Below are 58,415 nucleotides of genomic sequence, written 5' to 3' on the forward strand. Positions count from 1 at the left end.
CCCGAAAGCAAAAGGCCTGTTCTCACATAACTGGGAGTAATTTCTGTTTAATTCAGTTGGTCTTAATTCTAACTAGATATACATAGCAGAGAACTATAGTATCTGAAGAAGTGTGCATGCACACGAAAGCTCATACCAATGACAAACTTCATTGGTCTCTAAGGTGCTACTGGAAAGATTTTTTTTATTTTGTTTCGATAGCAGAGAACTGTTGGTGCTGACACTCTTAAATTTTTTAGTTATATTAAAGCAAAAATAGCATTGGAGAGCTCACGCTGCGTGGTGTTCTCCACAAGATCACAATTGAGATTGTTCCAGAACCACTCTTGAAGCAAAGGATAGGTCTTAGATCATCTTGGTCTCAGAATTGTGGATGCCTGTCTTATTTTCATAACAGCTGTGTTACTACTGTCACCAGGCTAAAAGCCTTGCTTTACTTTCCCTGGATAGTTCTGGGAACTGTTGCTGAGCCATTGATCCCCCACCCTATATGCTCATTGGCAGTGCTATTTTCTAGAAACAGAGGTGCCTGATCTCACCATGAATGTCTCATTTGTTCTCTCATAATGACAATTGCGCCCACCAGAGAGGTGCCAAAACTGATTTCCAGTGAGATGCAGCTGGAAAAAAAGCCCTGCCTATTGGCGCCATTTCTCAGAAAATGCTCAAACGTAAGCTATATTCTGCTTTGCCAAAGGGAAGCAGAGCCATCCAATGCTATTGAATTCTGCATTAACCCGGAGATTTCTAAATATGGTGAAATACTGAGTGAGCGGGAGGTGGGGAGGTCCCAGAAACATGGACTGTTTATAAAAGGATGCTGGTGTCATTTGGGCATAACCAAAACATGACCAAAAGGTGTGTGGCGATACTGTGGCAAATGGCTCATCTCGGTAGTAGCGCCCACCCTGTGGAACACCCTCCCATTAGATGTCAAAGAAATAAACAACTATCTGACGTTTAGAAGATATGTGAAGGCAGCCCTGTTTACGGAAGTTTTCAATGACTGATGTTTCAATGTATTTTTAATCCTTTGTTGGAAGCCGCCCAGAGTGGCCGGGGAAACCCAGCCATATGGGCAGGGGAAAAATAATAAATTGTTGTGGTGGTGGTTGTGGTTGTTGTGGTTGCATCTAGGAACTCCAAAGCCCCTATCACATGTAACCTTAGAAACAGAGGTGGGAGGAAGAAGCAGAAGAAAATTGGCTGATCCTAACCATCAATGTTTATGAAACCAGTATCGGTAAAGGTCAAATCCCAGCCACTCTGGTCCAGATAGTACAAGGATTTTTAACAGTGAATTGCCCTAGCAATGTTCAAGCTGCAGTTAGCTGCATCTCTTCATAAAACTTCCCCACCCCCCTTGTCTTTCGCAAGAGGGCAGCAGAGTTGTAAATAATATTTCGTTGCCTAGGACGTGGATAACATGGTGGTTTTGTGGTTTCAGCTGCAATGCTGATTATTTTCTCAGCCGTTTGGTCGAAAGCTGTTCATGGAAGACTCTTTATCCTCTAGAACAGGCACCCTCAAACTTCGGCCCTCCAGATGTTTTGGACTACAATTCCCATCTTCCCTGACCACTGGCCCTGTTAGCTAGGGATCATGGGAGTTGTAGTCCAAAACATCTGGAGGGCCTCAGTTTGGGGATGCCTGATCTAGACCAGGGGTCAGCAACCTTTTTCAGCCATGGGCCGGTCCACTGTCCCTCAGACCATGTGGTGGGCCGGACTATATTTTGGAAGAAAAAAACTGGACAAATTCCTATGCACTAGAAATAACCCAGAGATGCATTTAAAATAAAAGGACACATTTTACTCATGTAAAAACACCAGGCAGGCCCCACAAATAACCCAGAGATGCATTTTTAATGGAAGGACACATTCTACTCATGTAAAAAAAACCGCTAATTCCCAGGCTGTCTGTGGGCCGGATTGAGAAGGCGATTGGGCTACATCCGGCCCCCCGGGCCTTAAGTTGCCTTCCCATGCTGTAGAGCCTTTCCGACAAAAAGTTTCCAATGAAAGCTAAGAGAGTGTTATCCAGTTTTCTAAAAGCCAGACTAGATTTTATCATTGCCATGTATTTTGAACTTCTGTGAGGGGGGGGTGTCTGGTCCCCCCCCCCAAAAAAAGATCCAATGTGTGGCTCCAAACAAGTTTTCAAAGGGGGGTGGGTTACCCTTTGCCTCATGCCTGCTGGTTACAATGGATGGAAATATACATAATATTGGCTGAAAGGTAGGTAGGGATACACTAAGTTACTTACCAACTAAGAAAGTTAATAAGATGCATTCTTAGATTCCAAGAGAGAGAGAAAGGAAGGGACAGAATTTTATGGAGAGCTGGGACACCTTTTGAGTATCAAAATATTTTGAAGGAATTGTTTACATTTTATTTACCTTTATATACCAACTTTTCTTCCAAATAGCTCAAGGTGGGGTACATGGGAGATGGCAGGTTAGGCTGAGAGATGGTGACTGGCCCAAACATCACCCACTGAGCTTCCTGACTTCAATAGATATTTCAAGGAGAGCTGGAACACCTTTGTAGTATACACTCAAACTTCTGTTGTCCAACATAATCCATTCCGGAAGCCAGTTTGGCTTCCAAAATGTTCGACAACCGAATTGTGGCTTCGGATTGGTTACAAGAGCTTCCTGCACTCTACGGAAGCCACATCGGATATTCGGCTTCCGAAAAACATTTAAAAACTCAAGCATTTACTTCTGGGTTTTCGGCATTAGGGACTCGAGGTTTGACTGTACAGTGGTACCTCAGTTTACAAACAGTCCTGCTTACGAACTATTCGGTTTACAAACTCGCCCAAACCAGAAGTAGTTTGCGAACTTTACCTCGGTCTATGAATGGAAGCCGAACGGGGGAAGGGCACCAGCAGCAGGAGGCCTCATTAGGGAAAGCGCGCCTCAGTTTAAGAACGGATTTGGTTTAAGAACGGACTTCAAGAGCGGATTAAGTTTGCAAACCGAGGTGCCACTGTATTGGAATATCAAAATATCTGACAGAATTTTTTAAAAAAATTAATTCAAAATGGCCTCCCTCCATTCCATACTCAGAAATCAACCAGGCTGGCATTTGAATCAACACGGACCAAAGGACAGCATCTTCTACCTCCTGTGAAGGGATTGGGCGAGCTCAAGGGGTGCAGGGAACCTCCACTCTCCCAAACTCTGCTGCTGATCCCTTTTCCCCTACAGCTGCCTAACTCTGCCTATTGGTAGGGACAGCCCTTCTCAAGGAAGGATGTGAAAACTTAAATTGCTCCTATTGGCTATCCATAAGTTATAGGGAGCATATTCCCTAATAATTTATTCCATGGCTGAGCAGCTGTAATTTATTTAGACTTAGATTTTCTTGCTGGGCCCATGCTTTGGTTCTTATCCATAGATATGGTGACCAGCTGTTTGCCACCTCCCAAATCTTAAGTGGAGTGTGTATGTATAAAGAGATAATGGTTACTCAAGGGCTGCTTTGTCCCTTTATGCTGAGCTGTATGTAAATTCGAAGTCTGTTTCCTCTTTATATCAGTAGTCACATCTCCCAGCACCAGCCACATCAGGAGGCATACCCTGTTTGCCCAACACATTTCCAATTAACCTCCCCAGCCCCCACCCAAAGACAAGGAAAGAAATGATGCTTTGGTTTCCATTTGTGTTGTTCACTTTAGCAGCCTTCAAAGGTATTCTTCTCTTTTAAGATAAAGGGGAGAGTACCATTCGCAGAGTTATATGAAGCAGATCTCTATAAAACATATTTCTTTTCAGGTGTCCAAGCAGACATCCAGCTGGTTGAGTCTGGAGGAGATGTCAAAAGACCCAGAGAGTCTCTCCGCCTCTCCTGTCGAACCTCTGGCTTCACCCTCAGCAGCTACTGCATAAGTTGGGTACGACAGGCTCCAGGGAAGGGACTGGAATGGACTGCAAGGGATTGCGGTGGAAGCTCACAATATTATGCTGACTCAGTGAGAGGGCGCTTCACCATCTCCAAGAACGACGCTTCAAACATGGTATATCTGCAGATGAACAGCCTGAAGCCTGAGGACACAGCTGTTTATTACTGTGCAAGAGACACAGTGAGAGGGAGTGAATCTGAAGCCTGACAAAAACCTCCCATTTGCCCATGGCAGCTCTCTAGAATCATAGAGTTGGAAGAGACCACAAGGGCCATCCAGTCCAACCCCCTGCCAAGCAGGAAACACCACCAAAGCATTCTTGACATATGCCTGTCAAGCCTCTGCTTAAAGACCTCCAGAGAAGGAGACTCCACCACACTCCTTGGTAGCAAATTCCACTGCCGAACAGCTCTTACTGTCAGGAAGTTCTTCCTAATGTTTAGGTGGAATCTTCTTTCTTGTAGTTTGAATCCATTGATTGAATCCTGGTATCCGCTTCTTTGGAGCAGCAGAAAACAACCTTTCTCCCACCTCTAAATTGAGTTAACTGCACCAGACTGAATGAAGACATTAAGAGAAGGGAAAGAAATGCTTTATTTGGAAATCCTGCCAAACATCTTAAATATAAAAAAGACTAAGATGAAAACCAAGAATTTGTCCAAAAAAAAGTACATGATGTTCAACCAATGTTCTCATGACTTAATGATTTTACTATTACAGACATCTTTGCTCCCTACCAAACATGCATTGCCCTTCGAACCCCCATGGTCAATCCCCTCGCCAGGTTAAGAGTTCCAGAGATGTGGAGGCACCACAGAAAAGGCCCTCTTTCCTATGCCTATCAATCTTCTCTCTTGGCCTTATTAGGGAAAGCACACCTCAGTTTAAGAACGGATTTGGTTTAAGAACGGACTTCAAGAGCGGATTAAGTTTGCAAACCGAGGTACCACTATATTGGAATAGCAAAATATCTGACAGATTTTTTGAAAAAATAATAATTCAAAATGGCCTCCCTCCATTCCATGCTCAGAAATCAACCAGACTGGCAATTGAATCAACACGGGCCAAAGGACAGCATCTTCTACCTCCTGTGATGGGATGGGGCGAGCTCAAGGGGTGCAGGGAACCTCCACTCTCCCAAACTCTGCTGCTGATCCCTTTTCCCCTACAGCTGCCTAACTCTGCCTATTGGTAGGGACAGCCCTTCTCTAGGAAGGATGTGTAAATTGCTCCTATTGGCTATCCATAAATTATAGGGAGCATATTCCCTAATAATTTATTCCATGGCTGAGCAGCTGTAATTTATTTAGACTCAGATTTTCTTGCTGGGCCCATGCTTTGTGTCATAATTCTCATCCTGGTTCTTATCCATAGATATGGTGACCAGCTGTTTGCCACCTCCCAAATCTTAAGTGGAGTGTGTATGTATAAAGAGATAAAGGTTACTCAAGGGCTGCTTTGTCCCTTTATGCTGAGCTGTATGTAAATTTGAAGTCTGTTTCCTCTTTATATCGGTAGTCACATCTCCCTGCACCAGCCACATCAGGAGGCATACCCTGTTTGCCCAACACATTTCCAATTAACCTGCCCAGCCCCCACCCAAAGACAAGGAAAGAAATGATGCTTTGGTTTCCATTTGTGTTGTTCACTTTAGCAGCCTTCAAAGGTATTCTTCTCTTTTAAGATACAGGGGAGTATCTTAAGATAGAGGGGAGTGTACCATTCACAGAGTTATATGAAGCAGACCTCTTAAAACCATATTTCTTTTCAGGTGTCCAAGCAGACATCCAGCTGGTTGAGTCTGGAGGAGATGTCAAAAGACCCGAAGCATCTCTCCGCCTCTCCTGTCGAACCTCTGGCTTCACCCTCAGCAGCTACTGCATGCATTGGGTACGACAGGCTCCAGGGAAGGCACTGGAATGGACTGCAGAGGATTGTGGTGGAAGCTCGCAAAGTTATGCTGACTCAGTGAGAGGGCGCTTCACCATCTTCAAGAACGAGCCTTCAAACATGGTATATCTGCAGATGAACAGCCTGAAACCCGAGGACACAGCTGTTTATTACTGTGCAAGACACACAGTGGGAGGGAGTGAATCTGAAGCCTGACAAAAAACCTCCCTTTGCCCATGGCAGCTCTCTAAATTGAGTTAACTGCACCAGACTGAATGAAGACATTAAGAGAAGGGAAACAAATGCTTTATTTGGGAATCCTGCCAAACATCTTAAGTATTACAAAAGACTAAGATGAAAACCAAGAATTTGTTCCCCCCAAAAATAGTACATGATGTTCAACCAATGTTCTCATGACTTAATGATTTTACTATTACAGACATCTTTGCTCCCTACCAAACATGCATTGCCCTTCTAACCCCCATGGTCAATCCCCTCCCCAGGTTGAGAGTTCCAGAGATGTGGAGGCACCACAGAAAAGGCCCTCTTTCCTATGCCTATCAATCTTTTCTCTTTCTCTCTCTCTCACCCTTACTGTATATATTTCCCCTTCCACTATTTTGTCTACCTGCAAGCCTCCTTTCCCCAGACAGTACTGTCCACACTTAATATCCAACAACCACAGAGGATCACAGTGGACAAGCAAGAAAGTGTCGTTTTTGTATGGAGCAGATAATCCATAATGGTCTACAGGATGGAGTACCTGACCACCTGTCAGCAGAGTTGTTGTAGATTACTAATAGGGAGAGGGGTGAGGAAAGCAATGGCATTGGCATAGTACAAACACACTGGCAGAATCCATCTGGCACTAGTGCACTGTACTGACCTTGTCTTTCCCAATAAGCTGCAGCAATACCAGTGACATGAGATCTGGCAACCACTGCTGTCCCACTCTGCGGAACCTACTGCAGAGAACTCATCAACAACAACAGCAACATTTACTGCATTGGAGCATAGCAGAAAATTAACTCAATAAAACTGCTCAAACAACACATGAACATTGGAAAATTAAACACACAGAAGAGGACTCTTTGGTATTAACTTATGACCCCGATTACCTGTGTCAGTTTCTCAGTTTGGGGAGGCTGCACGAAACACAAGGTTCACGAAACAAAATGGCACTAATCTAGCGCTAAACTTTGGCATCAGTTTGGAGGGAGGGTCCGGAATTTCAGGGCCACACGTTAATGAAGCTTACTTTATTGGCAAGAGGAAATCTAACGTAATTCAAGGTGTGAGATGATCACCATCTCAACAGCTACCTTAGAACAGCTACCTAACAGGACATTAGAAAAGCAAAACAGAAGTTTCAAATACAGTGGAACCTCGGTTTATGAACACAATCCGTTCCACGGAGGCGTTCGTAAATGAAGGCATTCGCTCCCCGAAGGCACGCTTTTGCGCGTTCGCAAAGCGCCGATAGAGTGCTTCTGCACACACACACGCTGCACAGAAGCGATCTGTGCATCCGACACCACGGAACCCGGATGTAAATACTTCCGGGTCTGCGGCGTTCGTAAACGGAGGCGTTCATAAACAGAGGTAGTTGTGAACCGAGGTTCCACTGTACGGGAATTCCATTATATGATCTCATCATCTGATGATGTAGCTACAATGGAGCATTGTCCTAAGTTATAAAAGTTAAATACATCAAAAGTACTTAGAAAACAAAACAAAAGAGGTTATATAATCACTGGTTTTATTATCTGTTCTCCACTGATGCAGAATACCGCCTCATATCCCCCCCCCCACTTTTTTTGAGGTGAGCAGATAGTTTGGATTGGCATAGATAGTATTCCAACCCAGTTTTTGGATTGTGCCCTCTGTCTCCATTCCAAATGCTGTAATAGAATCTAGTTAGAGCAGGCTTCGTCAAACTCAGCCCTCCAGATGTTTTTGGCCTACAACTCCCATGATCCCTAGCTAGTAGGACCAGTGGTCAGGGATGATGGGAACTGTAGTCTCAAAACATCTGGAGGGCTGAGTTTGAGTGAGCCTGAGTTAGAGTTATCTAGTTCTTCTCCTTATTAGCTGCTCCCTACTGTTCAGCTCAGGCCTCAGCAGAATAATGTAACATTTGGGGGAAAAGATGCAGCCAAGTAATCCAGCAGTGGAGGCTAAGATGGAGAAGATCTCCACAGCCACCATGTATTTCCCTTTGGTGCTCAGGTACGTCGGAACAAATGACAACCAAACACTGCAGAACATCAACATGCTGAAGGTGATGAACTTGGCTTCATTGAATGTGTCTGGCAGCTTCCTTGCCAGGAAAGCCACAATGAAACTGATGGTAGCCAGAAGTCCAAGGTAGCCCAAGACAAGATAGAACATGACGACAGAGCCTTCGTTGCATTCTGCTACAATTTCTTCTGGCAGCGAATGCATGTCCAAATCTGGAAATGGAGGAGACATTGCCAGCCACGTGGCACAAATGGCAGCTTGAATGAGGAAGGAGGAAACCACGGTGGAGTTGGTCACCCTTTTCCCCACCCACTTCCTCATGTTGGAGCCTGGCTTGGTGGCCATGAAAGCCATAACCACAGTGATGGTTTTGGCCAAGATGCAAGAGACAGCCACTGAAAAGATGATTCCAAAGGAGGATTGTCGGAAAAGGCAGGACATCTTCTGAGGCTGCCCAATGAAAGGAAAAGAGCAGAGGAAGCAGAGCAGGAGGGAAATAAGGAGAATGTAGGTGAGGTCCCGGTTGTTGGCTTTGACTATGGGGGTATCTTTGTGCTTAATAAAAATTCCAATCACCATGGCTGTGATTAAGGAGAAAGAAACAGTAACCAAAGTTAAACTGATTCCTAATGGCTCTTCATAGGACAGAAAGCCTATTGACTTGGAAATGCATTTATCTTTTTCCTTGCCTGGATATTGTTTTTCTGGGCATTTGAAACAGTCATCCATATCTGGAAAAAAGAAGAAGAGTTGCCATTTTACTGAAAACGCACGTATCAATTGGAGCCAATGGCCACAAATGTTTATGAAACCAGTATCGGTAAAGGTCAAATCACCTGGTCCAGATAGTACAAGGGTTTTTAACAGTGAATTGCCCTAGCAATGCTCAAGCTGCAGTTAGTTGCATCTCTTCATAAAGCCTCCCCCCCCTTGTCTTTCGCAAGAGGGCAGCAGAGTTGTAAATAATATTCCTTTGCCTAGGAGGTGGATAACATGGTGGTTTTGTGGTTTCAGCTGCAATGCTGATTATTTTCTCAGCCGTTTGGTCGAAAGCTGTTCATGGAAGACTCTTTATCCTCTAGAACAGGGACCCACAAACTTTGGCCCTCCAGATGTTTTGGACTGCAATTCCCATCTTCCCCGACCACTGGTCCTCTTGGCAAGGGATCATGGGAGTTGTAGGCCAAAACATTTGGAGGGCCAAAGTTTAGGGGTGCCTGATCTAGACCAGGGGTCAGCAACCTTTTTCAGCCATGGGCCAGGCTACCGTCCCTCAGACCATGTGGTGGGCCGGACTATATTTTGGAAGAAAAAAACTGAACAAATTCCTATGCACTAGAAATAACCCAGAGATGCATTTTAAATAAAAGGACACATTTTACTCATGTAAAAACACCAGGCAGGCCCCACAAATAACCCAGAGATGCATTTTAAATGGAAGGACACATTCTACTCATGTAAAAAAACGCTAATTCCCAGGCTGTCTGTGGGCCGGATTGAGAAGGCGATTGGGCTACATCCACCCCTGGGCCTTAAGTTGCCTTCCCATGCTCTAGAGCCTTCCACAAAAAGTTTCCAATGAAAGCTAAGGGAGAGTTATCCAGCTTTTTAAAAGCCAGACTAGATTTTATCATTGCCATGTATTTTGAACTTCTGTGAGGGGGGGGGATGTCTGGTCCTCCCCCCCCCCAAAAAAAAATCCAATGTGTGGCTCCAAACAAGTTTTCAAAGGGGGGTGGGTTACCCTTTGCCTCATGCCTGCTGGTTACAATGGATGGAAATATACATAATATTGGCTGAAAGGTAGGTAGAATACACTAAGTTACTTACCAACTAAGAAAGTTAATAAGATGCCTTCTCAGATTCCAAGAGGGAGAGAAAGGAAGGGACAGAATTTTATGGAGAGCTGGGACACCTTTTGAGTATCAAAATATTTTGAAGGAATTGTTTACATTTTATTTATGCATGTATTACCTTTATATACCAACTTTTCTTCCAAATAGCTCAAGGTGGGGTACATGGGAGATGCCAGGTTAGGCTGAGAGATGGTGACTGGCCCAAACATCACCCACTGAGCTTCCTGACTTCAATAGATATTTCGGGGAGAGCTGGAACACCTTTGTAGTATACAGTCAAACTTCTGTTGTCCAACATAATCCATTCCGGAAGCCAGTTTGGCTTCCAAAATGTTCGACAACCGAATTGTGGCTTCGGATTGGTTACAAGAGCTTCCTGCACTCTACGGAAGCCACATCGGATATTCGGCTTCCGAAAAACATTTTAAAACTTAAGCGTTTACTTCTGGGTTTTCAGCATTAGGGAATCGAGGTTTGACTGTACAGTGGTACGTCAGTTTACAAACAGTCCTGCTTACGAACTATTCTGTTTACAAACTCGTCCAAACCAGAAGTAGTGTGCGAACTTTACCTCGGTCTATGAATGGAAGCCGAATGGGGGAAGGGCACCAGCAGCAGGAGGCCTCATTAGGGAAAGCGCGCCTCAGTTTAAGAATGGATTTGGTTTAAGAACGGACTTCAAGAGCGGATTAAGTTTGCAAACCGAGGTGCCACTGTATTGGAATATCAAAATATCTGACAGAATTTTTTAAAAAAATAATTCAAAATGGCCTCCCTCCATTCCATACTCAGAAATCAACCAGACTGGCAATTGAATCAACACGGACTAAAGGACAGCATCTTCTACCTCCTGTGAAGGGATTGGGCGAGCTCAAGGGGTGCAGGGAACCTCCAGTCTCCCAAACTCTGCTGCTGATCCCTTTTCCCCTACAGCTGCCTAACCCTGCCTAGTGGTAGGGACAGCCCTTCTCAAGGAAGGATGTGAAAACTTAAATTGCTCCTATTGGCTATCCATAAGTTATAGGGAGCATATTCCCTAATAATTTATTCCATGGCTGAGCAGCTGTAATTTATTTAGACTTAGATTTTCTTGCTGGGCCCATGCTTTGGTTCTTATCCATAGATATGGTGACCAGCTGTTTGCCACCTCCCAAATCTTAAGTGGAGTGTGTATGTATAAAGAGATAATGGTTACTCAAGGGCTGCTTTGTCCCTTTATGCTGAGCTGTATGTAAATTTGAAGTCTGTTTCCTCTTTATATTAGTTGTCACATCTCCCTGCACCAGCCACATCAGGAGGCATACCCTGTTTGCCCAACACATTTCCAATTAACCTCCCCCGCCCCCACCCAAGGACAAGGAAAGAAATGATGCTTTGGTTTCCATTCGTGTTGTTCACTTTAGCAGCCTCCAAAGGTATTCTTCTCTTTTAAGATACAGGGGAGTGTACCATTCGCAGAGTTATATCAAGCAGACCTCTTAGAAACATATTTCTTTTCAGGTGTCCAAGCAGGCATCCAGCTGGTTGAGTCTGGAGGAGATGTCAAAAGACCCGGAGAGTCTCTCCGCCTCTCCTGTCGAACCTCTGGGTTCACCCTCAGCAGCTACTGCATGCATTGGGTACGACAGGCTTCAGGGAAGGGACTGGAACGAACTGCAGGGGATTGTGGTGGAAGCTCACAAGGTTATGCTGACTCAGTGAGAGGGCGCTTCACCATCTCCAAGAACGACCCTTCAAACATGGTATATCTGCAAATGAACAGCCTGAAACCTGAGGACACAGCTGTTTATTACTGTGCAAGAGACACAGTGAGAGGGAGTGAATCTGAAGCCTGACAAAAAACTCCCATTTGCCCATGGCAGCTCTCTAGAACCATAGAATCATAGAGTTGGAAGAGACCACAAGGGCCATCCAGTCTAACCCCCTGCCAAGCAGGAAACACCATCAAAGCATTCTTGACATATGCCTGTCAAGCCTCTGCTTAAAGACCTCCAAAGAAGGAGACTCCACCACACTCCTTGGTAGCAAATTCCACTGCCGAACAGCTCTTACTGTCAGGAAGTTCTTCCTAATGTTTAGGTGGAATCTTCTTTCTTGTAGTTTGAATCCATTGCTCCGTATCCGCTTCTTTGGAGCAGCAGAAAACAACCTTTCTCCCTCCTCTAAATTCAGTTAACTGCACCAGACTGAAGGAAGACATTAAGAGAAGGGAAACAAATGCTTTATTTGGAAATCCTGCCAAACATCTTCAATATCAAAAAAGACTAAGATGAAAACCAAGAATTTGTCCACAAAAAAGTATATAATGTTCAACCAATGTTCTCATGACTTAATGATTTTACTATTACAGACATCTTTGCTCCCTACCAAACATGCATTGCCCTTCGAACCCCCATGGTCAATCCCCTCCCCAGGTTGAGAGTTCCAGAGATGTGGAGGCACCACAGAAAAGGCCCTCTTTCCTATGCCTATCAATCTTCTCTCTTGGCCTTATTAGGGAAAGCACACCTCAGTTTAAGAACGGATTTGGTTTAAGAACGGACTTCAAGAGCGGATTAAGTTTGCAAACCGAGGTACCACTATATTGGAATATCAAAATATCTGACAGAATTTTTTTTTAAAAAAAAAAATTCAAAATGGCCTCCCTCCATTCCATGCTCAGAAATCAACCAGACTGGCAATTGAATCAACACGGGACAAAGGAAGGGATGGGGCGAGCTCAAGGGGTGCAGGGAACCTCCAGTCTCCCAAACTCTGCTGCTGATCCCTTTTCCCCTACAGCTGCCTAGTGAAAGGGACAGCCCTTCTCAAGGAAGGATGTGAAAACTTAAATTGTTCCTATTGGCTATCCATAAGTTATAGGGAGCAGATTCCCTAATCATTTATTCCATGGTTGAGCAGCTGTAATTTATTTAGACTTAGATTTTCTTGCTGGGCCCATGCTTTGTGTCATAATCCTCATCCTGGTTCTTATCCATAGATATGGTGACCAGCTGTTTGCCACCTCCCAAATCTTAAGTGGAGTGTGTATGTGTAAAGAGATAATGGTTACTCAAGGGCTGCTTTGTCACTTTATGCTGAGCTGTATGTAAATTTGAAGTCTGTTTCCTCTTTATATCAGTTGTCACATCTCCCTGCACCAGCCACATCAGGAGGCATACCCTGTTTGCCCAACACATTTCCAATTAACCTCCCCCGCCCTCACCCAAAGACAAGGAAAGAAATGATGCTTTGGTTTCCATTTGTGTTGTTCACTTTAGCAGCCTTCAAAGGTATTCTTCTCTTTTAAGATACAGGGGAGAGTACCATTCGCAGAGTTATATGAAGCAGATCTCTTAAAAACATATTTCTTTTCAGGTGTCCAAGCAGATATCCAGCTGGTTGAGTCTGGAGGAGATGTCAAAAGACCCGAAGCATCTCTCCGCCTCTCCTGTCAAACCTCTGGGTTCACCCTCAGCAGCTACTGCATGAATTGGGTACGACAGGCTCCAGGGAAGGGACTGGAATGGATTGCAAGGGATTGCGGTGAAAGCTCACAATATTATGCTGACTCAGTGAGAGGGCGCTTCACCATCTTCAAGAACAACCCTTCAAACATGGTATATCTGCAAATGAACAGCCTGAAACCTGAGGACACAGCTGTTTATTACTGTGCAAGAGACACAGTGAGAGGGAGTGAATCTGAAGCCTGACAAAAAACCTCTCTTTGCCCATGGCAGCTCTCTAAATTGAGTTAACTGCACCAGACTGAATGAAGACATTAAGAGAAGGGAGACAAATGTTTTATTTGGAAATCCTGCCAAACATCTTAAATATTAAATAAGACTAAGATGAAAACCAAGAATTTGTCAAAAAAAAAGTACCTGATGTTCAACCAATGTTCTCATGACTTAATGATTTTACTATTACAGACATCTTTGCTGCCAACCAAACATGCATTGCCCTTCTAACCCCCATGGTCAATCCCCTCCCCAGGTAGAAAGTTCCAGAGATGTGGAGTCACCACAGAAAAGGCCCTCTTTCCTATGCCTATCAATCTTCTCTCTTTCTCTCTCTCTCACCCTTACTGTATATATTTCCCCTTCCACGATTTTGTCTACCTACAAGCCTCCTTTCCCCAGACAGTACCTTCCTCCACACTTAATATCCAGCAACCACAGAGGATCACAATGGACAAGCAAGAAAGTGTCATTTGTGTATGGAGCAGATAATCCATAATGGTCTACAGGTTGCAGCAGTGATACGTACCTGACCGCCTGTCAGCAGAGTTGTTGTAGATTACTAATAGGGAGAGGGGTGAGGAAAGCAATGGCATTGGCATAGTACAAACACACTGGCAGAATCCATCTGGCACTAGTGCACTGTACTGACCTTGTCTTTCCCAATAAGCTGCAGCAATACCAGTGACATGAGATCTGGCAACCACTGCTGTCCCACTCTGCGGAACCTACTGCAGATAACTCATCATCAACAACAGCAACATTTACTGCATTGGAGCATAGCAGAAAATTAACTCAATAAAACTGCTCAAACAACACATGAACATTGGAAAATTAAACACACAGAAGAAGACTCTTTGGTATTAACTTATGACCCCGATTACCTGTGTCAGTTTCTCAGTTTGGGGGGCTGCACGAAACACAAGGTTCACGAAACAAAATGGCACTAATCTAGCGCTAAACTTTGGCATCAGTTTGGAGGGAGGGTCCAGAATTTCAGGGCCACACGTTAATGAAGCTTACTTTATTGGCAAGAGGAAATCTAACGTAATTCAAGGTGTGAGATGATCACCATCTCAACAGCTACCTTAGAACAGCTACCTAACAGGACATTAGAGAAGCAAAACAGAAATTTCAAATACGGGAATTCCATTATATGATCTCAACATCTGGTGATGTAGCTACAATGGAGCATTGTCCTAAGTTATAAAAGTTAAATACATCAAAAGTACTTAGGAAAAAAAAACAAAAGAGGTTATATAATCACTGGTTTTATTATCTGTTCTCCACTGATGCAGAATACCGCCTCATATCCCCCCCCCCTTTTTTGAGGTAAGCAGATAGTTTGGATTGGCATAGATAGTATTCCAACCCAGTTTTGGATTGTGCCCTCTGTCTCCATTCCAAATGCTGTAATAGTATCTAGTTAGAGCAGGCTTCGTCAAACTCAGCCCTCCAGATGTTTTTGGCCTACAACTTCCATGATCCCTAGCTAGTAGGACCAGTGGTCAGGGATTATGGGAACTGTAGTCTCAAAACATCTGGAGGGCTGAGTTTGAGTGAGCCTGCGTTAGAGTTATCTAGTTCTTCTTATTAGCTGCTCCCTACTGTTCAGCTCAGGCCTCAGCAGAATAATGTAACATTTGGGGAAAAAGATACAGCCAAGTAAGCCAGCAGTGGAGGCCAAGATGGAGAAGATCTCCACAGCCACCATGTATTTCCCTTTGGTGCTCAGGTACGTCGGAACAAATGACAACCAAACACTGCAGAACATCAACATGCTGAAGGTGATGAACTTGGCTTCATTGAATGTGTCTGGCAGCTTCCTTGCCAGGAAAGCCACAATGAAACTGATGGTAGCCAGAAGTCCAAGGTAGCCCAAGACAAGATAGAACATGATGACAGAGCCTTCATTGCATTCTGCTACAATTTCTTCTGGCAGCGAATGCATGTCCAAATCTGGAAATGGAGGAGACATTGCCAGCCACGTGGCACAAATGGCAGCTTGAATGAGGAAGGAGGAAACCACGGTGGAGTTGGTCACCCTTTTCCCCACCCACTTCCTCATGTTGGAGCCTGGCTTGGTGGCCATGAAAGCCATAACCACAGTGATGGTTTTGGCCAAGATGCAAGAGACAGCCACTGAAAAGATGATTCCAAAGGAGGATTGTCGGAAAAGGCAGGACATCTTCTGAGGCTGCCCAATGAAAGGAAAAGAGCAGAGGAAGCAGAGCAGGAGGGAAACAAGGAGAATGTAGGTGAGGTCCCGGTTGTTGGCTATGACTATGGGGGTATCTTTGTGCTTAATAAAAATTCCAATCACCATGGCTGTAATACAGGAGAAAGAAACAGTAACCGAAGTTAAACTGATCCCTAATGGCTCTTCATAGGACAGAAAGCCTATTGACTTGGGAATGCATTTATCTTTTTCCTTGCCTGGATATTGTTTTTCTGGGCATTTGAAACAGTCATCCATATCTGGACAAAAGAAGAAGAGTTGCCATTTTACTGAAAACGCACGTATCAATTGGAGCCAATGGCCACAAATTTCTTTTCGTTTGGAGCTAGCTCCTATTACCATCTCTCTGATCAGTTCTTATTGAGAACTGCAAAAAAGATATTTTATGATTACCTAATTATGCTGCTCTTTCTTATTTTTCTTGCAATTTCTTATTTTTATTAGGAGCATTTTAGTGGGTTTCAATGTTTTCATTAGCTCTAAATCTTCTGTAGAAATCTTCTGTGTGTGTGACTTTTATCCAAAGATCCCAGGGAGGTATAAAACATTAGGAACACCACATGGGCATATAAATGAAATGTAATCTTTCTTCCAGTGTGCATCACTTTGCACTTGGATCACCATCCATTTTTTGTTAGCTCTGTCCTAGAAGTGGCTCCTTCCTCTTACCCCCTTCATCGCTTAAACCTCCCATTTCTAGGATCCCCCAGCTTGTTCCTTCCCCAGACTGCTCCCCAGTGCCCCAATACTAGGATCCAGGGTCTAAGTCTTCTTCTTCCATGCCTTCCTTGGGCAGGTGGTGCCCACTGTTCTTCCTTGTCCAGCCAGTTCCTGACATACAAGATCAAAACGAAACCGAGCCACTCATCTGGCTTCCGGATTTTGGACCAATTGAAGTTTTCACTTTAACACTCAAAGCTGGAATACATTGTGCATCATGTCACTTACCCTCTTGATCTGAAATCTTCCCTTCCGGGCATGGACCACAATCGAAGCAACAGAACTTTTCCCCTTCCTTCGCTTTCTTCTGATTACCAGCATGGCAAGAAGGAGTACACACAGAAAGGGGAAGCACCTGTACACAGAAAAGGAATGAGGGGGAGCAGAAATAATAATTTTAAAACCAGCTAACTGTAAATTGAAATACAATGATTTGACACTGAAGAACAGAGAGCACAGTGCAGGCAACCATCTGCCAGTCTTTCACTGAGCATGCCAAACAGTATTGTTACAACAGTTGGGTGCCTGCCCCTCTCTCTGCTGAGCAGTGGCAAGAGCCCATGGGGGCCCAGGCACTCACCCAGGGCCTGTATTCCTTTGGAGAATGGAAGATGTGGCAGAGATTGCCGTGGCTTTAAGGAATATGGCTTATTCACCCATTCACACCTTGCAGAGAGTCCACACCTTACAGTATGGTCATTTCAAGAGGGGCTTTTACCCCACAGCAGTGAAGCTCTGGAACCCAAGGCATCTCTGCAACCAGGATTGCAACCAGCCTCCCTCAAACATGGATCCCAGCTCTTCTTCCTGCTTCCTCTTGCCAGCTACCCTTGCTTGAAAACTCCCTTTCCTGTTCCCTCAAACACATACCCCATCACCTTGGTAACATCTGACTCCACAGGCCAAAGGATTGCTTGCCGATGGCCCATCAACACCTTTTGTCATGTTAACAGGTTCGCTCTTACTTTCACCCATATCCCAATTAAACAATTTAGAGCATTTATTCATTCCTAGGGTTTAGGGGGGTATCCCCACTTAAATCAAAACAGTATGTGTGCAGTCAGTTGCTGGGCTGATGAGAAGTTGAAGACCAGATAAAAAGGATGACCATTTCTACTGAGTGCTTCATAGTAACATGATGGCCAACTGGTGATGTATAGTCCAGGTTGGGACCATGAAGAAATGATATCTGGCCAAAATTTATTAAGGCCTAGACCAGGCATCCCCAAAGTGCGGCCCTCCAGATGTTTTGGCCTACAACTCCCATGATCCCTAGCTAACAGGACCATTGATTGGGGGAGAGGGGAATTGTAGTCCAAAACATCTGGAGGGTCGAAGTTTGGGGGTGCCTGGCCTAGACAATATATACCATTCTATAGGAAACATGCAACTGCTTTCAATTGTTGGGAAGAGCAGAGATATTCAGTACCTCAAATGGACATTTTGATTTTTAAAAGTTCTGACATTAACAAAGCCTAATTACCCATGGCACAATAAATTGCTGTGCAAGATAATTTTCTGACCCTCAGAACATCTGCCCTGATGATATAGCCCACGAGAATGGCCTGCAATCCACACCTGGTTAAACCGCCTGTGCCATACAATCCTATCATCACTGATGAGGAATTTGTGTCCTTCATTGGGATCCACCCTTCCAATCTTCACTTGAACAAAAGAGTTGTTGGGGAACATGACCATGTTCATGATGTCAAATCCAGCTCCCATTTCCCTCTTGTCATTAAAAGTTACCGGTTCTCCAGCTGAGTTGTTAAATGAAATGCCTTGCAGAAATGGGTGGAGCTAGATAACAGAGAAAATGAATAAAAAGTATATATTTATTATAGTGGAGACTGTCCAAATATTTTGGATGAAGATGCACGTAATTTGCAGGTGGAGAGTACGGAAAATGTATAGATTCTCTTCCTCCTCTCTCTTTCTATGTGCCATCAAATATCTAAGTGGAAAACAGAAACCACAACTGTTGCCTAACATGAACCACCATTGCAAAGGTTGGCAGCAACAGCAGCATACGTGTTCTACGGTATGCTTATGCTGATATTTTATTCTCTTTTTAACTTTGCTGTTTCCAATGTAAACTTTGTACTTCACCTCCTTTGTACTGTTTTCTTCTGAAATCGTTAAGGTAATATTTTAGTTCCCCATTAATCTGTTGCTTTGAATGTATAGTTTATATTCCCCAGTAACGTTTTGTTCTGAATTGCTTTATTTGATGTTTGAACGTTTGGTAGATTTTCTTCTTAAGAATAAAGTAGTATGGAAATGAAATTATTATTAATCAAAAAATACTACTAATAATAATAATAATAATACACCATCTTCATTGTCATTGTGAAGGGAAAGAATTGCCAATTGTATTATTGAGCCAAGTCTGATCCTATAGTTTGCATTGCCTGCATTGTATAATTCTGAGTGTATGGCTCAGCCCCCCCCCCCCATATTCCCCTTTGCTTCTATGCCTCTATGTGTCAAAGGTTGTGTGCCTCTGTGCTATCAAGGCTAAGAGCTGACCTTGTCTGGAGCACAGGGAAAAAGGCCTTATCAGCAGAGGAGCCTGACGCTGAGAGTCGCTAGTTTGAACTGACGCATAGTCTTCTGAAGGCCTTGTTGAGTCAGAATGTGCATGCGCACAAGAAGAAGAACAGGATACGGATTTCCCTAATATGGACTTGCAATTTGCATGCACACACTTACAGAGGAGGGGGGGAGAAGAGCACAAAGGAGTGGATAAAAGCCTCATGTAAAAGTGTCTTTTTACTCATGTCGTGGAACTAGCCACCTTGAGTCTCTTATTAATAAGAAATAAAATTCTTTCTCTGGAAGAACTCAACCCCGGTGTCGTTTTGACTATCTTTTGTCCTTCAGAGAAAGAGTCTGCATTTACAATTTGTATTGGATGTGTGAAGTCAAAAGGAAAAAGGGTCTATTTGCTAAGGAGCTCAGTGTATCAGGAGGCAAATTGTAAAAGCCAAGCCTCAGAAGTTTTTTTTTTATTCCCCTTCTGCAGTAGTTAGCTTGGAGAGTTTTTTTTCTTTGTCATTGCACCCCCCCCCCTTGCGTTAGGAGGCAGATCGTAAAAAGTCAAGCCTGAGATTTAAAGAGCCTCCCCCCCCCCTTCTGCAGTAATCAGTTTGGCTGATCCCCCTCCCTGTTTGTTTTGTCTGTCTCGGGACGGCCTTCAGCCCTTTCACCTTGCCAGAAGCAGGGCAGTCGCATGATGTTTTAGTGCAAGCCAGGAAGTAAGGAGAGACAGCCCCCGAAGTGCAAGCCAGGAGAGACAGCCCCCGAAGAGACTGGAAAGTTAACCCATGTCCCTGCCGGAAGGGACTGTGTATAAAGGGCTGTTTTAATATGTCAAGACCCAAAGAGGGAGGAGTATTAACTCACCCCCCCCCCCCAAAAAAAGGAACTGTGTGTTTGAGGGGGGGGGGAAGTGAAGGAAATTAAGAAAGGGTATTTCTCTTGAATATTGTTGGAGAAACTAGAGTGCAGTTGCGAAGGGAAAAGCAGAGAAAGAGAAAGTAGAGGAGGAGCAGAGAAGGAGGAAAAAGGAGGGGGAGCGCGGGGGCTAGGGAGAGAGAAGTCTTCAAGCCTTGTGTGTTTTAAAAACGGAGACATTGTTGTAATTTGCAGCACGTGTAATTGTAAAGCATTGCCCTGGTATATATAAATATTTATAAAGTTGCAAGCCCCATAAGGATTTAGGACAATGTTGTGAAAAGGGTGAAATCAGAGTTTGTAAAAGGGGAGTGAAAGTTATATTATCAATCTAGAGTCGTATTGTAAATTAGGCATTATTGTTTATCTGTGTGGTTTTAATTCACATAAAGACTGGAGCAATATCTGGTATGCGCCCAAGATGTTCCCAAAGCTACTGAAACATTATTAGATTCCTTTTTAATGCCCAGGGAAGAGGACTGATTTTCTGTGTGCTTTGATAAACTGGGTGAAGAGATTCGAATCAAATGCTGGGACTATTCGATTTCTGTTGCCCATGGATGTTGGACATTTATCTGATTAGGACGTTGATTTAATTGAGTTACCCTGGCCTATGAAATATGACACAAGGACAATAATAAACCCCCCCCCCAAAAAAGGGGGAGCAGTTTCTTTTTCCTCTGCTGTTTCTTTGTGTGTATGTTGTTGCCTGGCTGCCTATTCCAACAGGAGTCCAGACCACGATTGCGACCAGCAGACGACTGCCCTGCTGACATCAGTCCTGAGAGATTGCCAAGAGACTGCCTACATCTGGCTGTGAGAAGCCCTTCAGTCAGAATGAAGCCACAGTATGTGGATACCAGCTGACTCTGAGCATAATGAGAGTCCTCTACAATCTCCAAGGGACCACAGTCTGGACACTCTTTTGGCTTGACTTGCTTTGTACTTGCAAATTCCAGAACCTCGGAACAGGAAAGAATTGCGGGGGTTCCTAGGGTCCGCGGGATTCTGTAGAGTATGGATACCAAATTATAGTGCTATCGACAAACCCCTGCATGAGTCCACCCGAGGAACAGAGAAGGACCCCTTTGTGTGGGGAACTGAACAGCAGCAAGCATTCCAGAAGCTTAAAGAAGCGTTATTACAAGCCCCAGCACCACCACCCCACATATAGGAATCCCCAACCCAGAGAAACCATTTACTTTGTTTGTGGATGAAGAACAGGGCATAGCAAAAGGCATCCTGTGGCAGAAGCTGGGCAGCTGGCAGCAACCTATAGCCTATTTGTCTGAGAAATTGACTGTCTCAGAACAAGGATTGCCTCCCTGTATGCGAGCAGTGGTAGCTGTAGCAACCATACTCACGAAAGCAGACAAATTTACCTTTGGACAAGAGACCACGTGTGTCACCCCCCATGCTGTACCTGCCCTGCTGGACATGAAAGGGACTTATTTTCTATCCCAGGCAAAGATGAGGAAGTGCCAAACGTTGCTGATGCACCCACGATTGCAATTCAGGGTTACTGAAGCCCTCAATCCAGCCACACTGCTGCCTGTGAATGAGGATGCAGCCCCATCTCATGATTGTATACAAGTAATGGAGGAAGTTTATTCCAGCAGACCTGATTTGAAAGATGAGGCAGACCCTAAATGGCCTTCTTGGTTTGTGGATGGGAGTAGCTTTGTAGAGGATGGACAGAGAAAAGCAGGATACGCCATAGTATCCCTGGAGGATGAAACCATTGAAGCCCTGCCACTTCCGCCTGGAACGTCGGCTCAATTAGCAGAGATCACAGCCTTGACACGTGCCCTGTGGCTGGCGGAAGGCATGGATATCAACATTTACACAGACTCCAAGTATGCCTTCCTTTACTTTGCATGCCCACGGGATCCTGTGGAAAGAGCGAGGTCTACTCACATCCAAAGGTAACCAGGTGCAGCACCCCCAGGCTTTGATGGATCTCCTAAATGCCGTGTGGGCACCAAGGCAGTTGGCTGTGATACATTGCTATGGGCATCGAACCGGCGCCAGCGAAACAGCACGGGGAAACCCCCTGGCAGATCAAATGGCCAAATACGCAGCGAAGCAATTGTCACCTGCATTCTTCCTTGGATCTTTGATCCCTGAAAAGATCGTGGACACCAGCCTAAAGCCTCCATATGCCTGTATGGCATATGCCATCCAGGAACGAATGACAGCAGAATCAGAACACCTGGCAATCACAGATGAGGGTTGGTACCTCACCCCCGACAACAGATTGTGGGTCCCCGAATCCCTAGGGCCCCAGGTTGTGCGCCGGTACCATGATTCCTGCCACTTGGGCCCAGATGCCTTAACCAAGCAACTAGGAAGCTGTTTTTTTCATAACTAAGCTGTTCCAGCTGGCCTCACAAGCCTCAAGGAGCTGCATCTTATGCCAGAAAAATAACCAAAGGACTGGGCCCCTGCCCCCAGTTGGCATCCAGCATCGAGGCACGGCCCCCATGGAAGACATAGAAGTAGACTTCACAGCAATGGCTAAGTGTGGAGTCTTTCATTATATCTTGGTTGCCGTCTGTTCATACACAGGTTGGGTGGAGGCATGGCCCACCAGGACCGAAAAAGCATCCGAGGTGACGCGGTGTCTATTAAGGGAGATTATTCCGCGCTACGGCATGCCTAGGTCAATAGGATCTGACAATGGTCCGGCATTTGTGCATAAGGTTCTACAGGAATTAGCAGTCACCTTGCAAATTGATTGGAAGTTACATTCAGCTTACAGGCCACAGAGCTCGGGGAAGGTGGAGCGCATGAATAAGACTATCAAGAATCAGTTAGCAAAACGCACCCAAGCGACGGGGGGTAACTGGGTAGCCATGCTGCCCCTTGCACTTCTGCAGATTCGTTTTGACTTTCGTTTGTCCTTGCCTGGGTGCAACTTAAAAGGACCCACAATAGCTGATAAGGCTACAATTGTAACATATAAAGTAGTATGGAAAGTAGTATGGAAATGAAATTATTATATTATTAAATAATAATAATAATAATAATAATAATAATAATAATAATAATAATAATACACCATCTTCATTGTCACTGTAGCAGCAGCACCTCTGGGGAGACAAAAATGGTATTGCCTGCAGGCCAGGAGATTCTATAAATTCTATATATACACACATACTGCTGGTCTATGAAAACAACAATGCCAAAGTGGTTTATAAAAAAAAAATAAGCAATTTCCTAATAGAGACATTGTTGTTGTTGTTGTTGTTGTTGTAGTCCTTTAGTCGTGTCCGACTCTTGGACCCAATGGACCAGAGCACACCAGGCACTCCTGTCTTCCACTGCCTCCCGCAGTTTGGTCAGACTCATGTTTGGTGGCTTCGAGAACACTGTCCAACCGTCTCATCCTCTGTCATCCCCTTCTCCTTCTGCCCTCAATCTTTCCCAACCTCAGGGCATAGCTGCCAAGTTATCCCTTTTTTAAGGGAAGTTCCCTTATGCTGAATAGGCTTCCTCGTGAGAAAAGGGAAAATTTGGCAGCTATGCCTCAGGGTAATTTCCAGGGAGTCTTCTCTTCTCAAGAGGTGGATACATTACCTGCCAATGAACCCATTTCATTTTGGAGACATTACCTGCCAAGGTTGGAGACCTTGAAGTTGAATTCTTTTACCCCTCATCTTTTCTCTCTGATTGAATCTAGATGAGTGCAAGGCATGCAAAGCATGAGCCACAGAATAGACAGCATTGTAGATACCGTAGCTGTGGCCAGTCATGCGCATTTCAAAAACAGCCCCTGGAAGTCTCTCCAGCTTCTCCTCTCCAGTACATGACCTATCAACTTTTGCTGTTGCTTCAGGATTTGGAAATGAACAGTTGAATGCTTGCTCCCAGAAGTCCTTGAGGAAACCATCCCCTTGTGACCAATGAAGCCTTACATTCTGAAGATATGTCTGGAACCCCAAAGGTTCTTCTGAGTGAATTGCAAAGGAAATTGTGCCTTCAAATATTTCAAAATCCCAACCCCTTATAAGACCAGTTACGGAAAAATCAATCTGGGCTGTCATGATCCACACCTTTCCAACTGAAGTGTTTTCCTTATATTCAGGAGCAACTACTACAATTAAAGTGATCAGCCACATTACAGTCATCGTTTCCCCATATATAATAAATGTTCTGGCTTTCATATCCATGAAAGGCTTGTAAATATTTTGGGCCTGATCATTAAGATCTTCAAAGCCGTGGAAATTGCCTTGGTTTGGGATTCTTTCTGAAAAAGCTGTGCATATTCCATTTTGGGAAAGCAATGGCTCCAGGGTCTGCAAGAAATGGTCTCCGCTTTCATCATCCACAGCAAGAAGCCCAATCCAGGTCCATCTAAAATGCTGCAGTAACCAGATGATCCCTGTATACTGATGGGTCTCATTTGCAACCATACTATAAAAGGAATGGGCCTGTGTTGTGACACTTTGCTCTGGAGCAAATGACCCATACGTGAGCTGAAAGGGAATGTACAGCTACTTTAGAGTTCTTTCTAGCCAAGCCATTCTGTGAGTTTCTTTTTTATGGAATCAAGATTTGGGGAAGTAAGATAATAATCTATATTTCCAGCTCTGGTTGAAATGTGTTTGTTCAACCCTCTGCTTCAGATTTGGGAGTATGATGAAATGCCCAGGAAACACAGAATGAAAATCTGCCAGTCACCCCCAGGGAATTTCCTGCTCATTTATTTTATTCATAGTATCTATATTGGCCAATGAATGACATAGAAAGATAAAAAGACGAGAAACGGTAATAAAAAAAATGTTATAACAATTGTAGCATATACATTCACTGCAGAGAGAACCTAAAACCAAATTGAGTGTATTAGTAAAAGGCACTCATAAAAGGCCTATAAAGGGGAGATAAGTGGGAGAATGCCATCTTCCACATAATGTGTCCCTCAGCTGTATGAAGTCAGTCTCCATATTATTTGGTTTTTCAAACATTATAATTTTATTTTCTAAACAGTCATATTTCTCCATCTGTGTCAGCTACACAATCTCTCCATGAATATCAATAAAATACTCCATGAAAATCAATAATACTCCATGAAAATCAAAAAAATATCAAAAAAGCATGTATGGCATGCTTGATTGTGTGAATGACCCAGTTCATTGTGCAAGGATCTTACCTGTGGGATCTTGTAGAGACTTACGATGTCGGCCATATGAAAGGAGATATCAGAGGCAAGGCCCCCAATAATGGCTACTAGGTTTTTCTGTATGCCACATGCATAGTTGGGGGAAAATGTATGTGATTTGAAGAGCAGGTCCAGAACGGTACGATAGGTCATCCTCTCAATGTAGTAACTGTCGTAGATGTGGAATCCAAGTGTGGCATTGGGCAAGAGCTTGGGATTCTCATTTATCATTTTTATAGAAAACACCAAGGCCAGGGCATGCTGATAGAACTTTGTCACCATTCTGCAAAGAAAACCATAAGTTCTCTCACAACTAAATTCTACAGAGAGTTCAAAATATTTTATCACAGTGCTAGACCCCAGCACAAATGCAATGAGCTTGACCATCATTATATTAAAGAAGAAAAACAATCACAGTGGCTGCAAACAAGGGGAGGAGATGGAGAAATCGGTATCCATTTCAGTTGGACGTGTGTTCCATCCAGTGTTTCCCTAAATTTATCTTTTTACTTTGTATGTTCCACTTTGGTACAATTTGGGTTAGTATCAGCAAACACCCTGTATAGTCCTTAACAACTGTCCCTTACCATGCTGAGTTTATTTCCCAGTTAGAAGATTACACAAAAGCACTTTGCTAAGCAACTGTATACCATATGATAATACCCACTTCTTTTTAACAGCACTGCTTGTTTTGATAACTTTTCTTTATTCCCATTCTGCCCGAAGTCCCGACAGCCACAGCCACCTCTGTTTTAAACCCAAGCTTTCTTTAATTTGCTCTCATTACACGCGTTTGCCTTTTCATCAGTGTTCACAGTGACAACCTTTTGAACATTTTTAGCTTCCTACTAATTTCTCCCATCTCTGTGTATCTGAAGAAGCTCATACATATGACAAGCTTAGTTGGTCTCTAAGGTGCTAGTGGAAGGATTTTTTTATTTTGTTTTGACTGCCTCAGACCAACACGGCTACCTACCTCATTGTATTTCACAAACTCATAGAATTGTACTTGGAAGGGGCACAATGGGACATCTACTCCAACCCCCTGCGATGCAGGAATCTCAACTAAAGAATCCCTAACAGATGGCCACCCAAGCTCTGGTTAAAAACCTCTAATGAAGGAGAGTCCACCACAGCCTTCATTTTATCAAGGCTTTAAACATTCACAGTTTATCATCTCAGGCATCTGTTTGGCTGCTATGGGAACAGGATACTGGAGTAGATGGTCCTTGTAACTGCTCTAGTCGTGATCAGGAACATGGTCTCCCCATGTTCTTGTGACGGGAGCTAGTCATAAACAAGAACACCATTTATGCCCTTTCATAATTGTAATTACTGTATTAAGATTCAGAGGTTTCCAAGCTCACATGGCACCAGGAGGCAGGGAGGGAATCTCTTACATTGGAACGTCAAAGCCTTGTTCCTCAGAAGGGTGAACCTGGAAGGACACTTTGTAGGAAAGAAAAAGGATTTGAGAAGTAATCCCACCAATGATGAAACCTTCGGGTTGATACCACTCATGAGGCACTGGGAGGGCATCGCTTATAGGGCAGGTCATGGTATTTGCCTTGCACACCATGTGTGATAACAAAAGTAGCAACACCACCACCAAGGCAGCCATCTCTCCAGGTGGTCATCGGCTTCCTTCTAACTGGCATCAATTTAAGCATTACAAGACTGCCAACTCCGCCAATAAGCTTCATAAATATAAGACTTTAACACATGTCCGTTAACAAGCCTTGAGGGGAACAGCTCTGCGCTGATTTGATCAGATGATTAGCACAATTTCAAGGCATATAACCACATTCAGATTGGGAGAAACTGCTTGAAGTTGTCATGGAGAATCAATTATTTGAGGTAATTGCAGGAGTAATTACTTGGGCAAAGTCTGGTCCCTGTATGGCATCAGTAAACATATTTTTCCACTCCTTTACTCCCTCGCTGGACAATTGCTAGAAGATGGCTTCACAATGATCCCAGTGAAAAATAACAGGAGAGCTACGACATGGGAAGAAATGAGAGGGAACCTTTCGCTCAGGGGTCAGCAACCCTTTTCAGCCGTGGGCCGGTCCACCGTCCCTCAGACCATGTGGTGGGCCGGACTTTATTTTTTGGGGGGGAGGGGGAAAACGAACTCATTCCTATGCCCCACAAATAACCCAGAGATGCATTTTAAATAAAAGCACACATTCTACTCATGTAAAAACACCAGGCAGGACCCACAAATAACCCAGAGATGCATTTTAAATAAAAGGACTTATTCTACTCATGTAAAAACACACTGATTCCTGGACTGTCCGTGGGCCGGATTGAGAAGGCGATTGGGCCGCATCCAGCCCACGGGCCTGAGGTTGCCTACCCCTGCTTTAGCTTATGAAAGATGGATTCTCTATTTCCTCAATACCCCTTTTTTGCAGGCTGTAGCTGGCAGCTATACCTCAGGCCTATTTTTGCTTTGTCTTCAGTATAACATAAGGAATTTCTGGATCATATTGTTATGTGCACCCTAATTTCATGTGAGAAGAGATTTCATGCACCAGCACCTATGTTTGGTTTGGCTACCTTATCATGAAAGTCACCAAAGGCTGTGGGGTTGATGTGATATATAGTTTTATATTTACAAGTATATACAGGATGATCATTAAATGAAAGACTCCTGCTGCCTCATTAGGTTTCTACCCAAGTCCCAACTCCACCCGAGTTTTGAATTCAGCCCAAATAACAATTCAAGCCTCCCTGAGTCTGCCCAGCCCAGCCCAAGGTAGTCTGGACAATCTTTGCCCAAACAAAAGGCTCCACGGGTTTGAGGTGGACATCCCAAAAGCTTTTGGGGTGATTCCTATCCCCCAAATTCATGAAATATGGCAACCCTAGAATGTGGTGTAAGTGGGACTTCCCTTGGGATTGTTCCAGAAGCTGCAGATGATGCAGAATGCTGTGATCACGCCAATGCACAAATATGACATATGTGCTGAGTTAACTGTGTTAAAGGCAAAAGTTTAATAAGCATAAAAAGCAATGTTTGTATGCATTGCCTTTAAAATGCTATGTAGAGAAGCTTGCATCAGGTTTGTATGTAGCAAATGTGTCGAGGAAAAGACTGGGTGTTTCCATTTGAGGATTCAGATTTATTGTTTACTCATCCTGGAAACCTAAGCAGAGATGTCTTGAAGCTTGAGTTGAAACCTAAGAACTGAGGATCTAAGTCAGGAGATAGAGCCAGCAGCAGCAGTAGATGCTCAGCTCAGCAATGATGAACAAGGAAGTTGCTTAGGATCTCTCCCTGGGACCAGAGAGGTGATTAATGAACTGTATTAAGGGCCAAAAGAAGATTGGACCACATTGTTTGCTTGATTGAGAGCAATGTGTTATTTTTTGTATTTTTAACATTTATTTGTAACTGTTTTATGACTGATTCCAGTAAAGCTTTGCAACTCACTCTTGTGGTGGAGAGCAAATTCCTTTCTACTTCAGGGATTTCGTTTGAAGCGACTCTAACAAAGGGCATCGGCTGTCAATCAGCTACAAGATCATATTCAAGGTCTTGCCGTTAATGTAGAAAGCTCTGAACAACCTGAAAAACCAGCTGTACCTGGTATAGACCTGTAATTTTATGGGGGGGAGGGTGCAATCCAATGGCAAGACATACAGGAACAGGCAATATAGGATGGCACAGTTCTCCAGCTCAGCCATCTGATTCTCAGCTCAACCAGTATTAAGTACCCAACCCCAGCTCAATTAAAGACTTGCTCATCCCTGTTCAGCTGGAGCCCAGCTGGCTGAGTTGAGGCCCCCGTAAGTTCCCCAAAAGGAGTGTTGTGAGGGTGGAACCAGAGAGGAAGGACTTAGGCTGGATTCTAAACCCATTCAGCTTGTGCCTTGTGACCTGGCAACCTGACAAAACCACACACACACACACACACACACACACACACACACACACACACACCTTGCTTAATGGGTGGTGTTTCTTTGTTGATACACAAGTTTGTTTTTGCGTGCCAAGGTTCCAAGAGCAGGCAACCATCTGCCAGTCTTTCACTGAGCATGCCAAAGAGTATTGTTACAAAAGTTGGGTGCCTGCCCCCTCTCTGCCAAACAGTGGGAAGAGCCCATGGGGGCCCAGGCACTCACCCAGGGTCTGTGTTCCTTTGGAGAATGGAAGATGTGGCAGAGACTGTTGTGGCTTGAAGGATTGCATGCCGAGGTACCAAGACATCCCCCCAATAACTCACACATCACACGACATTTAAGTTTGAGGTTTTTGGCATTAATTTGGCCACAAATTTATCTAAATACAACTGAATGTGAGTGGTTGCTTAGGCATTGGTTCTTGCCATCTGTCCTCCGCCTGGGACAGATATGACTCCCGCTAGCCTAGTAGGGGCACCAGTAGGTAAGCACCCTCTGGGAGAGATCGGGGCAGGGCCCACACCCTTGACCTCATCCCTCAGATGCTCCCCGAGGCTCATGCCTGGACCTGGCCCCTAACAGGGATAAACGGACAAACATGTAGAGCCCCAGGATTCCTTTAAAGGAATGCCCCTAAAGGCAGCAGAAACCATGAGGGGCAGGCCCAACCAAAATCCGTACCCCTCCACCATCCAATTTGAACCAATGTCTAACCGCCAACCTTACAAGTTGTGACTTATTGCAGCGTAGTAGGCAAAAACCACCTGGCACCAGCCAAACAGCCAAGTGGCAAAATTCCTACCAGGCCCCTGATCCAAAACAGGCGACCCCATGAGAGGCGCAGCAAGGCCAATGTAAGAACGCCTAAAATTAGAGGAGGGTGGGCGGGAGATTCGTTGCGAGCAGCAAAAGTGGAACTGAAAGCTGCTCGCTAAGCATATATAGGGTAAGGCTGTCAATCATTTGCTACATGCAAATTTCACCAGCAACAGCACACCCACCAATCACACATGTGGCCATCCAAACTGACCCGCCTCTCCAACCCTGGGATGTCTTGTTAACCCTTCCGCAACCCATGTTCTCCTCTATGGGGAGAACCTGCTTTATTAAAACAAAACAAAACAAAACATTTTAAACAGGTCCTGTTTTATGCCGAACAAAGTTTGGAACCAGGCAGAGGGCATTCTTGGAAGTGGCGCCCTGTGGAACACCCTCCCATCAGATGTCAAGGAAATAAACAACTATCCGACTTTTAGAAGACATCTAAAGGCAGCCGTGTTTAGGGAGGTTTTTAATGTTTGATGTTTAATTCTCTTTTTAATGTTCTGTGGAAAGCCACAGGAAGAAGAAACACCACAGACGGAATAAATGTCACACACAGGAAGAACAAGGATATAGTTCAAGATCCTCACTTGTAATTTCATAAATTATTTAATGTGTCAACACGAATAGAAGTTATGGATATTGCAGCTGTTGTATAATAAGGTTACCAGATTTTTTCCAATGAATCCGGGGACACTTTTCAACTTCCTACTAAATAGAGTTGTAAATCTGGGGACTGTCCCTGGGAAACGGGGACGCCTGGTGACCCTATTGTATAAGGGATTGTTATTATGACTGGAATGTAATTGAATCAATAAGATTTTGGAATGCAGAAACAAAGAAATTCCAGCACATGGGGGGGGGGACCATTATGTAAATTATATACTTTGGCAGCTGCAAGAATTCTTTGGGGGAAAACTGTGAATGTTTAAAGTGCTATGATACAGCTTTAAACGTATAGTGCAAATGAGGTCAGCTTAATAAATAAATAAATAAAAGCAATAAAATGAAAGCAGCACAATAAATAATAATGAGAACAATTCAGAGCAATTCGTGCAAACCATTTTGCAAGGATCTTGGCAACAGTCAGTGTAGAAAGAGAGAGCTCAACCATTGTGCAAAAGTTAGTTTCTGACAACGTGCTTTTAGTGGGATGTTTTGAGGCAAGCCCCTCACCTGCTAATTAAACTAAAAATAATGTTACAATAAATAAATGAATATATTCTACTATATTGCTATATAGTAGAAGAAGAAAGGTCAGATTCTTTAAACTTTTCTTCTTATTAGTTGTTCTCTGTTGTTCAGCTGGGGCCTGAACAAAATGATATAGCACTTAGGGGCAAAAAGGCAGCCCAGTAACCAGCCTGGAAGTTAAGGTGGAGAAAATCTCCACAGCAGCCAATGTAAAAGGAAAAAACCCAATCCATTGCATAAAAGTCAGCTGCTGGCAATACATAATATACCTTTTTCTGGGATGTTTTTTTAGGCAAGCCCCTCACCTACTCATCAAACCATAATTAATGCTATATTAATCTCTGAACTCCTAAAACATATACCTTACCAATGTACACTGTAGAGTAGAAGAAATAAACAAGGTGGATTCTTAAAATATTCTCCTAATTAGTTGTTCTCTCTTGTTCTGTTGGGGCCTAAACACAATGATGTAGCATTTAGGGGCAAAGATGCAGCCCAGTAACCCAGCACTGGAGGCTAAGATGGAGAAGATCTCCACAGCCACCATGTATTTCCCTCTTGTGCTCAGGTAGGTTGGAACAAAGGACAACCACACACTGCAAAAGACCAACATGCTGAATGTAATGAACTTGGCTTCATTAAAACTATCAGGTAACTTGCGGGCTAGGAATGCCACAGTGAAGCTGGAAAAGGCCAAGAAGCCCGTGTAACCCAAGACACAGTAAAACATGGCGACTGACCCTTCATTACATTGCACAATGATTTCTCCTGTTACTGAATGCATGTCTAAATCAGGGAAAGGGGGAGAGGTTGCCAACCACAAGGTACAAATACTTGCTTGAATGAGGGAACAGGAAAGAACAACAGAATGTCCCTGTCTTTTCCCCATCCACTTCCTCATGCTGGATCCTGGCTTTGTGGCCATGAAAGCTATCACTACAGTGATGGTTTTGGCCAATACACAAGAAACAGCCACTGAGAAGATGATGCCAAACACTGTTTGTCGGAGAAGGCAGGTCACTTGTCCAGGTTTTCCAAGGAAAAACAACGAAGAGAGGAAGCAGAGCAGGAGGGAGATGAGGAGGGTATAGGTGAGGCCTCGGTTGTTGGCTTTGACAATGGGGGTATCCCTGTGCTTAATGAAAATTGCTAACACCAAGGCTGCATTAATGGAAAGAGAAACAGCAATGAAAGCTAAAGTGATTCCTAAAGGTTCTTCATAAGAAAGAAAGTTTATGATTTTAGGCAAACATTCATCTTTCTCCTTACTTGGAAATTGATCTTCTGGGCATGTGAAACAGTCATCCATATCTAAAAAAATTGGAAATTTCTCATATCAGTATTTGTTGCCTATGAACTGTTCTCCACTCTACCCATTATATATCAGTTACAACATGTATAACCTCTGCTTGATGGTTTCGAGTGTGACAGTAGTCACACAAATTCACATTGTCTCATTTCTGCTTATCTGGAGTGCGCACAAGCTCTGTGTACTTTCTAAATCACAAGTCAAATGAAGTGATTCAGGTGAAGTATTCACAATCCTAAATTCCACTATGCTGTTAAGATGACATCTTGAGGCAGCCCAGTGACTCTTCAATGTCTTAAATCATTCTGTAGATTCATTGTTGGTTTTTTAAGTAATGCTGCATATTTTCAAAAGAGGAAACCTTGGAGTAATATGTTCCTTCCTTGAGCAGTGACATTTTCCCCACGCAAGTCTTTCCTTGAGACCTTTGACACTTTTCTGGTCCCCTTCCACCATACCTGCCAAGTCTCCTGCTGAAAAATGCGGGATCAGCCGCGGCGTGGCACTGGAAGTTGCGTAGAAGCAACTTCCGGGGCCTCTCTGACCATGTGTGGGCACCGGAAATAGGGCAGAGCGGAACCGGAAGTTGCTTCTATGCATGCCCGGCGGCCATCTTGGTGTTCGCCGGGTGGTCCAAGATGGCCGCCGGGCATGCGTAGAAGCGACTTCTGGTGCTGCTCTGCCCTATTTCCGGTGCCCACACATGGGCAAAGCAGCACCCAAAATGGAGGCTCCCTGGCAGGTAGGGAATCCGGGGGATTTCCGGGATTTTTCTCCATTTGGGAGAACAGAGGGAAACGGATTAAAATCTGGGGGTTTCCCACGGGATACTTGGCAGCTATGCCTTCCACTATGCAAGAGAATATAGAGATATCTTATTACCAGGCTGTGCAGAGGGGAAGGGCTACTCCATACACTTGCCTCAGGCCTTGGAGGACTATGCCACAGGCATACTCTCCAACATTTCTCCAATGAAGATAGGGACATTCAATAATAATAATAATAATAATAATAATAATAATAATAATAATAATAATAATAATATTTTAATCCCACCAATCTGACTGTGTTGCCTCAGCCATATATGTAGATGGCTTCCAACATATATAAAAACATGATAAAATATTAAGCGTTTTTAAAAAAACTGCTTCCCTATAGATGTCTTTAGATGTCTTCTAAAGGTTGTACAGTTACTTATCTCCTTGGCTCAGGGCTCACATAACTCTATACCAGGCAACGCCAAACTTTGGCCCTCCAGATGTTTTGGCCTACAACTCTCATGATCCCTAGCTAACAGGACCAGTGGTTGGAGAAGATGGGAATTGTAATCCAAAACATCTGGCGGGCTGAAGTTTGTGGATGCCTGCTCTAAACCCTCTAACATTTCTCTGATGAAAATAGGGACATCCTGAGGAAAACTGGGACATTCCGGGAACAAATCAGAAACCGGGACAGTTTCTGTAAATCTGGGACTGTCCCTGGAAAATAGAGCAACTTGGAGTGTCTGTGGAGGGGAAAGAGAGAGGGGTCTCCAGGGGCTTGCCACAGATTTATTCTAACAAGACTCCCACCCCTGGCCTCAGATATGCCTGCTTTCTGTCAATGAGAAGAGGTTATCTACCAAGAAATCTGGTACTTTCCTTGCTGGCCTCACCCACCCCAGTCTTTCTCGAGGATCTATGCTGTGGTTTTTAACCCCCCTCCTGTATCCATTCCAGAATGGGGCAATCTGCCCTTTCAGAAAGACCACTGCCACTATCATTCTGAAATTTCTCAGTCTTGGTCCTTTTAGAAAGAGTAGCCATATCTGTGGTTGTCATAAACATTTGAAAAGGATTAAAGACATGCTTCCTCTAAAAAAAAATGCACTCACAGAATCTTGTGCGTTTAATGACACTTGAGCAGCCTTAACACACACTGGCGGGGCTCCTATTTATGTAAATTGCACCCAGTTTTCTGTTGCCAAAAAACAAAAACTTATAATTGATTTAGATTCAGCATTATACTTGTGCACATTGAAATATGAAATTAAGTAAGAGTATTCATAAGCATTATTTTTTATTTCTTAAAAATTCACATATTCATTCTGAAATTGTGTACAACATGGCACTATATGCCATTCTATATAGGGCACCATGATTGCAATCAATGGGGAACACCTTTTTTATAACACTTTTTGCTTTCCACTCAAACTACAGTGATACCTCTAGTTGCGGACATGATCTGTTCCAGGGTGCCGTTTGCACCCCGAAAAGTCCGCAACTAGAGTGGCGCTTCTGCGCAAGCGCGTAGCGCAATAGAGCGCTTCTGTGCATGTGCGAAGCGTGCAGAATACTTCTGTGCATGCGCGAAGCGTGCAAAACGCTTCTGCAAGTGCGCGGTGAAACCCAGAAGTATACCCTTCCAGGTTTGCCGCGTTCGCAACCCGAAAAGCTGCAACGTGAAGCAAACGCAACAAGAGGTATGACTGTATAAAGAATTTGCAGGCTCTGCGAATTTGCAGATTTCTGCTCCCAGTGAATGGAATATTGCTTTCAAATGTTCAGAAAGGATGGAGAAATGTTCCTATTTATATAGAGAGGTTTTTACTTTTAAATAGTCATCTGACACAACTCTTTCAATTTGCCCTGTGTAATGGAAACATTGGGGTACTACATAACCTACCCAGCTGATTGGAAATCTTCGTTTCTGGACATGGAGTGCAATCATAGCAGCAAAATTTCTCCCCTTCCTTCCTTTTCTTCTGGTTACCAGGGTGGCAGTAGTCATTGCACAACGAAATGGGCATCACCTATCAATAACCATGAAAGGTGTTACAAAGGGAGATTAAAATAGAAAGAGAGATACTTCAGTTGTCGATCTTGGCCTAAACCTCAGATATTCTAAGGACATAGTGACACTCTATCGGGCATTCAGGAATACACCTCCGACAATACAAATCAAGGGTGCCAACTTGAATAAAAAATGGGAGGGGCAAGTAAGTCCCCCACACACTCCATTTGAATGGCAATGCCCACACACATACCAATCACTAGGGAAACCAAAAGGAAAGAAAGAAAATGAAAAAAATAATTCAATATGAACCAAGGAATTCTTTCTCCAGGCAATGGATGTGTTGATATACAGCAGGCATTCCCAAACTGATGTAGATGTTTTGGACTACAATTCCCATCACCCCTGACCACTGGTCCTGTTAGCTAGGAATCATGGGAGTTGTAGGCCATGATGGAGGGCCGCAGTTGGGGATGCCTGTTATACAGTTATCTCTGTGATCAGAGCTGAGTCAAAGATTTCAGTCATCGTTTAGGGACTTCCAGGTCTGCTGCAGGCTATGGTGGATGGCAGGGATCACTCATCCTGAGTGACCCAATTTCTGCGAGGGGGTGGGAAGGGAGCACAGGCAATTCACCTTCTCTAAAAAGCCCGAAAAGAAAATCCGGGGTCTGAAGTGTCCTGTGGTGTTGGAGAATGCTCTCTAAGAGCCCCCAAAGTTCTCTGGTTAAGAACTTAATTCGTTCCGCAGGTCCATTCTTAACCTGAAACTTATTCTGAACCTGAGGTACCACTTTAGCTAATGGGGCCTCCTGCTGCTGCCGCGCTGCCGACACACAATTTCTGTTCTCATCTTGAGGTAAAGTTCTTAACTAGAGGTACTACTGAGTTAGCGGAGTTTGTAACCTGGAGTGTTTGTAACCCGAGGTACCACTGTAAATACAAAACCAAAATCTTGGTTAAAAAAAAAAAGAATGATGAGAGGAAAAAATGAATTACAAATGTGTCAGGTCTAAAAATTGAAAGGAAGGTCAATGATCTAGGTTAACAGCAAATAATTAAAATCTTTATGACGATAATGAGTTAAAAACCTGGGAAGATATTAAAAGAAGTTTGCAAATTCCGGTCAGAATGAAACTTTCACTTAGGTAGAGTGTTGACTATAGAAATGAATGTATTACCAAGAATGTTATTTTTGTTTCAATCAATTGGGGTGATTGGCAAAACAAATGCTGGATGCATGGTGAGAATTGTAATCCCCGGGGATTTGGAGCCAGTGCTGCCTTATTTTCTCCAGGCAGAATACTGCCCGGACAAGCAGCAAGGCAGCCCTAGGCTATAATGCCATTGACTGCAGCTCCTTCAGCCCATGTCTTCATCCAGCCATGCCAGAATCCATACCTGGTTGAAACCACTGTGCCAAACAATTATATCTTCATGAATTATGAGTTCTTCTCCTTCAGGAACACCTGGGTCAATCCAACCAACTTTCACTCTCTGGAAAGAGTTATTTGGAAATATGACCATGTTTATGATGTCAAAGCCGCCTCCCATTTCCCATTCGTCATTAAAAGAAATGGTTTCCCCAGCTGAGTTGTTAAAGGAAGTCCCATGAAGAAAGTGATGGAGCTAAGAGAGAAGGAGTAAAAAAAGAATGTGGCATGTAAATAAATTGGAGAGTTCGTCTTATGTCAGATTGTGACTTCTAAAGTTGTTGGACTACAATTCTCACCATGAATTCAGCATGACTAAATGTCATGGATTATGGGAATTCATCCTGCTTTGTATATTCATACTTCTGATGCTTAAAGAAATGTAAAACTATAAAATGCTTTCTACAAATAAGATGCCCAACTCCATTTCCTCAGAGACCGTTGCAGGAGAAAGCTGAATATAGTCTCACCTTCTACTAATTTGTTTACTGAAATAAAAATACTTCATTGTAGGGAAATTACCTGCCAAGGCTGAACATCTTGAAGATCAATACTGAAACCTTTCTCATTGGCTCTCTGCTTGGATCGAGACAAGCCCATAACATGCAAAGAATGGGCTACAGCATAAACGCCATTATAGATACTATAACTGTGGCCAGTCATGAGGAGCTCAAAGTGTGGCCCAGAAAGACTCTCCAGCCTCTCCTCCCCAGTACATGTTTGGTCAACATCCATTGCCACATTGGGGTTAGGAAATACACAGTCAAAAGCTTCCTCCCAAAAGTCCTTCAGAAAACCGTCTGTCTGGGGCCCGTAAGGTTTTATGGTCTGAATAAATTCTCTAAACCCCACAATCTCTTTGGAGTGGATTGCAAAGGAAATTGCACCTTGAAACATCTGGAGACCCCAGCCCATTTGATGGCCAGTTAATAGTAAATCTACCTGGGTTGTCATAATCCACACCTTTCTGAGTGATGTGTTCTCCTCGTTTCCAGTGTCTCGTATAAATATAATAGTTCTCAGCCATGCTATCATCAATGATTCTCCATATATAATAAATGTAATCACTTTCTCATCCTTGTAATATAAACAAACATTTCTGGCTATAGTACCAAGTTCCTCCAAGTTATCCCAGTGAGCTACTTGCGGTAATCTTTCTATGAATGCTGAACAGATCCGATACTGGGAAAACAATCGCTCCAGCATCTGCAAGAAATGTTCGCCACTGCTATTATCAACTAGAAGAAGCCCAACCCATGTCCATTTGAAATATTGGAGTAACCGGATAATACCCATATACAGCTGGGTTTCATTTGGAACCAGATGAAAAAAGGATGGCCTTTGAGTGATATGATTCTCTTGTGGGGCAAATGAGCCATATGTGAGCTGGAAAAAAAATGTAGGGATATTGTAGGGAACTGTTTGGAGTGACTTTATGCTCCCGATTATACAACTATTATTTCTTTAAAAACCATCTTTGGGAGCCTAGAGCTAAAGATAACACTTCTGGTGCAATTTTCCCAAGAACATATAACTTATTATTATTATTATTATTATTATTATTATTATTATTATTATTACTTTTTGGTTGCTTTCCTATCAAGGTAATTAAAAGTGACTTACAATATTTAAACAAACACATTCTTTGAAACCAGTTTAAAAGAAAAAAAATATCTAAAGGCAGCACTATTTTTTAAAGGCAGGATTAAAATACCCCAACAACTCAAATAAATAAATAAATAAATAAATAAATAAATAAATAAAAATGATAAATACTAATGGAAATAATAAATAAAATACTAATGGAATAATAAATAAAATAATAATAATGGAATAATAAATAAAATACCTTAGATTACGTATAAGGGTTGATGTTACCTGGAATAACTGCTTTTGTGAATTCACTCCTTTTGAACTACAAAATCAAGTTTGGCATATGAAAGAATCACTCTCACACACAAACTCAAAGATAATGAGAGAACTCCTACCTGTGGAACCTTATAGAAGCCTATAATATCTGCCATTAAGTTGGAGGTATCGGAGCCAAGTCCGCCAATGATAGCCATGAGGTTTTTGTATCTGTCACACTGGTAATTGGGAACAAATTTATCTGATTTGAAGAGCACATCCAAAGTGGTACGATAAGTCATCCTTGCATCGTAGTAGCTATCATAAATATGGAATCCAAGTGTGACATTGGGTAGGAACTTAGGGTTCTCGTTGATTTCGTTCACAGCAAATGCCAAGGCAAGGATGTGCTGGTAGAATTTTGTCAGCATTCTGCATATAGAGGTAGAATTTAGTCATCCCTTTGTCTATCAAAGGACAGATCATGAAGCTGAGGCTCCAATACTTTGGCCACCTCATGAGAAAATAAGACTCCCTGGAAAAGACCCTGATGTTGGGAAAGATTGAGGGCACTAGGAGAAGGGGACGACAGAGGACAAGATGGTTGGACAGTGTTCTCGAAGCTACGAACATGAGTTTGACCAAACTGCGGGAGGCAGTGGAAGACAGGAGTGCCTGGCGTGCTCTGGTCCATGGGGTCACAAAGAGTCGGACATGACTAAACGACTAAACAACAATTGTCTATCAAGGATAATTGGTACTATTATATCACAATGTTGGTGATTTGCACCTCAGATTGTAAGAAATTGTATTTTGCATTAACGTCACTAATAAAAGTATTATTCAGCTCAAGTAAATGACTATATTTCTAGGCACCAGGCAAAAACTTTCCTCTATAGCCATGCCTGTGGCCTTGTAGAAGTGGGTGGGATTTTTTAATGTATTTTTCCTCTTGGTTTTCAAGTGTGCGCAGGTGTTATCTGTGTGTTTGTCTGTAAATTGCTTTGGGGTGCCTACACTTTATTTTGGGGGGGGGGCATTCTGTCGCTTAAATAATGTGTGTGTGCGATCTAAACAGCTTTAGAAGATGCAGAGCAAAAGAAGCAATTCCTTACTCTGGAACATCAAACAGATTCTGGTTCGGATCTTCCTCGAAGGAAAATTCATGTGGATGGTAAACTACCTGAGAAGCAATTCCACCAATGAAGAGAGCTCCTGTCTGGAACCACTCATGTGGGACAGGGTGGGGATCAGCTGTGGGACACTCCAGAGTATCCGCTTCGTACAAAATAGCAGGTAGCAAAGGTAGGACCACCAGAAGCCACAGCATCCCACCAGCACAGCTTCCTTCTAGACTGAGACCCTCCTTTGTTTAGCAGAAACTGCCAGATATAACAGACTACATTGGTTTGTAGCTAATTCTGCCAATATCTGCCTTAAGAGAAATAGTTACAGGTGGTAGCTGTGTTGGTCTGAGTCGAAACAAAATAAAAAAAATTCCTTCAGTAGCACCTTAAAGACCAACTAAGTTTTTATTTTGGTATGAGCTTTCGTGTGCATGCACACTTCTTCAAATAGATCAGCCATGGGTTTGATTGAGATACAAATGCATGACTTTAGTACTAGCAGATATTTTCAAATTTCAGGTCTGGCTGATGTAAACTGGAATAAAGCTGAGATAAAGAAGTTTCACTTCTGAAACAAAAATGACAGAGCCCTACCTACCTCTTGTCCCCACTCTCAGCTGCACATGGCACAGACGGGGGTATTTATAATCATTTTCAGACTTACTTGTCGATTGTTTTCGAGTTTCCTTTGGGCAGGTGAAGAAGTCATGAGGGTTTCCATGATCCCAGTGGTCAATAATCAGTGCTTTAGCATCTGGGTCCCGAGTAGCATTCCTTCCCCCACCCTCCCCATCGTAAATATGTTAGTTCCTTTTCCAGATCTGATAATAAGTCTCCACTGTTCTTTGTGACACAAGTAGCAGGTGGCAAAGAGATTCCCATAAGAATTGAACTCCAGGAAGGAACAGTGTTCAACAACGGTATTTTTTAACATTTTAATTATATTTGAATGGTATAAGCTTTCTACCATATGATGACATAATAATAAGAATATAGGATTCAATTTGTTAAGCGAAAAAGTGGCAAGGGCACACCTTTATTTCAAGAAAAATCCTACCTCCTTTAAGATTATTTTAGGATTCCCCACAAAACTGTTATTGTGAGGTCCTGGACTGAACCATATTTTAAGGGTGCATTGTGTCCTTTCTATATTTTAGTCTCATTGCCTTTGACAGTGTGCAATTACCCACAATCCTTTGTGTGGCCCCAGAACGTTAGGTGCCTGAATGACCAAAATATTAATTTGGGGGTATCCTGTACCCTGTGTATATGACCAGCTTGGTGCCCTTGCTCTAAATAAACACATTTTGAGTTTCCCCGCAGCCCTCTGTATGGCCTTATAGCACTGGAGCCAGGACCCCGAAATAACACTTTTCAGGGATGCTGCAATGCTGATTCACCCCCCAAAAAACACAACTGTAATATTTTCAGCCTGGTTCTGCTATGGCTCAACTGACTGAGCCCAGGCAGGTAGAAGTCCAGAAGGGACTTTTGAGAGTGTGGTTGGTAATTCGGCAAATATCGGGGATATATTAGCCCAGAGATGGAAAGAAAACACAGTCCCTACCAGGGAAGAATGGCAGATTAAATTGATGGACTATGCAGAAATGGCAAAACTGACCGGAAGAATAAGGAAGACCAAAATTTAAATAAGAAATGGGGAAATATATAATTTATTTTAAAAAGTCATTGTAAACAATTAAAATCATTTGTAGGAATGGGAATGATACTTGTAGTTAAAAGTTGGACTATGGTTTTATTGAAGATTTAAAAGAATTGGATTAACAGAGAAGATGCAGGAGAAATAGTTAACGTAAGGACCTGCAGAAGAGGAGGAGGGAAGTCAAATGGGGATTCATGGATATTGTATAATTTGTTCTCTTTGTGGTTGTTTGTAAATCTGAAAACCCAAAAATAAACTTATATATATATAAACAGAAAGGTGAGTCATTCACATATTTACAGATCTTACAGCATGGTCATCTCAAGAGGCGTTTGTTCCCCATAGCAGTGCAGCTCTGCAGCCCAAGATCTCTCTCCCAGTTTCCCTTCAGCCAAACTTCTAAAATGCTTCTATCTTTGTTCTCCTTTTCCTTTCCAGCACACCTCTCACCTAACAACTCCTCCCCATCCATATTCTATCCCAAGCCTAGTTTTTCTAAAGGCAATCCTTACCCCTCAAGCAATCATGATTGTGCTTAGCTCCACTATGCAAGGGTAAGGCTCTCTCTCCCAAACCCCTCTCTTCAAAAATGAGAACATTTTTGCTGCTATATTTGCAGACAAGATGCTGCTAAGTAAGTTAGCAGACAGGTGCTGTTGGCAATTAGCTGCAGACGGGAGTTAGCAACAGAATTGGAGAAGCAACATAATTTTTCTGGAGAGTTATGTTGAATAAATACCTCCAATACTCATACTACCAACATAATGAGAGTGTGGCGGAGGAAAAAGTCACTAAAACTTTTTTCTTATTAGTTGCTCTCTATTGTTCAAGTCAGGCCTCAGCACTATGATGAAGCATTTTGGGGCAAAGATGCAGCCCAATAACCCAGCACTGGAAGCTAAGATGGAGAAGATCTCCACAGCCACCATGTATTTTCCCTTGGTGCTCAGGTAGGTTGGAACAAATGACAACCAAACACTGCAAAACATCAACATGCTGAAGGTGATGAATTTGGCTTCATTGAAACTGTCTGGCAACTTCCTTGCCAGGAAAGCCACGGTGAAGCTGATGATGGCCAGAACTCCCATGTAGCCCAGAACAAGATAAAACATGATGACAGACCCTTCATTGCATTCTGATATGATCTGTGCAGGTACTGACTGCATGTCCAAATTGGGGAGTGGGGGAGAAGTTGCTAGCCACACTACACAGATGCCTGCTTGAATCGAAGAGCAGAAAAGGACAATGGAGTTGGCCAATGTTTTCCCCACCCACTTCCTCATGCTGGACCCTGGTTTGGTGGCCATGAAAGCTACGACCACAGTGATGGTTTTTGCCAATACACATGAAACTGCTACAGAGAAGATGAATCCAAAGGAAGATTGTCGGAGACAGCAAGTCAACTTCTGAGGTCTTCCTATGAAAAGTAAAGATGAGAGGAAGCAGAGCAGGAGGGAGACCAGGAGAGTGTAGGTGATGTCCCGGTTGTTGGCTTTGACTATGGGGGTATCTTTGTGCTTAATAAAAGTTCCTAACACCACGGCTGTGATGAGGGAAGAAGAAATAGCAACCAAGGCTAAACTGATCCCTAGGGGTTCCTCATAAGACAGAAATATTGTCAGTTTTGCGGTGCATCGATCTCTGTCCTTGCTTGCATACTGATCGTCTGGGCATTTGGAACAGTCATCCATGTCTGAAGCAAGAAAGAGTGGTCGTCACAGTGCTAAAACTGCATATGAAATGTGCACACAACTTAATTTTAAAGCAATGCTTCAAGTGTTTTACATTAAATACATGCAGTAACCATTTCGCACCATTTCCATTCCCCACCCCTGCGCACTCCCGTTCTGCCCCTTCCGCCTGTACTATAACTATAAGATAATAATATAAAACATTTATTTTTAAAATAAATACTAAAAAGCCATTCAACAAACATGAACAACAAGTCAACATAAAATAATCCAAATAATCCACTAGCTGAACTGTGAAAAGCCAGGCAAGTCTCTCTCACCCAGCATTCAGAAACTGTACTTGGAGCTACTCCCTCTATTGTCACTACATTAAGTCGTTTTTTCAGAATGATTCTCCCCATATCAACCAGCCTGAGCCCTGAGATCCATGGGGAGGGTTGTGTGTGGTCACACTGAGCAGCATGGAGGAAATAATCACAGGTTGGGAGGCTATATTGGGCGGCTATTATTTGTTTGATTCAATTAAGTTCTAGTAAGTTTTTTGTAATAATTTTATTGATGGAAACCTTTTTGAGGACATTTTTAAAAACCATAAAAAGAAGAATAACAGAAAGTGCAATTAAAAATTGTCTAAACTTTTTTAAAAATGCTCCCCCCCCAAAAAAAGCTCATTCCTACTCATAATCAAATGTATGGACTGAAAGCATCTAGAACAGGCATCCCCAAACTGCGGCCCTCCAGATGTTTTGGCCTACAGCTCCCATGATCCCTAGCTAACAGGACCAGTGGTCGGGGAAGATGGGAATTGTAGTCCAAAACATCTGGAGGGCCGAAGTTTGGGGATGCCTGATCTAGAAAGACCTACCCTTCTGGGTGGAAATCTTTCCTTCTGGACACAGGGCGCAACTGTAGCAGCAAAACTTCACTCCTTCCCTCTTTTTCTTCTGATAACCAGAATGGCAGGAGTCACTGCACACAGAGACAGGGATCACCTGCCCATAAAGGGGAAGAAAAGATTAGTAGAATGGGAGAAATTGACAATCTCTGTGTTTTCTCTGTAAGCACATGATGAACATGGAAGAATTCAGAACATGGTGCATTCAGTACAAGCATGCCACAATGTGCCAAAACAGTCCTGAGCATATAATGCATTATTTTTGCAGTCTATTTTTTTTAGAACTACACTTCTCAGAATGGTTTAATAACCAATCCCTCTTCCAAGGGAACTCTGGGAATTGTAGCTCAGTAGGGAAAATGGGGTTCTCCTAAAAACTCTCAGCATCCTTAACAAACTTCGGTACTTAAGATTTTGACGGGGAAGCCATTTAGATTAAATTGGTCTAATTTTGCTTTAAATGTGAGGTGTAAATGTGGCTTGGTTACCAAAGGGTGAAAAGCTCCCAGCAACATCAACAGCAATTTTTTTTTTCTCAGAAGAAGCTGTTAATTTAGACATTTTCTTAAGAATGTTTCCCATCTAGAGGACATTTCAGTACTGTACATATTGACATTAATTATTATCCATCTGATCCAAAGCCTCTCAAAGTTGGTTATATCATACTGTTGGAGCTCGTTAAAATACTTTGCGGACAGTTCTAAGTGGATTTACGACTTGTGACACACTTTTAATTCAGGCCGCTTAATTGGAGACTGAGGAGAGCGGAGGAGCAGTTAAAGGGTGGGGGAGCCATAAGTCTGTCACAAGAATAGTGTTAATGTTTATGTTTGGCTGACCCTCGCCTGAAAAAACTGCAATTCTGCAACCGGTGGATTTATTAAGCAGAAGCCGGGACATGATTTATGGGATCTTCAAGATGGCGTCTGCCTGTGTTTTGATTGTTGGAGCGGCTTGGGAAACATCCCAGTTTGAAAAAGAAATGCAAGGATTTATGGGGAGGCTGGACTGGACAGAAAATCGACACAGGAAGAGTGACTTTGTGTTAAATCTCGCTTGATACGGTATTTATCTCAGAAGCTGTGACAAGGGGAAGAGAATAACAAGAAAGAACTGTTGGGAAAGATCGGGACTATATTGGACTATAATGATGGAAAGAATTCGGAATTTGGATTAGAATGGCAGCAATTATCGTTATTCAGAACCCTCAGATTTTGAAGCATGGGAAGTCAAAAATTTTATGATTTGGTATAATATTTGGTTTAATAGATATGTATTTGTATAATTTGGAATAATTGATATGATATGATATGATATGATAGTGAAAAATCTAATAAATTTTTTTTTAAAAAAATATTATCCATCTGATCTGTGTTATGAACACCAATCCTTTGGGGGACAATAATCTTTTTTTTATCATTAACCAACATGGCAGAAGGCATAAACTGAAGGCATATCAAGAATCCAAACCTGGTTAAAACTCCTGTGCCACACAATTAGGTCTGTATTAATGATGAACTCTTTGCCTTCCTGAAACTTGGCATCCACCCTTCCAACTTTGGCTCTCTGGAAGGATTTGTTTGGGAAAGTGACCATGTTCGTTATGTCAAATCCACCTCTCCTCTCCCTGTTACCTTGAAAAAAGATTGCTTCTCCAACTGAGTTATTGAACAAAATGCCTTCAAGAAATGGGTGCAGCTAGTTGAAGAAGAACAAGGATGGTTAGGAATGGGATCAAAACCTATTGGAGCCAATATACGGAAAATTTTCCTTGATTACATTGCTTATGTATTTTCATCTTATGATTTTCTAATAGGTTATAGTTAAGGCAAGAGAACCAATACAGTATTGACGTTAGAGTCTCAGACTAAGACCTTGGGGGATCAGGGTTCAACCTCAGGGGCTAGGGACCAACTGGATACATTACCTTGTGTTCCTTTGACAAACAGTAGAACATAAATGCAAATATATAAAATATACAAAATATGAATGCAAGTCTTTTTTTAAAAAAATAGTATTATTCATTAATTTATATTCTGCTTCTCTGCCGAAATCTTCTAGGCAACTCATAATGATAAAATAAATACATAATTGTACAATAACAAACCTACTAATGCTTTAGAGCATGATACTTTAAGATATGAAATAAAATAAGGAGTCAAAATAGTTAAAAACCAGTTAAAACAAAAAGTTATGTTCAGGAAAAAGTTTTCCTAAGAAAGTCTGTCTTCCAGAATCTATGGTATGCCAATACTGATAAGGGCCTCTCATATTATAGAAGGGAAGTCCGTGGTATATAGCCTTATAGTTGCAAGAAGCCTGAATATTTACAGCTTAATGTTTCAACCTCTTAGTATAGAAAGAAATGTTGAGCCTCCCCGTCACTCCTATAAAGCTCAGTGAATTATGTTTCCAAAACTATCACAATCAATCAAATCCTTTATTGAAGGCATTTATGAAGAGAGAGATGTGGGGAGTGTGATCCTGCTCATACTCCTTGAGCTTTTGATGGCTTTCTCTGTTATTACAATATCCTTCCGGTTGGGTCCACCGCACTTCATTGGTTCTGTTTCTACCTTCAGGGCCATTTCCAAAAAGTTGTCATGGAAGGGTACTGTTCAACACCATGAAAACTGTCCAATTGTGTCACTCAAGGTTCCATCTCCCCCACCCCAAGTGCTATTTAACATCTATATGAAACCTCTAGAAGCTTTCATCAGAAGATTTAGGTTGGATTTTCAGGTGGACAAATTCACTGAGGCAGTGATGAGTTGCCTGTAGGCCAGTAAAATGAAGCTCTCTCTCTCTCTCTCTCTCTCTCTCTCTCTCTCTCTCTCTCTCTCTCTCTCTCTCTCTCTCTCCCCTCTCTCTCTCCCTCCCTCTCTCTCTCTCTCCATCTCTCTCTCCCTCCCTCCCTCATTCATATATATATATATATATATATATATATATATATAAAAGACCCACCTTCTGTTGGTTATTGTAACATGTTTTAAACTGTTTTTAATATTGCTTTAATGTAGTAACCCACCCTAGAAACTTAAGGCATAGTATTATTATTATTTTAAAGAATAAAATTGGAAGCTGTGTGATTTTGTTCTATTTGCTTCATGTAAATGAGTTTATTTCATTATGAATATACTACCTTCCAGGGCTGGAGATCTTGAAGACTTTTGCCACTCATCATTGGACTGTGTTTGTATCTAGATGACTCTATGGCTTGCAAAGCATGGGCCACAGCATAGATGGCATTATAAATACTGTAGCTGTGGCCAGTCATGTGCATTTCAAATATAGTCGCAAGAAGGTTCTCCAACTTCTCCTCTCCAGTACAGGTTCCATCAACCTCTATCAGCTCCTGGGGGTCTGGAAATAAACAATTAAATGCTTGCTCCCAGAAGTCCTTGAGAAACCCATCTTCTTGATTCCAGCCAGGTTTTACAATCTGAAGAAATTCCTTGAATCCCCGAATCTCATCAGAGTGAATTGTGAAGGACAGGGCACCTTCAAACAATTGAAAATCCCATACATTCTGAACGCCTGTTAATGTAAAATCCAGCTGGGCTGTCATAACCCACACCTTTCCAAGTGATGTGCTTTCATTGTAGCTAGGAAATCCCATGAGCACATATGCATTCACCCATAGAATGGTCATAGAATCTCCATAGATGACAAAGGTAGTGGCTTTGCTCTCTGAGAATGCTAGATAAATAATAGAAGCAGATATGTAAAATGCTTTGAAATTTAAATCATGTTGGTTGGCGATCCTTTGTGTGAAGGCTGAACAGATTCCATTCTGAGAAAGCAATGGCTCCAGGGTCTGTATGAATTGTTCTCCACTGTCATCGTCCACAGCAAACAGCCCAACCCAGGTCCATCCAAAATGCTTCAGCAAGCTAATGATCCCAATGTACTGGTTTGCTTCACTTGGGACCATCCGGTAAAAGGAAGGCAATTGTCTTGTGTCACTGTGCTCAGAGGTGAAGGAACCATAAGTGAACTGATGGGGGAAATGCAAATATTTTAAGAGGCGCATCTGAGCCTGTCGACCTGTGCAAAACAGGAATGTTTATCAGGGCAGTGGAAAAGCTCCTTAAGAAGACTGTAGTAGATGATAAGAGAAATTTTGGGAGCAGGACAAAACTCTCTGAAAGATTGCTGAAATGTTACCTGGGGGGTGTATTATTTATTAACTGGTATATGAGATGGTCTGAGGACTAGCACCTTTTAAAATGAAGTCACAATTAATTTCATTTCCTTTTTTTTTTAAAGGAATTGCAACTGTTACACACATGGGAAATGGCACCACTAAACTTCAGGGGAACTTCAGCATTAGGGAAGATTTTGAATTTCTCACATCCATTCCTCTGCTGATTCTGAACCTCAGCATTCCTGGAGAAGAATGTAATTAGTGACTCTCCCCCATTCATCCAAGGATAAATCCTACCTGTGGATACTTGTATAGGCTTAAGAGTTCTGCCATTTGGACGGAGACATCAGAACCAAGTCCCCCAATGACAGCTATGAGGTTTTTCTGGGTGTTGCATTTGTAACTGGGGACAAATCTTCTGAATTTGAAGAGCAGGTCCATAGTGGTCTGATAAGTCATCCTTGCATCGTAGTAGCTGTCATAGATGTGGAACCCAAGGGTGACGTTGGGCAGGATGCTGGGATTCCCATTGATCTCGTTTACGGCAAACACCAAGGCCAGGATGTGCTGGTAGAATTTTAGCACCACACTGTAGAGAGAGATTGAGTGCTCTTTCAGCAAAGTAATAATAATAAAACCCTGCCTATTTGGCTAGGTTGCCCCAGGCACTCTGGGTGGCTAACAACAGAATATTAATAGATAGGTGTAAATTTGATGCTATTAACAGTGCAATCCTGCGCAGTTCATAGGTAGATCCCTAAAAAGAATAAATTGAATGCCTCCCCCAGAATCCAGCTGAGCAATAGCTTTTTCCAGGCTATGGCAATGAGAACAATGTGATGTGTGTGTGTGTGTGTGTGTGTGTGCATGTATTTACCTTGTATCTCAAGTCAATCTTTTTTACATTTTTTAATGTATTGCATTATTTTGTGTATTTCTCTTATTTTTCATCGGAAATAGTATTACTGTATATTTATGGAGAGTGAAATTCTGTTTAACTATTATTTACTGACATTTTGAAAGTTTATTTTAATCTATACTGCTACTTTATTTGATAGTTTTATATTGTCACTAAATTGTATTGGATCAGATTTTCATGTGTGATCTTTCTTGTACACTTTGGTGTTCTTCCGGCATGTAAACCACCTTGTGTACAGCAATGTAAAAAGAAGGTATATAAAAGTAAAATGAAAATGAAATCATATCCTATTATTTGTATGAGCAACTGGTTGAGTGTGTGATCTAGCCAAGCTCAAATGAAGCAGATTAAGGTGGGGTGTGTGTGCTTACTTTGGAACCTCGAACAACTCGTGAGAAGGAAGTCCATAGAAGGATAGTTCATGGAAATGGTAAGAGATGTGAGAAGTGATCCCACCAATGATGAGGCTCCCGGGCTGATACCACTCATGTGGAACAGGGAGGGGGTCATTCACGTGGCACTTCCTGGTATCTGCTTTACATTGTTTGGGAAGCTGAAGCAGCAGCAGCAACACATGTAGACCCAAGATCTTTATATCAAACTTCCTCTCTAGCATTCTCTTGCTCCAGCATCCAGCCTTACATTAATGCCTTACTTTGGGTGGTGCCAATAAAGGAAAACAACACACTTATCTTTAGCGTCAGCAGAATTCGAATGCGTGCCTCAGCAGGCTAGTAGAGACAACCAATGCAGACTCTGAAGTCTGTTCTGCAAAATGGCAACACACATCGCAGCTCAAACCTTGCCTGCATTTTGTCACTCATCAGTGACAGGAGGCTTGCTTGTTTTCTATATCTACTTATGGAGACAGCGCTTTTGCTAAATGTTGTTATTTTCTGAAACACCACTGGGGCTTTGGGCAGGTGAACTAATGACAGTAATTTGGATAGCTGCCGGGGGAGATACGTAACTTACCTCTGCAAAGTCGCTGTGCCAGATGCACTTCAGGTAACAAACATATGGCCACGAGAATGTTATGCTCCTCAAGGACTTTAAGTCTTGTTCTTGAATCTGGCCACGAGAATGTTATGCTCCTCAAGGAGATGCATCCCAGACTTCCAGGGAGAGCAAATTCCAACAGGAAAATCATACCCTGAAGTGAAGCCAGCAACTTGACAGGGGGACATGATGAAGTGCTATTTTTGATCATTTATTGAAACACATTTCCATAATTATGAAGGGAGCCCAGAGCATCAGTGCTGAAATAATGACCACTGCCCAGTCCCAGTTTTTTGACCCACACTAGATACAGTACTTGCCATGTGGTTTGGAATCGTTTTTCGTATTCTTGATGTTAAGCAAATAACTGTTACTAGTTTATGAGAAAGCTGCAACAAGACTGTGGAGGCTTGAAAGCCCCCTTCCCCCCCCCAATAGCCTTCTTATTGAATATTGTTCATGATTCACCTGCACCAAGCTTGCAGGGAGGTTAGATTGTATCTGGTATTCACTGGGCATTCATTTTGATTAGTTTGTGTGGAAATTATACAATAATGAGCATTCATTCTGATTTGGAATGGATGAGAAATTTGACGCAGTTCCCATTTGAACACAAATATAGCAAATCCACTCTTTCTGAAGCAGTAGGAGATCCAAAGTTGATGGAATTATCCTAATTTTGATGCAGTTCACCAACAAATGACCCTAAAATTTACATATTAGCAGATATGTGTGTAAAAATGAAAACAGTATTGAAAATAACCCACACCAATTCAACTGGATGGCTCAGTTGGTTAGAGTGTGGTTCTTATTGATAATGCTAAGGCTGCAGGTTCAATCCCCATATGAGATAGCTGCATATTCCTGTATTACAGGGGGTGAGACTAAGTGATCTTAAGGGTAACTTCCAACTCTTCAATTTTTTTATTCTATAAATGCATTATACCATGGGAAATTGCTGGCCAAAATGTGTACATTAGTTAAAACTGCACAAAAAATGTGTTTATTAGGAGAAATTTGCACTAAAATGCTGGTGAATCTTCATGAGGATTTAAGGGGGGAATCAAATTACTGCAGAAATGTGAAGATCTGAATTTAAGGTTGGGAAATGATCGTTCCGTTCCTAACTCTGGTTTGTTTGCAGGGTGCATATACATCTACCCATTAAAATAGTTCATTCCATACTTTTCAGCCCCCCCCCCATATCTTTCCTAGTAGAATATAGTCTGTTTCGGCCCACATAAAAATGTCGGGATGGAAATAGCTGAAATCCAGACGTACGGCAACCCAAGTTCATGTTGTGACTGTAGATTTTGGCGAATTTCCCTTTCCCTTTCCTTTCCTTTCATTTTATTTTATTTTTGAGAATCAAAACAACTTTGAACTCAACAACTTTGGGCAATAATTTTACCCCCCCCAAAAAAAAGCAAAGTGTCCAGATTTTCAGTTTTTTAAAATATGGCAACTCTTTATAATACAGCAAGTGAGTTTGAATTGTTACTACAGTAATGAAACTGATAAAAGATGAAGTGCTGTTTCATTTAATCTTAAGTGGCAACAACTTTGAAATAATGTTGAATATGTATCTCCAATACTCACACTACCAACATATTGAGAGTGTGGGAGAGAAAAATTCACTAATCATTTTTTCTTATTAGTCTCATTAGCCAAGATGCTTGCTGTCCTGCAATTATATGCTTTGAATGTATAGTCCTGGCTCCACATAAGGAGGCTTTACATTTCTGAAAACCAGGAGGGCAGAGTATTATTGTGCTAGAATCCTGCTTGTGGATTTCCCACAAGCATCTGGTTAGTTATTTAAGAACAGGCTGTGGGATTAGATGACCATTGGCCTGATCCAGCAGGTTCTTCATGTGTTCTTACGTTCTTAAGGTCTTGAGTTGTGTGATTGCTATGTTATTTGTTATGTTGTAAACCATCCTGTGGCATTTGGGTGAAGGGCTATATAAATAAAAGGAATAAAAATATTTGGGCACACCAAGCAATTTCTGTAACTGTTATCAGGTTTGAGTGTCATCTTTATTTTGATAATTCTTTTTGTAAGCATTAGCCTTGGTCAGCTCAATTATGCCTTGATTAGACCACACCTGGAGTACTGTGTCCAGTTTGGGGCACCACAGTTTCAGAAATATATTGACAAGCTGGGGAGTGTACATAGTGGGTGGGTGGCCATGATTATAAGGGTCTGGAAACCACCCTTTTGAGGAATGCTTGAGGGAGTTTCATATGTTTATCCTGGTAAAAAGAAGTCTGAGAGAAGAAAAGAGAAGGCCACCTCATGTCAAACTCTAAAGCCATAAATCTGATGGCAACCTGAACAGGGGGTGAGCGACTTAGAGTGGAGGAATGTTCATCTTTCCCCCAAAAAATCTCAGGGCATAAGGTCAATAGGAGTATAGCATCTAAATCAAGGGAAGTAATAGTACCACTGTATTCTGCTCTGCTCAGACCTCACCTGGAGTACTGTGTCCAGTTCTGGGCACCACAGTTCAAGAAGGATACTGACAAGCTGGAACGTGTCCAGAAGAGGGCAACCAAAATGGTCAAAGGCCTGGAAACGATGCCTTATGAGGAACGGCTTAGGGAGCTGGGTATGTTTAGCCTGAAGAAGAGAAGGTCAAGGGGTGATATGATAGCCATGTTCAAATATATGAAAGGATGCCATATAGAGGAGGGAGAAAGGTTGTTTTCTGCTGCTCCAGAGAAGCGGACACGGAGCAATGGATTCAAGCTACAAGAAAGAAGATTCCACCTGAACATTAGGAAGAACTTCCTGACAGTAAGAGCTGTTCGACAGTGGAATTTGCTGCCAAGGAGTGTGGTGGAGTCTCCTTCTTTGGAGGTCTTTAAGCGGAGACTTGACAGCCACCTGTCAGGAATGCTTTGATAGTGTTTCCTGCTTGGCAGGGGGCTGGACTGGATGGCTCTTGTGGTCTCTTCCAACTCTCTGATTCTATGATTCTAGGTCACCAAATCCTCTCTTTCTCTAATTAACTTTGAGATTGCTATAAATTATTACTGAGAGGATCTCAGGTTCTCTAATCCCTTCTCTCCTAAAGCACTAAACCTGTCAAAATAATGGGGATGTGGGGAGATACATATTCTTTAATTATTTCTCTTTCTTAGCTGCTCCCTGTTGTTCAGCTCAGGCCTCAGTACCATGATGTAGCATTTAGGAGAAAAAATGCAAACCAATAACCCAGCGCTGGAGGCCAAGATGGGGGAAAATCTCCACAGCCGCCATGCCCTTTCCTCTTGAACTCAGGTAGGTTGGAACAAAGGACAACCACACACTGCAAAAGACCAACATACTGAAGGTAATGAATTTGGCTTCATTAAAACTATCAGGTAACTTGCGGGCTAGGAAAGCCACAGTGAAGCTGGCAATGGCCAAGAGGCCCATGTAACCCAAGACAGTATAAAACATGGCGACTGACCCTTCATTACATTGCAGAGTGATCTCTTCTATTACCGAGTGCATGTCTAAAAACAAACAAACCACCCAACATTAAAAACCTCCCAATACAGGGCCACCTTCAGATGTTCAACTGTTGGGATATCTGAATCTGTGGTTCATATAACAAGGTCTGGGTACGAACTACTCATGTTAGAATAAGAGATTTTTCATACGGAATTTTTTTCTAAACCTGCGTATAGAAAATATAAATGAACAAATGGCAAAAAAGTGGTCTCAAGTACGTTTGCTACAGGGATACAGAGAGAGAGAGAGAGAGAGAATTTACCAGAGTGAAGGGAGAAAAAAACTTTTTAATTCTTTTTTCTTATAAGTTGCTCCCTGTTGTTCAGTTCAGGTCTCAAAATGATGATGTAGCATTTAGGGGCAAAGATGCAGCCCAATAACCCAGCACTGGAGGCCAATATGGAGAAGACCTCCACAGCCACCATGTATTTTCCACTTGTGCTCAGGTAGGCTGGAAAAAAAGACAGCCAAACACTGCAAAAGAGCAACATGCTGAAGGTAATGAACTTGGCTTCATTAAAACTGTCAGGTAATTTGCGGGCTGCAAACGCGGCAATGAAGCTGGCAATGGCCAAGAGGAACATGTAGCCCAGGACACAATAGAACATGGTGACTGACCCCTCGTTACATTGCACAATGATTTTTTCTGTTAAAGAGTGCATGTCCAAATCAGGGTATGGGGGAGATGTCATCAACCACACAGTACAAATACCTGCTTGAATAAGAGAGCAGGAAATGACAATGGAGTTGGTCAGTCTTTTTGTCACCCATTTCTTCACCCTAGACCCAGGCTTCGTAGCTAGAAATGCTAGAGAAACGATGGTGGTCTTTGCCAACAGACAAGAAACAGCCACTGAGAAGATGATTCCAAAAGTTATTTGTCGAAGAAAGCAGGTCACTTTCCCAGGTTGTCCGAGGAATAACAATGAAGAGAGGAAGCAGAGCAGGAGGGAGACAAGAAGAGTGTAGGTGAGGTCCCGGTTGTTGGCTTTGACAATGGGGGTATCTTGGTGCTTAACAAAGATTCCTAACACCAAGGCTGTGATCAGGAAAAAAGAAACAGCAACTGAGGCTAAGCTGATCCCTAATGGCTCATCGTAAGAGAGAAAGCTTGTAGTTTTGGGGAAGCATCCATTTTTCCCTTCATTTGGAAATTGTTCTTCTGTGCATTTGAAACAGTCAGCCTTGTCTGAAAAATAGAGGAAATTACAGTTTGATGCCAGTTCAACTGTTCTCCACTCCATATGCAAGTTGTAGTTCATGCTGATATCTGCTTGCATGTGCCAAGTGTGTAGATATATGAATGTGAACATGAATGCTTTGAACATTCAAAGAAAGCTGCTGTACAGCGGTACCTCGGTTTAAGTACACAATTGGTTCTGGAAGTCTGTACTTAACCTGAAGCGAACTTTCCCATTGAAAGTAATGGAAAGTGGATTAATCCATTCCAGACGGGTCCGCAGAGTACTTAAACTGAAGCATACTTAACCTGAAGCGAACTTCCCCATTGAAAGTAATGGAAAGTGGATTAATCCGTTCCAGACCTGTTCTTAAACTGAAGCGTACTTAACCCGAAGTATGAGTGTAATTGATTCTGGAAGTCCGTACTTAACCTAAAGCGTACTTAACCTGAAGCAAACTTTCCCATTGAAAGTAATGGAAAGTGGATTAATCCGTTCCAGACGGGTCCACGGAGTACTTAAACAGAAAGTACTCAAACCGAAGCGTACTTAAACCGAGGTATGACTGTAAACAGAAGGCCTGTCCAGGAATAGTCAAGTCATCTTACATAACTCAAGTAACCCTCTTTCGATGGAAAAACTGGAGTACTATAGAAGCATACCTGTCTTGTTGGAAATCTTCCCTTCTGGGCATGGAAGACAATCGTAACAGCAAAATTTTCCCCCTTCCTTCCTTTTCTTCTGATTACCAGACTGGCAGTGCTCATTACACAAAGAAATGGGGAGTACCTAGCCATAATAATGGATGGAGTTATAATGATAGATAGATTGATTGATATATTAAAAATTCAATTATTGATCTCCAAATAAAAAAGCTCACTACTCAGCCCAGTAGTATATCATACAGAAAAAGAGCTGGCCCACAAAGAAAACGTATCTCAGTAACCCAGAATCTATTTCATATTAAAACAAGGTGCAGCATTTATTATTAACTTCATTTCACCCGTATTGAACTTGTAATATTATTTTTAGAATTGCAGCTTTGGGCTTTGATGTTATAAATAGTGTTTTCATTTTATTTTTAGAGTTGTGTAACATTGACTTTATTTTGGAGTTTAGATAATGCTAGGCAGCAAAGGAAATTAGAAATTCAAAGAACCTCTATGGTTACCTGGTTAAATCCTCTGTGCCACACAACCATACTCTCATTTATAGTGAATTCTTTCCCTTTGGAATCACTGGGGCCCACCCTTCCGATTTTCAATCTCTGGAATGACATGTTTGGAAAAGTGACCAGGTTCATGATGTCAAATCCACCACCCACTTCCCTTTTGTCATTAAAGGACACCATTTCTCCAGCGGAGTTGTTAAATGAAATTCCTTGAAGAAACGGATGGAGCTGTTTGAAAGAGAAGTAGAAATAAATAAAGTTAAAAGAGAGGGAAGGAATGGGAGATAAAATTGTATTGGATATTTCTGTTGGAAGCCAGCGGGGCAGGGGAGGAATGACCCCCCCCCCAGACATAACTCAGGAATGTTTCCAGCCTGGCTCTCTGACATATTCATGACCCGTGCCTTGCAGCCACCAGGCACATATTCAGATATCTCGCAGAGTAAAACGCAGAAGGACTGAGGCAGAGGTGTGTGCTACAAGCTACTTTTATTACTAGGTATAAGGCAGAACAAAAGAAAGCATGTCTCCTCTCGCTGAGAGAAGTCCGAATAAACGGAAACAATAAATGGAAACAGAGTACAGCAATGCGGGTTCACCATCATGGTGAGCACGATTTGCGGTTGGGGCTAATCAAACCACTCCTGAGTCCAAAGGTGGGGGCATGGTCACTCCTCTGTTGCTGGGCAAATTCCGATGTTGCGATTTGGTTGGGTCAGCCCCCCCCCCTGGGTTAAAAGCAAAGGCAAGAGGTTTCTCTTTCTCTTTGGCTGCGATTCGGATCCCCACCCTCCCTCCGCTGTTTTTTAGGCCTCTGTGTTGACATTGCTGTGACTTCAGCGCCGCCTGTATTCATTGGCCGGTAGGAATTTTTTCCATTTGGCTTGATTGGCTGGAGCCATCTGGTTTTTCGCCTACTGCATAGCAAATAGTCACAACTTGTAAGGTTGGCGGTTAGGCATTGGTTATTGGTTGTATATGGGGGTCTGTTGACTGCGTTGGCCCCTTGTGTTAATGCCTGAGTTAGGGGAGATTCCGGTCAGGAATACAGGGGCTCTATGCAGTGTCCATAACCCCGGTAGGGGACCAGCAACACGCATGAGCCCCTGGGAGCCTGAGGGGAGAGGGGAGAGCCTATTGGACCAGACTCCCTGTCTCCCCCTGTAGGGTTTCCCCTTGTTGACAAGGCGAGTTTATTTCTGTCCTTAGGTGACAGTTGGAGAACCAATGCCTACGCAACCACTCACTAGTTTGATTTGTATTCAATAAAAGTTGTGGCCAAATTCATGCCAAAAACCATTAAACTAAAATTCTGTCTATGGTGTGAGATATTTGAGGGGTGGTTTTGGGGACCTCTACACGCAAACATCCGTTCCTGTGATTCCAACAATGTGTGGCATGCATAAACATAGTGAGAAGAATAGAAACCAACAATTTCATCTGGCTTTAGTAATATCATTTAGCTCAGGGATGAGGAACCTCAGGTCCAGAGTCCAAATGCAGCCCTCTCTATGGTCTTCAGCATTCTCCCAAGACTACACTCTCATGACCATCCCTCATTGGCCCTGCACCGTGACTTCATTAGAGATGTCGGAATTCCAACAACAACAAAAAGGAAACAGAAGCAGAAATTGTCCACTTATTCATCCCCTGTCTGGAATGGAAATCAATTCAGTTAATGTCAATTGGTATTTGTTGCCGTTGCTTTCAGCCAGCAAGTGATGGATAAGCACCCCCCCCCATTTACATTCCATTTATTTTCTACTGAAATGAATTGGGGTGTGTGCCATCTTTTACATTTAATTCTAAACTAATTTGAGTTGCATGAATTATTTTCTAAATTACATTAAATAGCAGAGAATGAGACAAATAACATAGTATTTGTTGGAAACTAAACTGCAGCAGAGTGGAAACAGCACTGATTATAATGAAGACAGTTCAGAATGAAAACTGCTGCCTTATCACATAATCAGCCTTCCTTAGATGCTTTTGCTTGGCCAGAACATGTATTGGAACTGGGATAATGCCTCTTGCTTGTCAGAATGGAGAGAGATTGTTTGCGCATGCAAGAACACCTTTTATCAGGCATTCCCAAACTGCGGCCCTCCAGATGTTTTGGCCTACAACTCCAATGATCCCTAGCTAACAGGACCAGGGAAGGGAAGATGGGAATTGTAGTCCAAAACATCTGGAGGGCCGAAGTTTGGGGGTGCCTGCCTTTGATAGTTGAATGGCTGGAACATTGTCTACTGCCCAATAATAAGAATCACATCCATTGCTCTTGTACACATTTGCCCAAGAAACTTGTCAGAAAGTGAGAATTCGTGCTGCACTGTAGAAAACAAATTGTTTTCAGGCTCCATTTATATTGTCAAGGCACAAAATCTCACCTAAGATTTTTATTGAGATAAGAATATTTGTAGTGGAGACTTTACCTGCCAAGGCTGTATATGATGAAGATCAACAACTGTACTCCCCAACATTGCTTTCTGGCTGGATCTAGATGAATAAATGGCATGCAAAGCATGAGCCACCGCATAAACACCATTATAGATACTGTAGCTATGGCCTGTCATATGTGTTTCAAAAATAGGTCTAATAAGATATTCAACCTTCTCCTCCCCTGTACACATTCC

General features: G+C 42.6%; 5 protein-coding genes across 5 annotated transcripts in view; all 5 read right to left on the reverse strand.

Annotated features, from left to right (window-relative positions):
* Positions 1 to 5,976: 5,976 nt before the first annotated feature.
* Positions 5,977 to 24,553, reverse strand: LOC118078117 (vomeronasal type-2 receptor 26-like). Its single transcript, XM_060281836.2, has 4 exons — positions 23,645 to 24,553; positions 18,153 to 18,374; positions 16,803 to 16,929; positions 5,977 to 8,771 (listed from the first exon to the last, which is right to left on the reverse strand). The coding sequence occupies exons 1-4, from the start codon at positions 24,443 to 24,445 to the stop codon at positions 7,867 to 7,869; spliced, it is 2,055 nt and encodes a 684-aa protein (XP_060137819.1). The 5' UTR covers positions 24,446 to 24,553; the 3' UTR covers positions 5,977 to 7,866.
* LOC148684129 (vomeronasal type-2 receptor 26-like) lies at positions 11,666 to 16,798 on the reverse strand. Its single transcript, XM_088655665.1, has one exon. The coding sequence runs from the start codon at positions 16,194 to 16,196 to the stop codon at positions 15,192 to 15,194; it is 1,005 nt and encodes a 334-aa protein (XP_088511791.1). The 5' UTR covers positions 16,197 to 16,798; the 3' UTR covers positions 11,666 to 15,191.
* Positions 24,554 to 31,528: 6,975 nt separating the features above from the next.
* On the reverse strand, positions 31,529 to 38,912 carry LOC132593020 (vomeronasal type-2 receptor 26-like). The gene is made up of 4 exons (XM_060281385.2): positions 38,622 to 38,912; positions 36,602 to 36,829; positions 35,093 to 35,219; positions 31,529 to 32,430 (listed from the first exon to the last, which is right to left on the reverse strand). The coding sequence occupies exons 1-4, from the start codon at positions 38,910 to 38,912 to the stop codon at positions 31,529 to 31,531; spliced, it is 1,548 nt and encodes a 515-aa protein (XP_060137368.2).
* Positions 38,913 to 42,062: 3,150 nt separating this feature from the next.
* On the reverse strand, positions 42,063 to 48,589 carry LOC132593021 (vomeronasal type-2 receptor 26-like). Its single transcript, XM_088654870.1, has 5 exons — positions 48,305 to 48,589; positions 47,003 to 47,857; positions 45,328 to 45,555; positions 43,828 to 43,954; positions 42,063 to 42,964 (listed from the first exon to the last, which is right to left on the reverse strand). The coding sequence occupies exons 1-5, from the start codon at positions 48,464 to 48,466 to the stop codon at positions 42,063 to 42,065; spliced, it is 2,274 nt and encodes a 757-aa protein (XP_088510996.1). The 5' UTR covers positions 48,467 to 48,589.
* A 5,125-nt stretch (positions 48,590 to 53,714) lies between these two features.
* LOC132593063 (vomeronasal type-2 receptor 26-like) overlaps positions 53,715 to 58,415 on the reverse strand; it is an 8,471-nt gene continuing 3,770 nt past the window's right edge. The window contains exons 3-6 of the mRNA XM_088656115.1: positions 58,215 to 58,415; positions 55,780 to 56,007; positions 55,271 to 55,397; positions 53,715 to 54,616 (exon numbers count right to left, since the gene is read on the reverse strand). The exon at positions 58,215 to 58,415 is cut by the window's right edge and continues 663 nt beyond it. Coding sequence (XP_088512241.1) covers positions 53,715 to 54,616; positions 55,271 to 55,397; positions 55,780 to 56,007; positions 58,215 to 58,415 — 1,458 coding nt within the window. The remainder of the gene's footprint in view (positions 54,617 to 55,270; positions 55,398 to 55,779; positions 56,008 to 58,214) is intronic.

This window comes from Zootoca vivipara, chromosome 12 (assembly GCF_965207765.1).
Source record: "Zootoca vivipara chromosome 12, rZooViv2.hap1.1, whole genome shotgun sequence".
In the NCBI taxonomy this organism is placed as follows: Eukaryota; Metazoa; Chordata; class Lepidosauria; order Squamata; family Lacertidae; genus Zootoca; species Zootoca vivipara.

Coding starts and splice junctions, on each gene's coding strand:
- LOC148684129 (XM_088655665.1), bottom strand. CDS start 16,196: ATGGTAATAGGAGCTAGCTCCAAACGAAAAGAAATTTGTGGCCATTGG.
- LOC118078117 (XM_060281836.2), bottom strand. CDS start 24,445: ATGGTTGCAAATGAGACCCATCAGTATACAGGGATCATCTGGTTACTG. Junction 18,375..23,644: donor AAGGTCTCCAACCTTGGCAG/GTAATGTCTCCA, acceptor TCTGTTATCTAG/CTCCACCCATTTCTGCAAGG. Junction 16,930..18,152: donor GGCACAGGCGGTTTAACCAG/GTGTGGATTGCA, acceptor TTCTGTGTACAG/GTGCTTCCCCTTTCTGTGTG.
- LOC132593021 (XM_088654870.1), bottom strand. CDS start 48,466: ATGACTTATCAGACCACTATGGACCTGCTCTTCAAATTCAGAAGATTT. Junction 45,556..47,002: donor AAGATCTCCAGCCCTGGAAG/GTAGTATATTCA, acceptor TTCTTCAACTAG/CTGCACCCATTTCTTGAAGG. Junction 42,965..43,827: donor AAAGATTTCCACCCAGAAGG/GTAGGTCTTTCT, acceptor TTCTTGCTTCAG/ACATGGATGACTGTTCCAAA.
- LOC132593020 (XM_060281385.2), bottom strand. CDS start 38,912: ATGCTGACAAAATTCTACCAGCACATCCTTGCCTTGGCATTTGCTGTG. Junction 35,220..36,601: donor GGCACAGTGGTTTCAACCAG/GTATGGATTCTG, acceptor GGTTATTGATAG/GTGATGCCCATTTCGTTGTG. Junction 32,431..35,092: donor GAAGATTTCCAATCAGCTGG/GTAGGTTATGTA, acceptor CAATTTTTTTAG/ATATGGATGACTGTTTCACA.